The sequence below is a fragment of the Bubalus bubalis genome, chromosome 23 (assembly GCF_019923935.1).
Source record: "Bubalus bubalis isolate 160015118507 breed Murrah chromosome 23, NDDB_SH_1, whole genome shotgun sequence".
In the NCBI taxonomy this organism is placed as follows: Eukaryota; Metazoa; Chordata; class Mammalia; order Artiodactyla; family Bovidae; genus Bubalus; species Bubalus bubalis.
The window spans coordinates 31,952,641-32,024,729 of NC_059179.1; the positions used below are offsets into that span (position 1 = coordinate 31,952,641).

Below are 72,089 nucleotides of genomic sequence, written 5' to 3' on the forward strand. Positions count from 1 at the left end.
CAACTGAGCAACTGAGCACGAGCATGGTTTAATAGAAAAACTATAGATGGAGTTCTATGTGTTTTTAATTCTTTAAAGCTTTTTCTGCATATGTATCATCTTTTCATTTATTTATTACAAAGCCTGAGTTGAAAGCATAACCTGAATATTTAGCCAGAAAATCTAATTCATGGTAGTAACAGTGATATATTTCATTATATTCAACTTAATGTCAGACATGAAAAGATTCTGAACATTTTTCATGTTGCTGCTGCACCTACCAGGAGAGTTGTGTGGCTAACATTTGACCATTGTTCAACCTGAAGAAGCAAAACACAGCTCAGAGAAGGGACTTGTTTTAGTTCACTAGGCTAAGTAGAGGCAACACTGATGCTTTGGGGTGTGTTTCCTGATGCCCAGACCTGTGGTTAATGGGAATGCTTTAACACACTAACATAAATCAGTCTTCATCCCTCCAGTTATCTCTGCATGCAACGAATGGCATAATGGTTGTATGTAAGAGGGAGTCAATATCTAGATGCTGGAAATAAAGTGATTAAAAAATGATTTTCTATTCTCAAGAAGCTACCATTATAATGGGAGCATTGTAAATGCCAATAGATAACCTGCAATTTGATTATGTATAACTGTGTTACAGCAGTTACATATTGAAGGCATACAGAAAGGGTGTAACTAAGAAGCAAGGAAGTCTGGGAAGGCTTCACCAAAGCAAGGGCATCTGAAATCACCCTTAAAGGAAGACTATCCTGAAGCTGGGAAGGACTGAGAGCGAGTGGAGAAAGGGGTGGCAGAGGATGAGTTGGCTGGATAGCATCACCGACTCAGTGGACATGAATTTGAGCAAACTCCAGGAGATAGTGAAGGAGTGGGAAGCCTGGCGTGCTGCAGACAATGGAGTCACAAAGAGTTGAACACAGCTTAGCGACTGAACAACAACAACAAATGCTTACAAGTCAGGGATTACATGTTGTATTGAGGCAGGACATTCGATGTTTGATCCCCTGGAGGAGGAAATGGCAAACCATTCCAGTATTCTTGCCTGGGAAATCCCGTGGACAGAAGAGTCTGGCAAGCTACAGTCCAGGGGGTCACAAAGAGTCGGACATGACTCAAGCGACTAACACTTTGATTCAAATTGGAGCGTGCAGGAGGAGCCTAGGCAGAGTAAAGGGCGTAGACTCTTCTGGGAATGGTGATATCAGTTCAGTGCCATTGGGTCCTAAGTCTTGGAGGGTGAATGAATGGCAGGAGGCACCACTGGGCAGTAAAGGACATGAAAGGTCGTTGTGGTAAGCTTGGGTGCAGAGGACTGGGCACTGGGTGAAGGGAGTCAGGAGTGTCTTGCAAGTTACGTGGTGTGGTGGGGGGTGGGTAGGTGAGGGAGACAGAGAGACAGAGTGAAATAGACTTTTGTGCCCTTAACTGTGGATTCGGGTGACAATCTTCTGGAGGGGTTGACACATTCAGACGGGAGACTGTTTATGGGGCCATTGCAAGGAGGCAGGTGAAGGATGAGGATCCAGCTAAGGTGGCAATAGCCAGGCTGGAGAGAAGAGGACTGATGTAAGAGATATTGACAGAATCGAGCTTTAATTAAATCGTTGTTGTTCAGTCGCTAAATTGTGTCTTACTCTTTGTGACCCCATGGACTGCAGCACTCCAGGTTCCTCTATCCTCTACCCTCTCCCAGAGTTTGCTCAAGTCCACGCCCATTGGGTAGGTGATGCTTTCTAACTGTCTCATCCTCTGCTGCCCCCTTCTCCTTTTGCCTTCAATCTTTTAATTAAATGCAGGGACTAAAAAAGAATCGGCTACTGAGGATAATTTTAAGGCTTCAGTTAGGGAAAGTGAGTGGGAAAAGTAGAGCTGGAAGATGTGAGGAAGAGAAGCAGTTTGAGCAAAGAAGGACAAGAAAGTGAATTACCTTTGGGATGTTTGAAGGGAATCCAGGTAAAAGTGTGGCAGTTAGAGATGGGAGGAGGCAAGTGAGAGCAGGGGACAGAGATTTGGAAGCTGATGCAAATATAGTTTGTGTAGGTGAAGAAGGAGTAGATAGGTCATCCAGAGAGGATAGGCAGAGGAAATAAGGAAACAGGAAGGACCCACACCTGGGAAATGCTGACCTTTATGAAAAGAACCCAGTGATGGAGCCTGAGAAGGGGAGAAAAGGCAAGTGAGAGCAGTGATATGGAAACAAAGGGAGTAGAATTTTTTGTTTCTCTGCTTGAAAATTTCCTACTAGAAAGATGGTCAGTATAGTCCAGCTAGAACTCTTTTTGCAGCAAATGCTAAACTGGACAAGACGCAGGGCCCTCAGCCTGCCCCAGGGAGCCCAAGATGCATGGTCATCCTAGCCTGACAACAGCAGACTGAGGTAGACAGTGTTGCCCTGGGGAAAGCGTCTCAGGGAGCTTCTGTGCAACTTGATCTTTTCTTATTTTCTAAAGCAGATTGGAGGGAAAGATGAAAGAAGGAAAGAAAATAACCTCGGATGGTTCCTGGCCCTCTGGCTCCATTTACTTCATCTCCAATAGTGACTTTACCAATCCTACAAGGGAGATGGGGGCTTCTCAGGTGGCTCAGTGAAAAAGAATCCAACTGCCAATGCAGGAGATGTGGCTTTAATCCCTGGGTGGGGGAGATCCTCTGGAGTAGGAAAAGACAACCCCCTCCAGTATTCTTGCCTGGAGAGTCCCATGGGCTACAGTCCGTAGGGTTGCAAAAGATGACTTACCGACTAAACAACAAGAGAGATGGAGGTGCGGAACCCCTTCCTCGTCCTTATGTTTCTCTCTCACACTCCCAACCCCAAGAAAGTGCTCCCTTTTTCCAATTGGTTGGGTGCCAAGGGTCTGCACACTCATTGAGCCATTATTCTTTTCCAGGTAAATTTTAAAATTTATTTGTTATTTGTCTGCGTCTGGTCTTAGTTGAAGCCTGCAGGATCTCTTGCTCTCTGTGGGCTTAGTTGCCCCGACGGTATGGGGGATTTTAGTTCCCACACCAGAGACTGAATCCACGTCCCCTGCATTGCAAGGTGGATTCCTAACCACTGAACCCCCAGGGAAGTCCCTTTCCAGGTAATTTGAGACCATAGCATGCCATTTCCTCTTCTTGTTCTGGAAGTGATCTGATTCTCTGTCCGATCCCCACTATCCTATGCTCTGTTGCCAAGAGTCACCTTTGGGGAAGGTGGATGGTTATTGCTATCTATTTTGCCTGAATTTGGTTCAGTTTTTGGAAAAGAGGAAATATTAGAAATATTAAGAATTACTAGCTGTGGATCCAGGCTGCACTCTTGAATCCAGATGTATCAAATTCAGTTATTAAGGTGATGTTTACTTCCCTCTTGGCTCAGTTGGTAATGAATTTGCCTGCAATGCAGGAGACCCAGGTTCTGTCCCTGGGTCAGGAAGATCCCCTGGAGAAGGAAATGGCAACCTACTCCAGTATTCTTGCCTGGAGAATCCCAGGGACAGAGGATCCTGGCAGGCCACAAGAGTCAGACACGATTTAGCAAACTAAACTACCATGGTGATGTTTAGGCCTCAGTTTGACTCATGGCTACTTTTTTATTTTATCCAGATTCTTATTTAGAGGAGGAGAAAACATTATTTACTGACCTGTTCAAATCCTGACATAGGCTTATTTTACATAGGAGGAAATTGAATTCATGTAGTTTATAAATGTCAAAGCAGGGATTAAAACAGAGTTAAAACTCAGAGTTGACCCCAACTCCTTGTCCTGTTTCTGTTTCTCCATGTTCCCTCTTCAGGTTGACATGCTGACGAGAAGAAAAAGAAGTTTCACAGTCAAATGATGTGATTCCAGTTACAAGGATCCACTTAAGCCAGCTTTTGATGTCCTGCCTGCTCCCAGGCTATTGGTTCAGGAAATGCTGTGTGGTCTATTCCCATGAGGTACATTCTGAGATGGTCTTCTCATCGGCGTGCTGGGAAAGACACTCTTCCTTTCCCCAAAGATTTCACTTCTCTGGATGACGCCAACTTTCCTAATGGGGGACAGGAAAAGGGTCCAGTTTCTCTGCAAGATCATTCAAGCCCTTTCCCAGGGCAGGATGATCTCTGGGAAAGTTATAAGAATTTCCCTGCAGGTTCTGTCATGCTCCAGGCTGCAGAGAATTCTTGCCTGGTTTTCCCTCCCTCCTAACCATCACCTCAGACTTCCCAGGTAGCTCAGTGGTAAAGAATCCAGGTAAAGAAAACAGGAGATGCAGGAGATGAGGGTTTGATCCCAGGGTTGGGAAGATCCCCCAGAAGAAGAAATGACAATCCACTCAAGTATTCTTGCCTGGATAATCTCACGGACAGAAGAGCCTAGAGGGTTACAGTCCATGGGGTCACAAAGAGTCAGACATGACTGAAGGGACTTCGCATGCAATATTTGATTTATAATGTTATGTAATGTCTTCTGTATAGCAAGGTGATTCAGTCGTGTGTGTGTGTGTGTGTGGCGGGGGTGGGGTGGGGGTGGGGGGTAACTGCTCAGTTGTGTCTGACTCTTTGCAACCCCATGGACTATAACACTGCAGGCTCCTCTGTCCATGGGGTCTCCAAGCAGGAATAATGGAGTGGGTAGCCATTCCCTTCTCCAGGGGATGTTCCCAACCCAGGGATCCAACCCAGGTCTCCCACATTGCAGGCAGATTCTTTACTCTCTGAGCCGCCAGGGAAGCCCTTGACCTCACAGGGACATAGTGAAGATCTTAAGAAAGGGCATGTGAAAACTTTGAAAAATATTAGTCATTTACATGTGTGGGTGTTATGTGCTTTTGTTATGGCCACTTCTGTCCTTTGAAGTGGCTAAGTTGCAAGTACTTACAGGCACCACCTTACATTATATAGGGGCTGCTGCTGCTGCTAAGTCGCTTCAGTTGTGTCCGACTCTGTGCGACCCCATAGATGGCAGCCCACCAGGCTTGCCCATCCCTGGGATTCTCCAGGCAAGAACACTGGAGTGGGTTGCCATTTCCTTCTCCAGTGGGTCTAGCAACATTAAATTGGCAGCTAGGTTATAGGAGAAAGGTGTTGATATGAAATTTTATATAAGGTAATCAATGTAACCTTTAAAATTTTACTTTTAATGGCTATATTTTTCTGGGCTGGTTTCCATATGGAAATGCTTGGAAGACAGTACATTTGATGGGGAGGTAATAGGTAAGGATTTTGTTAGATTCAAAACCTACATTGTAGAATCCTTGGCATCCTGGCTCTTGTTCAGATGAAAATGTATGGCAGAACATGTTTTTCAAAGTGAGTTTTTGAAAGAACAGAGACTTGAAATGTAATGTATCTAGTGGAAAATAAATGGTTTAACAGGTTTGAAAATTAATAAAGTAAACTTGATTCTTGATTATTTGAGATTACTCATTAGGATGGTAAAAAAAAAATAGAAAAAGGAATAGGAAAAAAAAAAAGAAGTCTCAAACCATCTACAGATGCAAGCTGCTGCTGCTGCTGCTAAGTCGATTCAGTCGTGTCCGACTCTGTGTGACCCCATAGACAGCAGCCCACCAGGCTCCCCCATTCTCCAGGCAAGAATACTGGAGTGGGTTGCCATTTCCTTCTCCAATGCATGAAAGTGAAAGTGAAGTCACTCAGTTGTGTCTGACTCTTAACGACCCCATGGACTGCAGCCTATCAGGCTCCTCCATTCATGGGATTTTCCAGGCAAGAGTACTGGAGTGGGGTGCCATTGCCTGAAGCCTTGTTAGTATCTTACTATTCAAAGCAGGATAGGAGGAACAGCCCCAAAGAATCACCCAGGAGTTTGTTAGAGATGCTGAAATCTTTGGCTCCACACCAGACCTTCTGGACCAGAAGCTGCATTTAGCAAGATACCTAAGTGACTCTTAGGAACATTACAGTTTCCTTGGTTTTGGTACTTTTAGTTCTCAGGGCTGAACTTTGGTAGCAATCCTAAACTAGATGCCAGGCTAGCGCACTAGAGTCCTAAGGAGCCAGATTGCTGATGTTCAGAATGATAGTTTAGTTCCCAAACACAATGAGAAACAGAATTCTGTGAGTGACCATCTGTCCTTTTGTATAAGTGGCTGCCTCTGGCCCAGGGCTGTGGGTGAATCAGAGCATGTGATTTATCAGACATATATTTAGAAAGTAAACGATTGCCAAAAGAAAGGAGGGCGTGAAGAAATAATATCACCCGTATCTGTTTCTCATTATAAAATAATATTGCTGGTTTGCACGCTTTCTAGATTCCTTAGGGCATTCTATTGCCACTCTGGGTTTGTTTTCTGTTTTTTTTTTTTTTTTTTTTTACATATTTAGAAGGCATTTAATAGAAATGTTGCTGCATGGGAACAAAAATATTTTTCTCACAAAATGTTCCCATTCAATAAGTTGCTGCATATTTTTGTTCCATATGGTGCTTAAGCTGACAGTGTCTGTAGGCAATGCAATTGACAGAGCATCAGAGAAGTAGGCTCATACATTTAAAGTGGGTATATGATTTCATGTCCAGAGATTTTTTTTAGACAAAAATCTGTGATGTTTAATTAAAAAAAAAAAACATAATGTTAAAGAGGAGTTCAAACTAACTTCAAAAAAAGGACTGCAGAGGAAGTAAACTCATTCATTCACTTTATTCATTCATCAAATTTACTGATCTTTTTGGGGGGATTCAAAGATGAATGAAACCTCGTCCATGGCACAGAAGAACTCACCTCCTAGTGGAAGAGAAAGAAGGAAGACACCAAAGGGTGATAAGAGTCTCTGTGGGTACTCTGGGAACACAGAGTAGGGTTCTGAGTGATACTGATGGTGGGACAGGAGGTGAGGGAAGTCTTCCCTGAAAACGTGACCCAAAGAGGGAACTCACAAAGTTACTCCCTCAGTTCCTTCAGGCCTCTGCTCTGTGTAAGCAAAGCCCTTCTGACCATCTGTATCAAGAACGATAGTCACTCCAAACTCTGCCCTCCAGACCTTTTTAGCCTGCTGTGCATCCTCTATAGCATTTATCCCCTCACTTATAAGCCAGTCTCCAAGAGAGCCCCAAAGATCTCTGCATCTTGTTATCCATGCCCTTTCTCATATTTGATCAGGGTTACATGCATATGTGCTTAGCCATGTCCAACTCTTCACAACCCTATGGACTGTAGCCGACCAGGCTCCTCTGTCCATGGGATTTTCCAGGCAAGAGTTCTGGAGTGGGTTGCCATTTCCTTTCCCAGGGAATCTTCCCGACCCAGGGATTAAACCCCAGTCTCCTGCATCTTCTGCATTGCAGGTAGATTCTTTGCCACTGAGCCACTGGGGAAGCCCCAGTCAGGGTTAAGAACAACAGAACATAGCAGAGGCAAAGATATGCCACTTCCAAGATTAAATTGTAAAGGATTCCATGGCTTCCATCTTGACCATTGTTTCTCTGGGGGAAGCTGGCTTCCAGGGGTGAGTTGCTCTCCTAAGAGATCCACATGGTGAGAAAAATAGCCTCCTGATAATGCCACATGAATGCACTTGAAAGCAGATCCCCCAAAGCTAGACACATCTTCAGATCAACCTTCAAGACAACTTGACTACAACCTCATGAGTGACCCTAAGCAAGAACTACCCAACAGACTCCTGAATATCAGAAGCTGTGAGATAATATAACTTTGTTTTTGAGGTACTGAATTTGAGGCAATTTGTTACACAGGAATATCTAACTAATACGCTATTATAAGTTTACTTACAATACAAGTTTACTTATTCACTTGTCTCCCTTCCTCTGTAGTTCCATTAAGTCAGTTGAGTTCAGTTGCTGAGTCATGTCTGACTCTTTGATATCCCGTGGACTGCAGCACCCCAGGCCTCCCTATCCATCACCAACTCCTAGAGTTCACTCAACTCACATCTATTGAGTCGGTGATGCCATCCAACCACCTCATCCTCTATCATCCTCTTCTCCTCCCACCTTCCATCTTTCCTAGCATTAGGGTCTTTTCAAAAGAGTCAATTCTTCATGTCAGGTGGCCAAAGTATTGGAGTTTCAGCTTTAGCATCAGTCCTTCCAATGAATATTCAGGACTGATTTCCTTTAGGATGGACTGGTTGGATCTCCTTGCTTTCCAAGGGACTCTTAAGAGTCTTCTCCAACACCACAGTTCAAAAGCATCAATTCTTCAGCGCTCAGCTTTCTTTATAGTCCAACTCTCACATCCATACATGACTACTGGAGAAACCATAGCTTTGATTAGATGGACCTTTGTTGGAAAAGTAATGTCTCTGCTTTTTAATATGCTGTCTAGGTTGGTCATAACTTTTCTTCCAAGGAGCAAGCATTTTAATTTCATGGCTGCAGTCACCATCTGCAGTAATTTTGGAGCCTAAAGCAATAAAGTCTGTCACTGTTTCCATTGTTTCTCCATCTATTTGCCACGAAGTGATGGGACCAGATGCCATGATCTTAGTTTTCTGAATGCTGAGTTTTAAGCCAAATTTTTCACTCTCCTCTTTCACTTTCATCAAGAGGCTCTTCAGTTTCTTTTCACTTTCTGCCATAAGGGTGGTATAATCTGCATATCTGAGGTTATTGATATTTCTCCTGGCAATCTTGATTCCAGCTTGTGCTTCATCCAGTCCAGTATTTCTCATGATGTACTCTGCACATAAGTTAAATAAGCCAGGTGGCAATATTCAGCCTTGATGTACTCCTTCCCCAATTTGGCACCAGTCTATTGTTCCATATCCAGTTCTAATTGTTGCTTCTTGACCTGCATACAGATTCCTCAGGAGGCGGGTCAGGTGGTCTGGCATTCCCTTCTCTTTAAGAATTTTCCAGAGTTTGTTGTGGTCTACACAGTCAAAGGCTTTGGCAAGTCAATAAAGCAAAAGTAGATGTTTTTCTGGAACTCTCTTGTTTTTTTGATGATGCAATGGATTTTGGCATTTTGATCTCTGGTTTCTCTGTCTTTTCTAAATCCAGCTTGAACATGTGGAAGTTCACAGTTCATGTACTGTTGAAGCCTGACTTGGAGAATTTTGAACACTGCTTTGCTAGCGTGTGAGATGAGTGCAATTGGGCAGTAGTTTGAACATTCTTTGACATTGCCGTTTTGGGGGTTGGAATTAAAAAACTGACCTTTTCCAGTCCTGTGACCACTACTCAGTTTTCCAATTTGCTGGCATATTGAGTGCAGAACTTTCACAGGATCATATTTTAGGATTTGAAATAGCTCAACTGGAATTCCATGACCTCCACTAGCTTTGATTGTAGTGATGCTTCCTAAGGCCCACTTGACTTCACATTACAGGATGTCTGGCTCTAGGTAAGTGATCACACTATCGTGGTTATCTGGGTTATGAAGACCTTGTTTGTATAGTTCTGTGTATTCTTGCCACCTCTTAATATTTTCTCCTTCTGTTAGGTCCATATCATTTCTGTCCTTTATTGTGCCCATTTCTTTGGAAGGAATGATGCTGAAGCTGAAACTCCAGTACTTTGGCCATGTCACGCGAAGAGTTGACTCATTGGAAAAGACTCTGATGCTGGGAGGGATTGGGGGCAAGAGCAGAAGGGGACGACAGAGGATGAGATGGCTGGATGGCATCACTGACTCGATGGACGTGAATCTCCGTGAACTCCGGGAGTTGGTGATGGACAGGGAGGCCTGGCGTGCTGTGATTCATGGGGTCGCAAAGAGTCAGACACGACTGAGCGACTGATCTGATCTGATTGCCTGAAATGTTCCCTTGGTATCTCTAATTTTCTTGAAGAGATCTCTAGTCTTTCTCATTCTGTTGTTTTCCTCTATTTCTTTGCATTAATCACTGAGGAAGACTGTCTTATCTCTCCTTGGTATTCTTTGGAACTTTGTATTCAAATGGGTATATCTTTCCTTTTCTCCTTTGCCTTTCACTTCTTCTCAAAATATTTGTAAGACCTCCTCAGACAACCATTTTGCCTTTTTGCATTTCTTTTTCTTGGGGATGGTCTTGATCCCTGCTTCCTGTACAATGTCACGAACCTCCATCCATTGTTCTTCAGGCACTCTATCAGATCTAATCCTTTGAATCTATTTCTCACTTCCACTGCATAATCATAAGGGATTTGACTTAGGTCATACATGAATGGTCTAGTGCTTTTCCCTACTTTCTTCAATTTAAGTCTGAATTTGGCAATAAGGGGGCTTCCCTGGTGGTTCAGAGGGTAAAGCGTGTGCCTGCAATGCAAGACATTCAGATTCAATCCCTGGGTTGGGAAGATCCCCTGGAGAAGGAAATGGCAACCCACTGTGGTACTCTTACCTGGAAAATCCCATGGATGGAGAAGCCTGATAGGCTACAGTCCATGGGGTCGCAAAGAGTGGAACACGACTGAACAACTTCAGTTTATACTTTGGCAGTAAGGAGTTCATGATCTGAGTCACAGTCAGCTCCCAGTCTTGTTTTTGCTGACTATATAGAGCTTCTCCATCTTTGGCTGCAAAGAATATAATCAATCTGATTTTGCTATTGACCATCTGGTGATGTCCATATGTAGAGTCTTCTCTTGTGCTTTTGGAAGAGGGTGTTTGCTATGACCAGTGCGTTCTCTTGGCAAAACTCTATTAGCCTTTGCCCTGCTTCATTCTGTACTCCAAGGCCAAATTTGCCTGCTCCTCCAGGTATCTCTTGCCTACCAACTTTTGCATTCCAGTCCCCTGTAATGAAAAGGACATCTTTTTTTGATGTTAATTCTAGAAGGTATTGTAGGTCTTCATAGAACACTTCAACTTCAGCTTCTTCAGCATTACTGGTCAGGCATCAGTTCAGTTCAGTTCAGTCATTCAGTCGTGTCCGACTCTTTGTGACCCCATGAATCACAGCACGCCAGGCCTCCCTGTCCATCACCAACTCCCGGAGTTCACGGAGATTCACGTCCATCGAGTCAGTGATGCCATCTAGCCATCTCATCCTCTGTCATCCCCTTCTGCTCTTGCCCCCAATCCCTCCCAGCATCAGAGTCTTTTCCAATGAGTCAACTCTTCGAGTGACATGGCCAAAGTACTGGAGTTTCAGCTTCAGCATCATTCCTTCCAAAGAAATCCCTGGGCTGATCTCCTTCAGAATGGACTGGTTGGATCTCCTTGCAGTCCAAGGGACTCTCAAGAGTCTTCTCCAACACCACAGTTCAAAAGCATCAATTCTTCAGCGCTCAGCTTTCTTTATAGTCCAACTCTCACATCCATACATGACTACTGGAAAAACCATAGCCTTGACTAGATGGACCTTTGTTGGCAAAGTAATGTCTCTGCTTTTCAATATGCTGTCTAGGTTGGTCATAACTTTTCTTCCAAGGAGTAAGCGTCTTTTAATTTCATGGCTGCAGCCACCATCTGCAGTGATTTTAGAGCCCCCCAAAATAAAGTCTGACACTGTTTCCACTATTTCCCCATTTATTTCCCATGAAGTGATGGGACCAGATGCCATGATTTTCATTTTCTGAATGTTGAGTTTTAAGCCAACTTTTTCACTCTCCTCTTTCACCTTCAGTCATAGACTTGGATTACTGTGCTATTGAATGGTTTGCCTTGGAAACGAACAGAGATCATTCTGTCATTTTTGAGATTGCATCCAAGTTCTGCATTTCAGAGTCTTTTACTGACTATGATGGCTACTCCATTTCTTCTAAGGGATTCTTGCCTACAATAGTAGATATAGTGGTCATCTGAGTTAAATTCACCCCATTCCATGTTCACTGGTTCCTAAAATGTTGATATTTGCTCTTGCAATCTCTTGTTTGACCACTTCCAATTTGCCTTGATTCATGGACATAACATTCCAGATTCCTATGCTATATTGCCATTTACAGCATGAGACTTTACTTCTATCACCAGTCACATCCAGAACTGGGTGTTATTTTTGCTTTGGCTCCATTTCTTTACTCTTTCTGGAGTTATTTCTCCACTGATCTCCAGTAGCATATTGGGCACCTACCAACCTGGGGAGTTCATCTTTCAGTGTCCTATCTTTTTGCCTTTTCATTCTGTTCATGAGGTTCTCAAGGCAAGAATACTGAATTGACTTGCCATTCCCCCCTCCAGTGGACCATATTTTGTCAGAACTCTCCACCATGTCCCATACATCTTGGGTGGCCCTACACAGCATGGCTCATAGTTTCATTGAGTTAGACAAGGCTGTGGTCCTCTGTAGGCTGTGACCTAAATAAGGATAATCACTTTGGTTTGTTCACTGCTATATCTCTAGTGCCTGGAACTTGACCCTGATCATAGTAGATGCAGAATTTATATGTGTTAAATCAATGATTAGAAGCTACTGCCACTCATTCTAGTGATTTGAATGAAGATTTATCATGTCTCTATGTATGTGGGAGGGACTAGCTTTATTTCTCTTCTGAACCAACTGATCGGATGTTTTGTAAGTAATGAATCCCACAACTAACTGAAAGAACTCAGTCAAGCTCTCTAGAGAACAAAAGCAGAGACACGAAAGCTGATGTTTCACCCAGTCACAATGCACAGGACAACTGGCATTTCCTATTTGGGTTCTCATCAAAGCCAAAGGCAACAGACCATTGTTGGGACTGACCATTAACAGAAGATGGTAATGGACCGCCAGAGCTAGCTGCTTCCAGGGAAATATGGACCCTGAATTATGAGCAGAAAAAGACTCCATGGAAATCAAAGTCCAGGGTCTCCTGAATTGCAAGCAGATTCTTTGCCATCTGAGCCACCAGGGAAATCCCATAAAAGGGTAGATTTGAAGTAAGAACTATACAGCTGTCTGGATTCTCCCATAACCAAGTTTTGATTTATTTGGTTCACTGATATCGGACACAGGGCACCTTAAAAAGTCTACAGATGATTTTAATGGATGGCCAGAGTAGAGAACCACTATATTAGAGCTTTCTTATGGAATGACCCAACTGACTTAAAGATAGAGCATCCAAAGCATGCTTCCAACTCCTTGGCAGGTGATGCCTACCATTTGGGCTGATTCCACCCTTTGGCTTCCATATTTAGAATGTCCCCAGACTTTCAAACGGAGAAGGAAATGGCACCCCACTCCAGTACTTTTGCTTAGAAAATCCCATGGACGGAGGAGCCTGGTAGGTTGCAGTCCATGGGGTCGCTCGGACACGACTGAGCGACTTCACTTTCACTTTTCTCTTTCATGCATTGGAGAAGGAAATGGCAACCCACTCCAGCGTTCTTGCCCAGAGAATTCCAGGGACGGGGAAGCGTGGTGGGCTGCCTTCTATGGGGTCGCACAGAGTTGGACACGACTGAAGAGACTCAGCAGCAGCAGCAGCAGCAGCAGACTTTCAAAATAGCTCTGGATATCCGATTCCCAACTCAGGTGGAACATTACTAAATGGATATTTCTCTTTCACTAGAAGTAAAACAAGGGACAGCTCTTGGGTATTTGCAAAGTTTCCAATGTTCACAGCAGCATAATTTACAATTGATAAGATACAGATGCAGCCTAAGTATTCATCGGGCTTCCCCAGTGGCTCAGTAGTAAAGACCCAGCCTGCAATGTAGGAGATGCAATTAGGGCTGTGGGTTCGATTCCTGGATCAGGAAAGATCCCCTGATGAAGGAAATGGTAACCCACTCCAGTATTGTCTGGGAAATCCCATGGACAGACGAGCCTGGAAGGCTACAGTTCAAAGTGTCACAAAAGAGTCAGCCATGACTTAGTGACTAAACAGCTAAGTATCCATTGATAGATGAATGAATACAGAAGATATGTTGTGTGTGTGTATATGTATACATATACAATGGAATACTACTTGGCCATAAAAGGAAAGAAATCTTGCCATTTGCAGCAACGTGGATGGACTTAGAGGGCATTATGCTAAGGGAAATAAGTCAGACAGGTCAAGCGAAATACCATATGATATCACTTACATGTGGAATAAAAAATAAAAAAATAAAACAAACTAGTGAAGATAACAGAAAAGCAGACTCACAGATACAGAGAACAAACTAGTGGTTACAAGTGCGGGGGCATTATAGGGGTGGGCAGTAAGAAGTACAACCTATTAAGTATACAGTAAGCTACAAGAACATATTGTACAACATGGGGAATATAGCCAATATTTTATAATAATTGTAAATGGAAAGTAACCTTTTAAAAAGAGAAGGTCTTTAGAAAAAATAGCAACACACTTGCATTAGCATTCAGAGAATATCCAACTTACACAGGTTCTTTGTGTACAGAGTCAACTCCCTAGCTTTTGATTTTCATTAAATATTTCATGTATGTGGGGAATATTGTCAACATTACTAATGGGGTTTCTGTTTAATTTCTTTATATAATTCATCACCAAATTAACTCCTGGAAAGGCGTTCTGACCAACTGGATGGGACCTCACAGAGAAGGATAGGTTGTTTCTGCTAAGGGAATGATTTCAATCGTGAAAAAGCAGAAGCTTGAGAATGTATGGACTTGGTGACGTGGCAGGAAACATTATGGAATGCAGTTAAATGCATGTTCCCAGCACAGAGGCTCCCTGTTTGGGGTTTCTGCATAATGCATCTCCTTGAATCAGACAGGGAGAAGCACCTCATGGAAATTACCACCTTTGCTCTGAATGGACTTTCCTCTGCTTGGCTGTCTTGCACTAGACTGTGGAATGATGCTGATCTCAGATGGCATACATCTCAATAGATAGGAAGAGTATAACCCCGCCTCACCCCTTCTCAAATAACCACATATCAGTTCAGAATAAAACACAATGAAAGGGAATAAATAGGCTCACAGGAAATTGGTAAAATGACAAAAGATGCGCACACAGAGAGACTTCTTTAAATCACGCCACATGATACATATCTTTGCCTGACTTCTGCTCTCATCTCTCAGGGAGAAGCCTAGATGCAACTCCTGTTCTACCTGTTATTTCTCTAAGGAAATGAGATTTTTGAGGCATAATGGTCTATAAAAAAAGGATGTTTAAGCAAAACTACTTACAACTTTTCAAGTTGTCTAGCTTCTGCTATATAGATAAATGTGGAGGAAATACTAACCAATAAAGGAAAAAACATCTTGAAATGAATTGGGGATAAGAGGACTCTCTCTCTTTTTTTTTGATCTTCAAAAAGCTTTCTTTGGTTTGTTTATGGTTTGGGAGAAGTAGCCTTAAGAGGAATGAGGCTTCGATTTCTAGAGATGGGAAGAGTGGTTGAACAGATGATTGATTTTTGTATGTTTGTTTTACTAACATCAGTTTGTTTATTAACTATTGCTATGGTGGCATAAATATAAAATTAATCATGAAAGCTTCTATCATGTTTTGCTTCTCAGAAGCCTTCCATGATTCTTTAGTACCAACAGGAAAAATCCTTGAATTTGGATCCCACCACAATTATGTACCAATTTCCTTTTTTGGTTTTGGTCACCTAGACCTATGCCATGAAAATGTTCCATTTTAGCTTAAGGACTCATGTCCAGGGAGGCCTGATGTGCTGTAGTCCATGGGGTTGCAAAGAGTTGGACTTGACATGACTTAGTGATTGAACAACAACAGTTCATGTCTTGCACTAATAATTAAGAGCACTTTTTGTCAAATCTCAGCTCCCCATATAATAGCAACTTCGTCATCTTGGATAAGTTCCCCTGCCTCCTGACCATCCATCCCCTCCTCTGGAAACTGAGAATGATAGTAAGGTGGATCTCATAAAGTCATTGTAAGGAATGCATGCAGATTACCAATAGGCCCAGTCTGTCCAGTGAGAAGGCAATGGCAACCCACTCCAGTACTCTTGCCTGGAAAATCCCATGGACGGAGGAGCCTGGTAGGCTGCAGTCCATGGGGTTGCTAGGAGTCGGACATGACTGAGCGACTTCACTTTCACTTTTCACTTTCATGCATTTGAGAAGGAAATGGCAACCCACTCCAGTGTTCTTGCCTAGAGAATCCCAGGGACGGGGAAGCCTGGTGGGCTGCCATCTAGGGGGTCACAGAGTTGGACACGACTGAAGCGACTTAGCAGCAGCAGCAGCAGTCCAGGACTCAGAAGCATCCTAGTATGCAGGACTCAAGGCTCAGACAGGAAAGAAAAATACCCCCCGCCCCACTAGGATGAGTGGGTCATTTTACACAATGCATTTCACGTGAAACCTTTAGCACCACGTTTGGCACTTAATAAATGTGATGCTAGTGTTAGGTAGGTAGAATAGGGAAAAGGAGTCCAAAATGGTGGTGGCTAAATGACAAGGAAGGTCAAAGGAAGGTCCGAGGACCAGAGTGAAGACTTCAGGCAGAACAAACAGCACTCCTGGCTAAGCCCAATTTGCATAGGGCAGGCCCAGGTGGAGGAAAAAACATATAAAAGGAGGAGCCAAAGTGCTTGCTCGCGCTCTCTCTCTCTCTCTTTCTCTTCTCTCTTTCTCTCTCTTTCCCTGCCCACATGCATGCACACGCTCTCTCTCTCTCACTCTCTCTCTCCTCTCTCTCTCTCCCCACACACTCCTCCACTCTCTTCTCTTCCAGTCTTTAGGTTGGCATGTCCTCACATTTCGAGGATGGATTCTCCTGCTATCTTCTAAATAAAATAGAGCTGTAACACTGATTTTCCTAAGAGCTATAACATGGTTTGTCCAAGACCCAAGAGCTGTGACATGCCAAGGGCTTTGATGTCCATCGCTCCAATTCTTTGTTGTGACGAGACAAAGAACCGAGGAACATACACTCGGGTGAGACTAGCAATCATTATTTATATTTACCTCTTCTTTTCTAGGGCTTCCCTTGTGGCTCAGTTGGTAAAGAATCCTCCTGCAATACAGGAAACCCTGGTTCGATCCCTGGGTTGGGAAGATCCCCTGGAGAAGGGAAAGGCTACCCACTCCACAATTCTGGCCTGGAGAATTCCATGGATGGTATGGTCCATGGGGTTGCAAAGAGTCAGATATGACAGAGACTTTCACTTTCACTTCTTTTCTAAACATGCCTATATTCCTACTCTCCAAGCCTTTGTCTTATTGACTAAAAAAAGATGTACTTGAGAGTTGCGAGTTAAGTTTTATTTGGGGCAAAATGAGGACTGCAGCCCGGGAGGCAGCATCTCAGATAGCTCTCAGAGACTGCTCCAAAGTGGCAGTAGGGGAAAGACAATATAAGGTTTTGGTGAAGGGGGAGTTCAATGCCATGAAGCAGTCATTTTACAAAAGGCTTTTTGTCAGTCATAAGGATTTAGTGCTTATAGATATGAGGAGATTCAGGACTGAGATCATAAAATCTGTTCCTAGAAACTATCTAAAGACCTGTCCCACCAGATTCCCTGGAGCACAGAGGGCCTCACTCTACCCTGAACTCCCTCGGGGGTTGTTGAAGGTCAACAGCTATGGCAGCATGGGGTTCAGTCTCCATAGAGGCAGATGGCAAATGCCTTTGTTGTTCAGTCGTTGGCAATATTCTTGGTAAGTGTCAATTTGTAGTTGACAGTCCCCTCCTTCCCCCTATAGTCCCATTGTCCTCCACTGGAATCTCTTATTTCAACCCCCCTGCCCCGCCCCCTTTTGCTTGTCTAAGTCTTATTCATCTCATTCCCTGATCAGACTGGATACTAGTGAGGGTGGGGCTTGTGTTTCAGACTTGTGTCTCCTGCAGCACTTGGCCGAGTGCCTGTCGCCTGGTCGAGGGGTGACTGATGCCTGTTTGTTGGTTTATTAATTAATGTCCACTTTTCACCTTGGGAAAGAATTTACATAGGTAACTCTATCAAATGATCAGAAAACACACTTTTCTTGCAGGTATTTGTTGCCTAAGAAACAAACTCCTGCCACTGTGGCAAGATCTCAAGTCAAAGTATAAAGTACTAAAAATTATACTTGCTGTATATTCACTTTCACAATTGTTGTTGAGTTGTTTGAATATTTCCTCAAGGATCACACTTAAAAGGGGCAGGGTGTATCATTCAGAGGAATCAGACTTTCTCTTTAGTTCTTTGTAAAATAGCTCAAGGAGTTTTTGTTGGCATTGCCAGAAGAAATTCTGACACTGCAGGGTCATGCTTTTGTACTCACTGGAATGTTTTAGAATGTTCTTTTTGGAAGAGCTTGTATTTCACTATTTCCTTTGTGTAAATATAACACTTAATTATAAACACAAAGAAACTATTCTCTGAGAACCAAATTGCTTATTAAAAGATTTGAAATGGACTTGAGTTTCAAAAGGAAACAGAAGAAATTGAAGACATGTATCTTTAAACAGTAATTACACAGTTGAAAATCATATACTGGACATAATTTTGCAGATTCAATTTACTTGTCATTAGAGGAAAGATCGAAGCTTAATCTTATAAATTTAAAAGTGTCTGGATTTTTTTTTTTTTTTTCAAAACTTGACTTAAAATGTGATACTTCAAATTGAGGAGTTGTGTTCCTTATTCCACAGCTCAACTGGCAGCTCTTTGGAGAGAGAAGCCCACTTTTATGGTGGCAGTCCCAGACAAGTTTAAGAGCAAACAATCCTTTTATTTTACTTTTTCTTGCCATCCATTACAATTGGATCCCTGTGGAATGCCGATTATTCAATTTTCAGAATCATGCTTATTATATTTTTCATCTCATTCCAGAGTTCATTGAATCTGAGACCCAGCCATAATATGCAGAAGCAATTGCTATTGTGTTCTCCCATTAATACAAGCATATGTTATTTTCCTCTGTTCCAATTCTTAAAATAGAATTTGCATTAATAAAATCTCCAAAACTGAATCCAGAATGACTGACAGGGTCTGAATCTGATTTAGAGGGCTGATAATTCTTATCAGGACAGGCTTAGGGGAAGAAGGGTTTAAGGTCATCATGGTCTTTGTCCCTTTAGGGCAAAACAACCAGGTCAAACAGCCTTGCAAGGATGCTTTAATACCAAATCTTTCCTCAAAGGAGGCAGGTAGCCATAGGCTCCCTGGTCCCAGAAGTCTTGATTACAGAATCTGTAGTAATCATCAGCCACAGAAGATCTAAATAACCAGGGCCTTCTATGATCTGGAACCTCTCCCATCTCCTAGGCCATTCCCATCTCTGTCCGGCCACATACACTTGCATACGTGCTCTATTTCAAGATAAAGAGGTAAAGCAAAGCAAATCAAACAAAACAACAAAAAACAAAAACAAAAAACAAGAAAACCCCACATACTAAAAAAACAAATTTTTGTTACACTGAATTAAACACATTTTGTGTAACTGACACATTTTTCAATAACATATGGCAGGACTGAGTATTTGACTGATAGCAAAAAGGTATTACAGATTAGTGGTTAAGAATATAGGCTTTAGCACCATTTACAAGAGCCAGGATAATGGAAGCAACCTAGCTGTCAATCTGTAGACAGATGAATGCATAAAGGAGTTGTGGTACATATACACAATGGAATATTACTCAGTCATAAAAAAGAATGAATTTGAGTTGATTATAGTGAGATGGATGATCCTAGAGCCTGTTATACAGAGTGCAGTAAATCAGAAAAAGAAAAATAAGTATCACATATTAACATATATATATGAAATCCAGAAAAACAGTACTGATGAACCTATTTGCAGGTCAGGAATAGAGACACAGACAGAGAAAACAGACTGTGGACACAGTGGGGGAAGGAGAGGGTGGGACGAATTGAGAGAGCAGCACTGACATATATGTCACATATACACATATACACTACCATGTGTAAAATTAGATAGCTTGTGAGAAGCTGTTATATAAAACAGGGAGCTCAGCTGGGTGCTCTGTGATGACCTAGAGATAGAGGTTATGGGAAGGAGGCTCAAGAGAGAAGGGAAATATGCACACTTATAGCTGATTCACATTGCTGTGCAGCAGAAACTAACACCATGTAAAGCAATTACCCTTCAATTAAAATTTTTTGAAAGAGAAATGGGCTTTACAATTGGACAAACCTGGTTTTTAGACCAGGGCCTGCCACTAATTAGGTCCGTGGTCTCGTGAACTAAGAAGACGTAGACTCTGCATTTAAAGATTGAAGCTCATTGCACAGTTCTGCCATTGCTTTTTTAAAAATCATTATTTTAAAAAGAATTGATAGCTTTTCAAAATTATTTCTTAAAATGGTAATTAATTACCTTTAACGAACTCTATGCAACTATTATTTTTGCCTCCTCTTCCAATTTGTATTCATCTACATAGTCATACTGATATGGTTGCAATCACAATTCCCATATTATTTTCTCACTTTATACTTTAAACATCTTCCATGTATCCAAATCTTTCTAATTATCATTTCAATGAATGAATTATCTTTCATCATGGTCCATACACCATAATTTACTTAACAATTTCCAGAGTGCTGCACATAGAGATTGCTTCCAATTTCTTCTTGCTGGTATTGATAATGCTGTTAATTAACATGCTTATGCATACTGCTTTTTTCCCCCTCTAATGAGTTATTGACTCTTATGAGAGGAAAAGAAGCCGTCATATGTTTTGAAACTGACTGCTGGAGTCCATGAAACAATATTTACATCCTTTGAAATATGGCTATGTGTAAGCTGCAGAGTTCTCTCTGGTTTCCAGCTGGAAAGGAAGACTTGGGACCCAGTTCTTATCTGCTGTCCCTTTTGGAGAGACCTGTGAAAACTGTCCAGTGGCACTTGTTGCCGTTCAGTTGCTAAGTCGTGCCCGACTCTTCATGACCCCATGAACTGCAGCACCAGGCTTCCTTATCCTTCACTATCTCCTGCAGTTTGCTCAAAATGTCCATTGAGTCAGTGATGCCACCCGACCATCTCATCCTCAGTGCGCAGTGGCACTTGGGCAAGCCCATATATTAGCGTTCCTCTTTATTTTCTTTTAAACATTGTTACAGGAGTTTGAGGGCAAAGTAGCTAGCTTTCATATAATTAGGTCCTTATAATGCCAGATTCTGGAGGCAAGATAGAGTGACCCCCCCCTTTCCCACATCAATCCTTTACAAGCCAGCGTTTTCCTATAATAATGCTGCTCGAATAACCACCCATTCAATTTAAAACTCAATTGCAAAGCAGAGAGAGCGCCATTTCTGTTTAAATGCAGAACATCAGGCAGCAAATAGGACACCAAATCAGAAAGGACTATGAACAATTTCAACCGCATTTAGAAACATCATTTTTAACACTGTGGCAAGTGTTGCCAATTTCAGGCCCAGGGTAGATAAGTCCTTAAAGTCTGTATTGTTTTAAACTAAACTTCATAAAGGGTTCAATGGTTTTCATCTTTTATGGGAAATGAGAGTTATTACAAATGCAAAAAAATTCAATTTAAATTAAATTTCAGCCACACCTGCAATAATGCTTTAAAAGGGAAGATGGAGTCTGATGCTATTTACCAAAGACATCACCAGGCTTGGGCAGCTGAGCAAGTGTAGCCTGAAAATGTCTCACGAAACACAATTTAGGTCATTTTTATTCATTGTGCTATGCAGAGTCACAGACCTCAGAAAAACACACTAATAAAACATCATACTCTGCTTAATGGTCTCCCCTCATTCGGCACCATAATGATAAATGAAATGCCATTAGCATAAGGCAAGTCCATTTCTTGTAGTCTGTGGAGCCCAGGACTGTGACAGAATTGGAATGCAGAGAACTGATTGTTCACAGTTCAAAGAAAAAATGTACCGTGTTTCCTAACTCCATGCCGAAGCCTACATTGAAGTCCAAGCTCTGAGAAGGCTCATGATCCCCAGGCTGTGAACACGGAGCGCTCAGACTGAGGTACGTGGATTGGAATGTTGCTTCAGAAGATTTTTTTCAAAAGTAGCATTTGAGAAAGACCAGAAAAGCAGAAAGCTGGATGCTTCCAACAGCCTCTCCCTTGCTCTGCAAGGATCCCTTATTCAGTTATTCTAAAAACATCTTCAGTTACGTTCCATTCTTACCATGGGCCATGTACTCTGCTGAGCCCCGGCAATACAGATAGACAAAAGATAAGACAAGATTCTGCTCTCCTGGAGCTTACATCCTAATGAGAAAGACATTAGGATAAACAAGTTTAAAATGACACTTTTAAAATACTTTTCACTGCCTGGAATTATTTAGCAAGATAAGGGAGAGCGACTTCACTTTGACTTTTCACTTTCATGCATTGCAGAAGGAAATGGCAACCCACTCCAGTGTTCTTGCCTGGAGAATCCCAGGGACGGGGGAGCCAGTGGGCTGCCGTCTATGGGGTCGCACAGAATCGGACACAACTGAAGCAACTTAGCAGCAGCAGGTTTATTAGATTTATCAAATAGAAATATAGGATACCAGTCAAATTTGAATTTCAGATAAACAGAAAATTTTTTTCAGTATAAGTATATCCTAAATATTGCATGGGATATACTTGCACTAAAAATGATTCATTATTTATCTGAAATTTTAATTTAACTAAGCATCTTGTATTTTATCTGGCAACCCACAGAGTGGGTAGTGAGTGAATGCAACATGAAATAGGGTTGTCTGGGAAAGTCTGTCTTCCAAGACCTTTTTAAGTTGGGAGCAACTTGCATTTTAAATGTCTATGTGATAATAACAAACAACAAACCAGATATAGAACTTGCTTGTATCAGGCACTGACCTAGGTATTTACATATTATTACCTTAGCTAATTTTCACAACATCATTTAACAGATAAGAAAACTGAGGAACAGATAGGGTAACCAACTCACCCAAAATCACTTTAGTAAGTCCACCATTGAGAGCATGTCTTTCTTTCTTTTTGTGACAATTTAGCTATAATGCTTTTCTCTCTGAAAATTTTTTTAGTATAGTTTATTATAGTATTATGTAAGTTTCAGGTATGCAACATAGTGATTCATGATTTTTAAACTCTACATATACTCATTATAAAATATTGGCTATAGTGCCTATGCTGTGCAATAATACATCCTTATAACTTGTTTATTTTATACACGATAGATTGCAGTTTATCTGCTACCACCAACCTTTCCTCCCCTTGCCACTGTCCCCGCTAGTAACCATTAGTTTGTGAATCTGATTCCTTTTTGCTATATTCACTAGTTTGTTTTATCTTTTAGGTTCCACATATAAGTTATGTCACATAGTATTTGTCTTTCTCTCCCTGACTTATTTCACTAAGCCTAATAGCTTTAAAGTTCATATATAGGTCATTCATATATATGTCATATGTCCCTTCATCTGTTGCTGGGCACTTCTATATCTTGGCTATTGTAAATAATGCTCCTATGAACATGGGGTGTGTGGATCTTTAAAAAATTAGTGTTTTCTTTTTCTGTGGATATATACCCGGGAGTAGTATTGCTATATCTTTTGAGTGTTTTATTTTTAATATTTTTGAGGAACCTCCATACTGTTTTCCACAGTGGTTGTACCAATTTACATTCCCACCAGCAGAAGTCGCCCTTTCTTTCACATTCTCACTGACAATTGTGATCTTTTTGATGATGGCCATCCTGACAAATGTGAGATATTATGTGGTTTTGATTTGCATATCTCTGATTTTTTTTTTTTTTGAGTATGTAATCACTCAGTCATATATGACTGTTTGTGATTTTTTGGACTGTAGCCCTTCAAGCTCCTCTGTCCATGGGACCTTTCAGGCAAGAATACTGGAGCAGGTTGCCATTTTCCTCTTCCAGGGCATCTTTCAGACCCAGGGGTTGAGCCCACATCCCCTGTGTCTCCTGCATTGCTGGCAGATTCTTTACGGGCTGAGCCATTAGGGAAGCCCTACTCTCTGGTGATTAGTGATGTCAAACTTTTTCATATACTTGTAGGTCATTTGTAAGTCTTCATCACAAAAATGTCTGTGCAGGTCTTCTGCCCATTTTTTAATCTGGTGTTTGTTTTTTGGATGTTGAGTTGTATGAGCTGTTTATGTATTTTTGATATTTATCAGTCATATCATTTGTGAATATTTTTTCCCTTCAGTAGGTAGTCTTTTTGCTTTGTCAATCATTTCCTTGGTTGTGCAAGAGCTTTCAGTTTAATTAGGTCCCTCTTGCTTATTTTTGCTTTTGTTTCTTTTTTGCCTTAGAAGGCAGATCGAAAAAAATAATGCTACAATTCATGTCAAGGAATGTTCTGCCTATCTTTTCTTTTAAGGTATTTATGTTTTCTGGGCTTATATTTAGGCCTTTAATCCATTTTGAATTTATTTTTATATAGGGTATTAGAAAACATTTTAGGAATTAATCTGCCTAATGAGGTAAAATACCTATACTTGGAAAACTATAAGACACTGATGAAATAAACAGAAGATGACACAAAGAGATGGAAAGATATACTGTACTCTTGCACTGGAAGAATTCATACTGTTAAAATAACCGTATTACCCAAGGCATATTACAGATTCGATGCAATCTCTATCATAATACCAATGTTATTTTTCACAGAAGTAGAACAAATAATTTCAAAATTTATATGGAAATACGTGCATGCATGAAGCTTTCCATATGGCACTAGTGGTAAAAAATCTGCCTGCAATACAGGGACATAAGAGATTCAGGTTTGATCCCTGGATCAGGAAGATCCCTTGGAGGAGGGCGTGGCAACACACTCCAGTGTTCTTGCCTGGAGAAACCCATGGACAGGGGAGCCTGGTGGGCTACAGTCCATAGCATCGTAAAGAATTGAACATTGTGTCGCTTATGTCATGTTTGACTCTTTCCAACCCAATGGACAGTACCCCACCAGGCTCCTCTGTCCATGGGATTCTCCAGGCAAGAATACTGGCGTGGGTTGCCATGCTTTCCTCCTGGTGAATCTTCCTTACCCAGGGATTGAACATACAACTCCTGCTTTGCAGATGGACTCTTTACCACTGAGTCTTCAGGGAAGCCCGTGTAGAAAAACAAATGACTCCAAATAGGCAAAACAATCTTGAGGGAAAAAATAGAGCTGGAAGTATCAGACTCCCTGACTTCAGACTATCCTTCAAAGCTACAGTAAGCAAAGCTATGATACCAGCAAAAAGCGGACATGCAGATCAATGGAACAAAATAGAAAGCCTAGAAATAGAGTAACACATTTATCATCAATTAATCTGTGACAAAGAAGGCAAGAATATACAATGGATAAAAAGACAGTCTCTTTAATCAGCGGTGCTGGGAAAAACTAGACAGCTACATGTAAAAGAATGAAATTGGAAGCATTTAATTTTACTGATATCATGGAGGTTTCTCAAGACACTCTGTCATTCTGGCCAGCTGAGGAAGAGACTATCTTCTCCCCTATCAATATACTCTTCCAACTCCTGCTGCTAACATACATGGGGTTATTTAACAAACTAATGCATTTTTATTTAAAGTCACTTTCATACACATTTTTCTTGGAATGCCATCTAAATCCTATGAATTAAATGTTATCATTTTCTTCATTTTACAGATGAAGAAGCTAAGGCTTGGAGAAGTTAAGTCACATACATGATTGTGATCCCGTGGTAGTATAATAGGCAACAGAACAAACTCTTGACCACAGATCTGTAAGATCATCCTCCTAGCATCAAGCCTGCATCTAGTAGGTACTCAATAAATACATGTTGAATTGCATTGAATATAGTGTACTTGTGGTGTAAACACCTAATAATTAGCTTTTTCTATTGTAATGTAAGTGCCTGATATCAAGCCTTTGATTGCTAAGCAACCACTCAAAGACATCCATCTGGAAAAAATATATTTGCATCTATACAACTAAATAAAAAGCCAAGCTGCCCCATCTCTGAAGTTCCCCTTTTAGAGACCTAGATAAGTGACCTTTTGACCACCTGCTTTTCCCTTCCTGTGCTTCAATTCCCACTCTCACATTTTAAATTCACCAACAGAGTGAACACACAAAATCCTAGGCACCCCACCTTTGACTTCAATAAAAGTAGGACCACAGGTCCGCACTTTTTCTCTCTCTACCTACAACCTCACTGTGTGGCCCTGGGCATGTCATGTACCCTCCAGGCCTAGAAAACCTTATCTTTCCAAAGTTTCCTGATGGTTGTTGCTGAGCTGTATCTTACAATCATAATAAGATCCACAAAGGCTGGTCTAGCCACAATGCTGGCTCTGGCTGGAGAAGGGTCTGTAGGGGCTCCCTCAAGTAGTATGGAGCCCTGGTGAGCACCCACAGGCGTTTCTAGCTGATTGCATCACGTATCAATAGGCTGTTACTGTTGTTCAATTGCTAAGTCGTGTCTGACTCTTTGCAACTCCATGAGCTGCAGCACACCAGGCTCCTTTGTCCCCCTCCACTATCTCCCAGAGTTTGATCAAGTTCATGCCATTGAGTTGGTGATGCTACCTAACCATCTCATCCTCTGCCTCCCTCTTCTTCTTTTGCCTTCAATCTTTCCCAACATCAAGTTCTTTTCCAATGAGTCATCTTTTTGCATCAGGATGAGACTGACATAAAAGAGTGCTTTAACAGCCCTTCACTGGGTGTTTTCTTTGCAGAGAAGCTGGGTATTTCTTTGCAGAGAATATGGTGTTGGCCCCGTGAAGACCAGTTGCTCAAATGACTTCACAAACTCAGGTGCAGGTGGCCCAGAGGGCTGCATGCCCAGACCTCCCACAGAGGTTTAAACATGTTAGTCAGGGCAGAAGTGTTACTGTTACTAGTTTTATAACTATATGAATAATGTAAGCCCTTGCCCTTTCTCAACCAAATCACTCGAGGACTGTGAAGTATAATGCCAAGAAAATCACCCAGATGCAAGCCTGGATTTATATCCATCATTAGCCCAGCTCCTAAGGCGATGAGATGTGTGATGATGGTGGTCCTCTCCCGTTTGCCTCCACAGACGTCAGCCTTGGTCTCACATGGGATGGGTTAGCTTTTTGGTCATTGAGAAAAATGCACCTGATTTGTGTGGCCTTTCTGGGTAGACGCATTTTTTCTTTTTGCAGAAGAGCCATTTTCATTGCTTCCATACTGGATTGATTTCTTTCCCTTAGAGGCCTCTGTGATTTCAGCAGCCCAAGGAGGTCTTCTCCCCTGAATAACAGTACTGTAATTATCCAGATTCCAGACGAATGAAGAGGCTAAGGGAAGTTTGTAGAATGGGTGGGGCAGAAGGTATGGCCCAGGGCCTTTAGAGGATGAGTGATGGAAAGTCATAAACAGTGAGATGGTGTTGAAAATCCAAAGTCCCCATCTTTGCCTGCTCCACCTCTGCCTACCTGTTCTCTGCATCCTATGGGTTGAATTGCAATGTGTGGTATACTTTAAGAATCACAATAACAATTGGTTTGTCTTGCACAGATCCTGTTCTATCAACCACAAAAGCTCTGGGGTGAGCAGGGTTGGGGTGCTGAGCCCACAACCACATGAGATGAAGATTCTGAAGGATAGGACTTGCTCAGGACCTTTCAGCAAGCAAACCGCAGACAAGGCTCAAAGGTAAGTACTCTAACTCCCAGTTCAGTGCTATTCATTTCTACATTGAAAAGGTGAGTATGGTTTGTATACATGTGCCGATTGTCTCAAGTCACACACTCAGTCTGCACTACAGAAACATCGGGCACTCCTCACAGGCATGTTCATCTCCCCTTCATGAGTTCTCTGTGCAAAGGGCACCAGGCTCTCACCCCAAATCAGGCCCCCGTTTCTAGCTCCCAGCCCCACTCGTGGACTTTGAAGCTGTTTTGGTGCCTCCATTCCAGACAGTTTGGTCAACCAGTCCTGGGTGACAATTTTCATTGAATCTTTCCTGGAGAGAAATTCCCCACCCATGTTCTAATCTACAGTGCATCTGACACCACTTTTCTGCAGGGATGGTGGACAGAAATGCCAGATGCTTGATGAGTGATGGGCATCTCTTATAAAAGATAAAGGATGATGGCTGGATCTGCTTTGAATAAGTGTTTCCTATTGATTTAGAAGAGGCTTCCGAGGTGGCTCAGTGGTAAAGAATCCAACTGCCAGTGCAGGAGATGCAGGTCCGATCTCTGGCTCGGGAAGATCCCCTGGAGGAGGAAATGGGAACCCACTCCAGTATTCTTGCCTGGAGAAACCCACAGGCAGAGAAGCCTGGCAGGCTGCAGTCTATGGGGTTGCAAAGTGTTGGACATGCTCAATGACTAAGCACGCATAAGTGTTAGTTTAGAAAAGCAGCAGTGAGGGGGGACTTCCCTGGTGGTCCAGTGGCTGAGACTCTGAACTCCTAATGCAAGGTCCAGGGTTCGATCCCTAGTCAGGGAACTAGATCCCACATGCTGCAACTGAGCTCATATGCTGCAACTAAAGACCTCACATGCTGCAACAAAGATCGAGATCCCATGTGCTGCAACAAAGACCCGGCACAGCCTAAATAAATAAATAAATACTTTTTAAAAAAAGGAAAAGAAAAAAAAAAGCAGCAGGGGCTGAAAATGCAAATATTTGGGGTGTGATCAATAAACCTCTGAAGAAAAAAGGAGGCTAAGGCTTGAGGTCATGTTCAGGCATTTATCACAAACATGCAATGTCAAGTAAGACTGCATTAACTGCTGAAGGCAGAGGGAGGGAAAAAGCAATGAATCATGACTATGAGGGTAGAAAAAGCATTTGCTTTAGAGTAGCAGAGTCTAAGGTTTGAGTTGAGGCTCTGTGGCACATTGGATATCATTCAAGTCACTTGAAAAAAACAATCCGGAAGAACTGATGTTGAAGCTGATGCTCCAAAACTTTGGTCACCTGATGCGAAGAGCTGACTCATTGGAAAAGACCCTGATGCTGGGAAAGATTGAGGGCAGGAGGAGAAGGAGGCGACAGAGGGTGAGATGGTAGGATGGCATCACTGATTCAGTGAACATGAGTTTGAGCAAACTCTGGGAGATAATGAAGGCAAGCCTGGTGTGCTGCAGTCCATGGGGTCACAGAGGGTCAGAAACAACTGAGCAACTGAACAGCAACAACAAGTCACCTGACCTTTCTTGGTTTATTCTTGTTTTACAGATAATTGTTATGAATATTCATTCACTCAACAAATACATTGAGCGTCCATAACGTGCCAAACTCTGCTCTAAGAAGTGAAATACAGAGAAGATACCTCCTTCAGAGAGCTTCTATTCTAGGCAGGAGAGACAGGCCCAGGAAATTATCAGACATTGATGGGATACTAAAGTTAAAAAGCTGATATGATAGAGAACGGCTGAGAGGAGCTTGGGTTATATTGGTCAAGAAAGGCTTTTCTGAAGAGCTGACATTAAGAAAGCTTCTAGTCATGCTGAGATCTATGGAGTAGGTGCTAGGCAGAGTCCACAGCTAATGCAAAAGCCCTGAAGCCCTGGGGCTTCAGAAGGGGGTGTGGGGGGGTGGGTGCGGCACAAGCAGGACATTGGAACATGAGGTCAGAGCAAGGGGTTTGGACTGGATTCTAAATGTGAGGGGAGCTGTTGGAGTGTCTTGACTAGGAGAGTAACCTGATCTCATTTGCGTTTTTTAAAAGATCTCTCTGACCCCTGTGTGGACAACAGATCAGAAGAAGCAGAGAGCCTGGCTGGGAGGCGAATGCAAGGTGACTTGGTTGTGATTGTGAAGACAGATGGACAGACCATGTTTTGAAGGTGAAGTCCCCAGCACATGCTGATGGATTGCGTGTGATGGCTGAAGGCAGAGAAATCAAAGATGGAATCTGAGGTTTCTTTTCAGTTTAAACAATCCACAGTTGACAATGCCATGTGTTGAGGAGGAACCGAAATAATGTACGTAAAAGCCGTCCTGAGAATGTGTGACATAGTGCCTCAGTTAATATGGACTGAGTGAGTGGGCTGAGTATTGGGGTAGGGAGGAGACTAGACAAACCTGAAAGGAAAAGGTGCCCAGGTGCATGAAAATACACGGAGAGATGCTGCCTTCGGCTAGCTGAAGATGTCCACTTATTTCTGCAGCCTGGCTTGATTCCCTGCAGCACAGGACACTGGGCAAAATTCTATGGGGAATCAGGAGATGCCCTAATCAGTGAAAAGCAAGACAGGCAGGGGGATTTCTGGAGCTAAGGGTCCAGTGGAACATAGCTATGCACATAAATAATGTCAGGTGGAGGTTTTTCCAGTACAAAGCAGACATCTGCACCTGTACGGCCAACTCCACACCCTTTTAGTGGGGACAGAAAAATGCTGAGTTCCAAATGGAAGAGAGCAGTCACATGACTCTGGCTCCTAGTTCTAGGTCCTTTTTTCATCTTTACCCTGCTTTGAGGTGCAGAAGAGCTGTCAGTGGGGGCAGATTAGAATCAGGGGCTGGACTCATCTGGAGAGACTTTCCAGTCCCAGCTCAGCTCTGTGCTGGGCAAAAGTAGTAGATGTTTACGTCTTTTCTCACATTTAATCTTCGCTACAACACTGTGAGATTGTTATTCCCATTTTATTAGTAAACACTCTAAGCCTCAGAGAGGTCAACTCATTTATCCAAGGTCACACAGCTTGAGTGCATGGTTTCTGCTCTCATGGAGTTTAGAGCAGATCATCCTGTCTCATTCCTTATTGAATCCCCACTGGCTTGCACACAGCAGGGGCTCAGTGAACATTTGTTGATTGGATAAATAGTGGCCCCAAAGCTGGTGTTTAATCACAAAGCCACACTGTTCCCTTTGAAGTGTAGATTGAAAAACTACCTTCACCCCAAGTTTCTCTCTGTGGTAATGAGATAAAATCTGCTCTCTAGAAATCCAATGCACAAGTCTTAGGAAACTTTGGAAAGACAGCCTGCCTTGGGGCTCATTCTCACTGGCCCCACCACGTGAGTCACTCCGGAGTGAAGAGGTCTTATGAGAAAGGCAGGCTGGGCTCCCTAGTTCCCCGAACTCACCAGGGGATTGGCACCTACAGTCCTGGTGTTTGTATTTGGATTACATTTGATGGCACACTGAATTGGTGACTAATTACAGCATGCCCAAATAAGGTACTTTAATTATAGCTTCTTTAATTCCAAGGAGAGCGCCGCTTGGAAAACAGAGGGACAAATTGGATGCAGATCTGCTTATTCTGATACCTAAGCATGGCTTGGAAAATGAATTACCAGGCAAGTCAGTGGTTCATTCCATTAGCTCCTCATAAGACATTGCTTTGTAACTGCCTGCTGGGGAAGCCTCCCAAGGGAGGGGCTTTGCAATCTTTGCAGTCTGATTACTAGAGTTGGTGTCCTGGCCAACCCTGGGGACACATGTGGGTGTTCCAAGAGGCTGACTTCTGGCCTGGGTTCAGCCTCCTGTTTCTTCTCTCTGGGAACATTTACCCAGCTGTCATGGACATTTTAGGAGGAGAGGACTTTGCTCAGTCAGCTTAAAAGGCTGGCTCTGATGTCTTCTGTTGGAAATCATTTACTTATCTCCGTTACCTCTTGAACTGTATAAATCCAATTCAGAGCTTTTTAAAAATTTATTTTCAAAATTTTTAATTGGAGGATAATTGCTTTACAATATTGCATTAATTTCTGCCCACCACGAATTAACCATAGTTATATATATGTCTCCTCCCTCTTGAACCTCCCTTCCACCTTCCACCCCATTCCACCCCTCTAGGTTGTCACAGAGCTCTAGGTTTGAGCTTCCTGCATCATACGGCAAATTCCCACTGGTTATCTATTTTACATATGATCAGATCAGATCAGTCGCTCAGTCATGTCCAAGTCTTTGCGACCCCATGAATTGCAGCACGCCAGGCCTCCCTGTCCATCACCAACTCCCAGAGTTCACTCAGACTCACATCCATCGAGTCAGTGATGCCATCTAGCCATCTAATCCTCTGTCGTCCCTTTCTCCTCTTGCCCCCAATCCCTCCCAGCGTCAGAGTCTTTTCCAATGAGTCAACTCTTCACATGAGGTGGCCAAAGTACTGGAGTTTCAGCTTTAGCATCATTCCTTCCAAAGAAATCCCAGGGCTGATCTCCTTCAGAATGGACTGGTTGGATCTTCTTGCAGTCCAAGGGACTCTCAATAGTCTTCTCCAACACCACAGTTCAAAAGCATCAATTCTTCGGTGCTCAGCCTTCTTCACAGTCCAACTCTCACATCCATACATGACCACAGGAAAAACCATAGCCTTGACTAGACGAACCTTTGTTGGCAAAGTAATGTCTCTGCTTTTGAAAATTTGTCTCTCCCTTTCCTTCCCCCATTGTGTCTAAAAGTCTATTCTCTATGCTAGACTACAAATGCTGTAAGGAAAACTAGGTCAGTTTGATGGTTAAAGGTAAATGTTGGTAAATATATTATTTAAATCACTTTTAATTCTTCCTACAAGATGAATTTGGAAAGGCCAATATTTTAGTCACTTCTTTTTTCTTTCTCCCACAGTAGCCTTAAGACCTAAAATCAGTTAATTTTAGATTTTCATTGAAGACAAAAAGTCGTTCCATAGCCCCAGCTCCTTCTTGTCCCATGCTCTTTCCTCCAAAGCAGAATTATTTGGAGTTCTCTTGGGTCTTTTCTACCTGTCACTATGACTGTGATACCAATGATGAGAAAACCTTGGTATGTACCATGACTACAATGTCAGACAGGTTCATGTAAGTGATCTCACTCACTCATTATAGCCAGCTCTGAGAGGCACACAAGGCAGCTATTGATACTCTTCTATTGCAGCTGAGCTCAGAGAGGTGAAATCACAGCCATATCAACTAGTTTAAGACAGAGTTTGCAAGATTGGACGCCATCCCCAGATTTTTTACTGAAAACAGCACATTGTTAGCAGCCCACAGTGTGTGTGCCTCAAGCCAGTATTCATAGAAGGCCTCCAGCTAGTTCTTCGTGTTTAGATTAGGTTAGAAACTTAGACCGATTTAAATGAACAAATATCTAAGTGCCTTATGTGTGTCTAGCCTGGCTATATGGTGGCATTCAGGGTTCAGAGAGTAGAATGCATATCACCTATGGATTTAGATTCTGGACAGACCTGACTCAAATCACAGCTCTTCTGCGGACTTTGAACAAGCTACTTAAACCTTCAAAACCTTACTATTAAATGAGATAATGTAAAGTGGCCTGAACCTTGAAAGTGCTTAATTTATGGTAGCAATGTTTTATGCACATCATCTCTTTCATCCTTACAGCACTCTTTATGTGGTAAATACTATTCTCATCCCCACTTTATAGACTGATAAGCTGAATTGATTGGCCAATGGTTATACCACTGCATTTTGCCTCCAAACACAGCTGGAGCTGTTGAGGCTTCTTGTGATTAAGACAGGGGCTGTCCTCCTGTGCTTTTTATAGGTGTACAACTCTGTGGCGTGATTTGGGCTAGAGAGAGGGATCTTTGACATTGAGACTCATTCCTGCCCAATTAAAGTATACTGGTTGGGAATAGAGGGTGAAGGAAAAGAGCAATATTTGCCACATTCACTTACCTATTTACCAAAACCATGCTGATGCTGGTACAATTGGTTCGTTGTATCTGCAGGGTTCTGAATCCACGGATTCAATGAACCGTGGATTGAAAATATTTAAAAAACAAAAGTCCAGAAAGTTCCAAAAAGCTGAACTTGAATTTACTGCACTTTGGCAACTATTTACATAGTATTTACATTATATTTACAATTATTTACATAGTATTTACATTGTATTAGGTATTATAAGTAATCAAGGGATAAAGTATATTGTAGGTTATATGCAAATGCTAGACTTTTTATATAAGAGACTTGAACATCAGCAGATTTTGGTGTCTGGGCTGGGTCCTGGGACCTGTCCCCCATGGCTGTGGAGGGAAGACTGTATAATGATTAAAATACAGATTCACTTGAAAACAGGCCTGAATTCAGAGTTCCTTTTGTTGTTATGTGTTTTTCAAGTAATAGATTCTGAAACCCCAACTATCTCATGAGGGGATGGTTGAAAATTTTGACATTAAAACCTAAAAACGACTGAGAACCACTGCCCCAGGGCACTTCTTTTTCAGGTGAAGGATCTAGCCGGGGAGCTGTTACCTTCTGGGAGAATCACAGGGGCCTTTGAGAAGCTGAGGAAATATAGTTATTCTCTCCACACACAAAAAGGCTATATGCACACACCCACACACAGCTTTGTATACAATTTCAGGAAATTCACAGCTATCCTCTCTCCCCACATTCCCCAGGCCATTTCCAGATCAGAATTTGAACACAGGCATGTGGTTGACTCTGAGTTATCACCTGCTTAACTTGTCTGAGGTGCAGCAACCTCCTCTATCAACCTGGGTAGAAGGAGGTGACCCCCGAGAAGATGTGCCTAGCTGCTCAGTGTGCGCCAGCCCAGCACCAGGACAGCCAGACAGGAAAACAACCGAGGAACTAAGCCAAGGGGAGGGAGACGCCCATGCCCAAATGAGCTCCCAGGCCCTGAGTAAGTGCCATTTAACTGCTCATTTTATAGGCTTTTTCATTACCCTCAATAACACACAGTTTGTGGTGCCCTTGAGTGAGTGTGGGAAGGGCTATTGGAGCGACTTGTAAATGTTAATGACTCCTCAGACCAGCTTGCCTCTGGCTAATTGCTGGTGGGGATGGATGAGCCAGCAGGCTCCCCACCCCTATTAGGACAGAGCTGAAACTCCCAGCTGAAGCTGGGCTTTCAACCCTATGTGCTCTTGCCCATTTCCCCTCAGGCAGGGAGGCTGCCCACCCTGCTGCGTGGACCACACCTTGATTTAGAGCCTAAGAGGGCACTTTGCATGGGAGGATGGGGGATAGACCCACCCCCCACCCCCAGCCGTGAGCTCTGAGAGCTTTAATACCTTGCTAGAAAAACTGTGGTCTGTGAGTTAGCAGGGCTTCCCTTGTGGCTCAGCTGATAAAGAATTGCCTGCAATGCAGGGGACCTGGCTTTGATTCCTGGGGGGTACTTATTAAAAATGCAGAATCTTGGGTCCCCCTCCAGACTTAGAATTTGCATTTAAGAAGATCCCTGGGGTGATTCCTGTGTGCGGGAAAGCTTGGGAAGGGTGGAGAAGCAATGTTCTAATAATGGAAGTCCCCCACACGCTTGCCTGCGGAATTCAGAGAACTTCAAATGTCCCTTGGGGAAGATTTGACTCTAAAAATAATGCAGTAGGAATAATGAGGACCAACACATTTCGAGTGTTAATGCTTTGCTATCCACAAAGTGCTCGGGCAGAAGCAGGACAGACTCTGTTACATGATTCTATTGCAGCTCCCTCCTCCTCGCAAAAATCCATCCCACCTCTATTTTCCTGGATGACATCTGTTTTAAGAAGAAAACAGTTGTGGGTTTGAATCCCAGCTCTACCATTCACCAATTTCATAACCTTTTGTAAGCTCCTTATCCCGATAAGTTTCCAGATTCTTATCTATAATGGGAATGATGATAACTATCTTCTTTTTCTTGGAACTATTGTTAGGATGAAATTGGATAATGCATATCAAGAAAATTAGAGATACCAAGGGAACATTTCATGCAAAGATGGGCTTGATAAAGGACAGAAATGGTATGGACCTAATAGAAGCAGAAGGTATTAAGAAGAGGTGGCAAGAATACACAGAAGAACTGTGCAAAAAAAGAGCTTCATGACCCAGATAATCAGAATGGTGTGATTACTCACCTAGAGCCAGACATTCTGGAATGTGAAGTCAAGTGGGCCTTAGAAAGCATCACTACAAACAAAGCTAGTGGAAGTGATGGAATTCCAGCTGAGCTATTTCAAATCCTGAAAGATGATGCTTGAAAGTGCTGCACTCAATATGCCAGCCAATTTGGAAAACGCAGCAGTGGCCACAGGACTGGAAAAGGTCAGTTTTCTTCCAATCCCAAAGAAAGGCAATGCCAAAGAATGCTCAAACTACCACACAATTACACTCATGTCACACGCTAGTAAAGTAATGCTCAAAATTCTCCAAGCCAGGCTTCAGCAATACGTGAACCGTGAACTTCCTGATGTTCAAGCTGGTTTTAAAGGCAGAGGAACCAGAGATCAAATTGCCAACATCTGCTGGATCATGGAAAAAGCAAGAGAGTTCCAGAAAAACATGTATTTCTGCTTTATTGACTATGCCAAACCTTTGACTGTGTGGATCACAATAAACTGTGGGAAATTCTGAAAGAGATGGGAATATCAGACCATCTGACCTGCCTCTTGAGAAACCTGTATGCAGGTCAGGAAGCAACAGTTAGAACTGGACATGGAACAACAGACTGGTTCCAAATAGGAAAAGGAGTACCTCAAGGCTGTATATTGTCACCCTGCTTATTTAACTTCTATGCAGAGTATATCATGAGAAACACTGGGCTGGAAGAAACACAAGCTGGAATCAGGATTGCCAGGAGAAATCTAAATAACCTCAGATATGCAGATGACACCACCCTTATGGCAGAAAGTGAAGAGGAACTCAAAAGCCTCTTGATGAAAGTGGAAGAGGAGAGTGAAAAAGTTGGCTTAAAGCTCAACATTCAGAAGACTAAGATCATGGCATCTGCTCCCATCACTTCATGGGAAATAGATGGGGAAACAGTGGAAACAGTGTCAGACTTTATTTTTCTGGGCTCCAAAATCACTGCAGATGGTGACTGCAGCCGTGAAATTAAAAGATGCTTACTCCTTGGAAGGAAAGTTATGACTTTCCTATGATTATGACTTTTCCTATGACTAGATAGCATATTCAAAAGCAGAGACATTACTTTGCCAACAAAGATCTATCTAGTCAAGGCTATGGTTTTTCCAGTGGTCATGTATGGATGTGAGAGTTGGACTGTGAAGAAAGCTGAGCGCCGAAGAATTGATGCTTTTGAACTGTGATGTTGGAGAAGACTCTTGAGAGTCCCTTGGACTGCAAGAAGAGCCAACCAGTCCATTCTAAAGGAGATTAGTCCTGGGTGTTCATTGGAAGGACTGATGCTAAAGCTGAAACTCCAGTACTTTGGCCACCTCATGCGAAGAGTTGACTCATTGGAAAAAACCCTGATGCTGGGAGGGATTGGGGGCAGGAGGAGAAGGGGATGACGGAGGATGAGATGGCTGGATGGCATCACTGACTCGATGGACATGAGTCTGAGTGAACTCCGGGAGTTGGTGATGGACAGGGAGGCCTGGCGTGCTGCAATTCATGGGGTTGCAAAGAGTCGGACATGACTGAGCAACTGAACTGAACTGAACTGAACACTTAGCTCAACACCTGGCCTTGGGTGAACCCTTGATAAATGGCAGTTCCATGATTTTGTTTCTCTTGTTGCTATTTTTTGTGTAAATTCTCACAAGACCAAACTCTACAAGGGCAAAAGCTGAGGTTTTCTTCTAACTGCCCACCAGTTTCTTACCAGCAGTGGTAGATTTCTTAAAACAGAATGAAAGTTTGATCTTCACAACACCTAGGAAGGTGAGCCAAGCACTATTTTCCCCAGGATATGCCTCAATAATCACAAGAACTCTGAAAGCCAAGTTTTTTTTCTCCTAGCTTGTGGATGATGGAGACTCTGGGATGGAAGGAAATTTGCCCGCGGTCACACAGCTAGTTACCATCTTAGGCCACTTGTTCCCCTTAATTCTTTAAGGAAAGTGAAAGTCACTCAGTTGTGTCTGACTCTGTGACTCCATGAACTGTAACCCACCAGACTTCTCTCACAGACTGTATCCCACCAGGCTCCTTGTCCATGGAATTCTCCAGGCAAGAATACTGGAGTGAGTTGCCATTTTCTTCTCCAGGGGATCTTCCTTATCCAGGGATCAAACCCAGATCTCCCACACTGTGGGCAGATTCTATACTGGCTGAGCTACCAGGGAACCCCAGTTCTTTAATAAAAAGAATTTATCATCAATCCATGTCCCACTTGCTACCCTGAAAACTTATCTGCATAGACTATTGTTTCCCAAATTCTAGTCTTTGACCCACCGCTTGCACCCATTTGAATACCACCCAGGCTATTTTCTATTTTACCACATCAACTCACTTTTTTACTTGAATGTATTTTAAAAATAAAACAATGGAAATCTAGCATTACTTTGACTATATAGTCTGTGGAATTCTCCAGGGCAGAATACTGGAATGGGTAGCCTTTCCCTTCTCCAGGGGATGATCTCAACCCAGGGATCAAACTCAGGTCTCCCACATTGCAGGTGGATTCTTTACCAGCTGAGCCATAAAGGAAGCCCAAAAATACTGAAGTGTGTAGCCTATCCCTTCTCCAGCAATCTTCCCGACTCAGGAATTGAACTAGGGTCTTCTGCATTGCAGGCAGATTATTTACCAACTGACCTATCAGGTAAGCCCTTTCAATCATATAAAATAATAATAATACATACAAGGCAAACAAAGCGGTGTTCTTTAATTCTAGGCAGATGCTGTTGCTCGCAGAAGACTGTGCCCAAGAGAGACCTTTGCTGTTTTCCTCCAAAGTGAGATTAACAAGTGATGGTTGGTGCCAGCATGTCCTCGACATCTGAGTCTGCTTTTTGACATAATTAGGAGGATTGGGAAACAAAGAACAAAGCCATGAAAAAGAAATGCACTTATAACCATGTGATTCAGTGCATTTTAATGCTCTCAGTGCATGAGTGAAGTCGCTCAGTCGTGTCCCACTCTTTGCGACCCCATGGACTGTAGCCTACTAGGCTCCTCTGTCCATGGGATTTTCCAGGCAATAGTACTGAAGTGGATTGCCATTTCCTTCTCCAGGGGATCTTCCCAACCCAGGGATCGAACCCCGGTCTCCCGCATCGTAGACAGACGCTTTACCGTCTGAGCCACCAGGGAAGTCCCTTAACGCTCTCAAGGTATCAGTAAATCATTTCATATGCCCCCAAGGAGTTCCATTACCTGGGAAACACCATTTTATTACATGCTATGCCATTAGATGCTATGGTTACTCAATAGCAAGGGACGTCCAGGTGGCTCGGTGGTAAAGAATTTGCTGCCAATACGGGGGATGCGGGTTTGATCCCTGGGTCAGGAAGATCCCCTGGAGGAGGAAATGACAACCCACTCCAGTATTCTTGCCTGAAAAATCCCATGGACAGAGGAGCCTGCTGGGCTACAGCCCATGGAGTTACAAAAAGTCGGACACAACTGTGTGACGACAGAGACCCAACAGCATCTCTTGTTATCCAGTAGCATCCAATGGGATCTAGAGAGGAATGTCTTGATTCCCCAGTCAGTTAGTCTAGATACAAGTAAAGGATCATGAACTGTGGAGCAAACTGCCTGGTTTTGCATCTCTCGGACTTCCCTAGTACCTCAGATGGTAAAGCATCTGCCTGCAATGCGGGAGACCCAGGTTCAATCCCTGGGTGGGGAAGTTCTCCTGGAGAAGGAAACAGCAACCCACTCCAGCATTCTTGCTTGGAGAATTCCACGGACAGAGGAGCTGGGTGGGGTACAATCCATGGGGTCATAAGAGTTGAACGTGACTGAGTGACTGACACACAACCACCACTGGCCTTGGGGATGTGACTTTACCACTTTAGCCACAGTTTTCTCATCATAAAAAAAAAGGACATTCAAAGTATACCTTAAATAACTGTTGTGAGGATTAAATACGTCATGAAGCCCTTTCAACAGTACCTGGCCCTTAGTAAATGTCATATAAACAAACACCAGTTCCACTGCAGCTACTTCTTCCGCCACTGCTGATGTTTAATGTACTGGGGCAAGAATGTAACAAGCAAGTCCTTGCCCATGATTCATGTTATAATTCTTCACCTGTTTGAGGACTACTGTTCAGGTTTATTCCCCTCCTGAGTCCCCAGGCTAAGCAGTCTCCGGTGCTGGAGTCTTCTGGAAAGGAAAGAACAATGGAGCTGGGAGGGAAGGACTTCAAAAGAAGGTGACATTTCTCTGGGGGGAGCTGGCATATGCAAGGCTTCTGCTATGTACCAAGCACTTGGACACTCCGGCTATGGGCTCCCTTCCAGAAACCTGTAGTTGGTGCTATTCTCCAGATAGTTCTTGTTCCCTGCCTTCCATGAACAAGGTAAGAAATTAGGTGTATCCGTAAGAAATCAGGTGGAGCCATGTAAATGTGATTTTCTGAGGCCAATGAAATGTAAGTAGAAGTAATGAGTGTCAGAGCAGGAAGAAACTTTCAGAGCTAGTGAGTGAGTCGCCATATCCCCTTTTTCCTGCTTCAACGATCTTGGGAGTTCTAGAGTAAGTATGACATGAGTGAGCTCCCAGCCAATACATGATGTAAAGTGTGGCAGAGGTAAAAAAAAAAACAAAACAACAACTTTGTTGTTTTGAGCCATGACAATTTTAATACTCCAGCAAAACCTACCTTATCCTGATTGAGACAAATCTCTAGGTGCTGACACATAGAGCAAGAATTTTCTGTCCTTGAGTCCAAACTAGAGCCTGAGTCCAGGTTTCATTTGGCAGAGAGGGAAGGCATGCAGTACCTATAACCACCCTGACTTTTCCCTCTGTCTCACTTCTCCCCTGATTAGGGTGTAATAAAGTAAGTGAGGAACTTGTGCTTAGAACCCTTCCTCAGCTGCCATCTCCTTGCAGAAACCTGAGAAACCATTTTCCCTCTGAGCATATTTCTTGCTAAACCTCTCATTCTTGCTGAATTTCCGGCAAAGAAAGAACCCCTTAATCATTATCTTAGGCTCCTGCTTGCCCTCTGAATCTCCTTTACCTCATCTTCTTATCCGGCTTGTGCCTGAAAAATTCTAGAGACAAGAAATTTACCAGCCTCATCATTAGTGATAATCATAAATCTGGGCTATAAGATATGAGACTTCCTGTGTTATTGGACTGAGTGCTTGGTTTACCTGAAAGGTGACCTTTTAGGTCACCATTTTAAAGATCCTTATTTTGTTGACCATATAATTTATCATCCTAACCAGGAAATGTTAAGAGTGAAAGGGAGAAATAGTAACAATTATGCTGGACAATAGTTTTAAAAGCAACTCTTGGACAGACCAGGATGGATGGTCTCTCTTGGCTTCTACGATTCAGAAAATGGTGCACATTAAATTCCATGGGTAAGACTGGATCCTATTTGGTGACTAACCTTGACTTTTGGTCTACTCCTCTCCAAAACTGTTGACTATCAATCTCTTTGGAATAATCTCTAGTTCTCTAACCAACTCTCCTGTGAGAATTTTAGTCCCGAAGTCATTTCAGAGGGAAAGCATGTACATATGGCCATCATTTCCAGCAATTTCCCCCACAGGCACTTCATATTCCTAACTACTGTCTTGATCAGATGCATATTTAATGCCTTGTGATGGAGACACAGATGCAAACTGCTCAACCCTTCCTGGAGCTTTCGAATGCTGCCAGGTCCCCGTACAGTTGCTGTGAGAACTACCGGACTGCCTGAAGCTACACTCTCCATGTCCCCATAAGACCCGGACTCTCAGGAAACTTACTCACAAGGTAATAGAGGGAGAGGCAGGGCTTATTAAGTTTCCTTCCGCAGGCTGTTTGATTGCAATTCTGCCCTGGGCATAGGCTCATTTGCATAGTTGATTTATAGCTTTCATTTGAATATTACAGTTACTTCACATAAACCATTACTTTGGTCTCTCTGGATTTTTATTTTAACAACCCACTCAGTACCACATGGAACTCATCGAGGCCAGGAGCCTCTAATATGAGAAAATTTACCTTCCTCTTTCCCCTGGGACAGAGGGATATGGAAGGTGGAGAATGAGCAACCCGATAAGTTTCAGAAAGGCTTGATTCCTGCTCCAGGGCAGTCTGACAGTGACACGCAAGTCAAGCACATTCAGCTTCCAGAATCTTTGATAATTGTGGTTTGTTTTTCACTGTTGCTTCTCTAAGGGGTGCTTTCTCTAAAAGGTGCCTCTTCTCTTCTTTCCTCTGTTTCCAAAAAACTAGCTAAAATTTTCTGAATGCCTACTCTATGCTAAGCACTAAACTATTAATATTTAAGCAGATTACGGTAGTGCAAAAGGCAACCTTGTCCCAGCCCTCAGGGAGGTTATATTATTGTCAGACAAATTGATAGCAAGAAAGAATCACACATTTAATTCATTGTGCTAATGTGCTGTATTCTAAGTGGCTTCAGTCATGTCCAGCTCAGTGTGATCCCATGAAGTGTAGCTCTCTAGGCTCCTCTGTCCCTGGGATTCTCCAGGCAAACATACCGGAGTGGGTTGCCATTTCCTCCTCCAGGGGATCTTCCCAACCCAGGGATCGAACCCCTTTCTCTTATGTCTCCTGCTTTGGCAGGCGGGTTCTTTACCACTAGCGCCACTTGGGAAGCTCTTTATGCCAAACATCTACTTTTCTGACCATCAGAAATCAGAGCCTCAGGATATAGTGTGAACCATTTCGCTGTGCCACACAGCCTGTGGGATGTGCCCTGAGCCCTCCACAGTGAAAGTGAGGAGTCTTAACCACTGGACCACCAGGGAATTCCCAGAGAGGTTTTGATATTACATCTCTTCTGTGCGGTGCACATGAAAGTTGTTGTTCTTTTTAACATAAGAAATTATGCTTGGTTTCTCCCATGTCTGTTGTGTGACCCTGAGGATAAGATGGCTGGATAGCATCACTGACTCGATGGATGTGAGTCTGTGTGAACTCCGGGAGTTGGTGATGGACAGGGAGGCCTGGTGTGCTGCGATTCATGGGGTCGAAAAGAGTTGGACATGCCTGAGTGACTGAACTGAACTGAACTTAGAACTTTGGAGAAATACCTCCTCAATAGGAGGCTATGCCCTCTTCAAATGTACTGGAGACCAAAGTATCCTTCAGCTTTGTTGCTCAGTCTTTTCAATCTTCCAGTTTACATAGGTATGGAATTTTTACTGAAGATTTTGCTGAACATCTACTTTTTAGATGATTTAAAAAATGTGGTATGATGGCTATTTATATGACTGGTGACAGATCAATACTCTCACCAGAATGGTGGGGAAAGTTGTATAATATTTTAAAATATAATCTATTTGAAAGCACTGGGGATATTCTAAGGTTATAAGAACTTGAGAGGTCAAGATGTAGGAATGTGAATCTGACATAGTTTTTCCCCTGAGGCACTTCCTTTTTTTTTTTTTTTTTAAAGCTGGAGAAAGAGTGCTTTAGGGACGCAGCGCAGTGCAGTTGAAAAGTGAAGTGGCACTTTCAGCAATCTAACACTACAAAAGAGATTTTAAAAAATGAAGTTTAGGACCCTCTAAAGGTAAGGCATCATGCAAAGTACCCAAGGTCTTTAGGTAGGACTCTTCAAGAACTGCAAGATAAAAGTAGCATTTAATTAAAGCTAGACCAAGCCTTACAAAGTCTAAAACTGAGCTTCACAGAAGTGTTAATAAATTCCCCTCACTGGATTGAGGTTTTATGCCACCGCTCCAGTTACCTGCCAAGAGGAAAGGGTGAATATATTAGTAATTAGTGAACTGGAAGGAATTTTAATAGAAAGCATCCTTTCAGGCCATAGAAAAATAAAACATAGAGAATAGAAATGGAATAAGAGATATAAAGGGCATGGCATATAGTCTAACACTCATGTAACTCAAGACACCAAAGGGCAGAAAGGAGGAAATGGGGGCAGAAGCCTTATTTAAAGAGACAATGAAGGAAATTGATCAAAGTTGATGAAAGACAGCAAGCCATAGTTTCAAGAATCTCTACTAACCCCAAGCAGGATAAAATTAAGTGAAACCACGTATTATAGATACAAGACAGTGAAAAACCACTGAGGACTAAAGGAAACAGAAAATATTAAATGTGATCAGGAAAAAGTAACCTTTTAGGATCAACAAAGCATGCCAGCAAATGTCTCTACTGAAACAATGAAAGTCCCCCCAAAACAGAATAATATTTTCATCTTGATCATTGAAACATATTCTTCTGCTGTGTTATTTTTTTCTAAATTTCTGTACTTTTATGTACACAAAAGGTTAGTTATGTTTCTTGACCCTGGAGGACTGGCTCTCTGTGGGGGATGACCTATGTGTCCCAGCTGTATACTCTCCAGGAAGGTTCTGGTCTGCTTTTGTGGACTTGGTTCATTGGGCTGCCCAGATTGTAATTTCCTTCCTGCTGATGTAGGCCCCCTGGTTGGGAAGGCTGGTCTAGAGGCTTGTGTGGGCTTCCCGGTGGGAGTGACCAGTACCACCCATAGGTGGGTGGAGCGGCGTCTTGGCTATCTGGTGAGCAGGGCCAGCCAGGTCAAGGGGCATTTCTAGAGGGCTATCTCAGAGAGTCTTTGGGCAAGCTGTCTGCTGCTGGGTGAGGCTGTATTCCTGTCTTGTTTGTTGTTTGGCCCGAGGTGTCCCAGCACTGGAGCCTCCTGGAAAGCTAAAGCTGATGATGATCACCCAGGACCTCTGCTGCCAGTGTCCCCACAGTGAGCCACAGCCACCCTGCCCTTCCAGAAGACGCCCCAAGACCAGCAGGTAGGTCTGGCCCAGGCTTCCCTGAGGTCAGTGCTTTTGCGTGGGTCTCAGTGCACCCAAGACCTTGCGTACACCCTCCACGAGTAGAGTCTATTTCCCCCAGTCCAGTGGAGCTCCTGTGCTCAAGCCCCATTGGCTTCAGAGCCACATGTTCTGGGGGCTCCTCTTCCTGATATCAGACCCTCCAGGTTGGGGAACCTGCTGTGAGGTTCAGAACTCTCTTGTGGGAGAACTTCTGTGATGTAATTGTTTTCCAGATGTGGGTTGCCCACCTGGGGAGCATAAGGTTTGATTATATCCTGCGTGCATTCCTCTTACCATTTCATTGGGTTTCTTCTTTATGTCTTTGGATGTAGAATATATTTTTGGTAGGTTCTGGTCTTTTTATTGATGGTAGTTCAGCAATTAGTTGTACTTTTGGTGTGCTCACGAGGATTGAGCTCAATCCTTCTACTTTGCCATCTTGTCCCTATGGAGGAACCCTAGGTTAAGGTAAGGGACAGGCAGAGTGCAGGTGAAACTGCCTAACTCAGATTGGGACTTGAACTCACTGTCTTTTAATTGAAATCACACACCTGAATCCAGGACTTAATGAAGCTCAGGTTCTGTATGTCTTGTTGCAGAAAGAAGTCTGTAAGAAAAAAAGTAATGGGTAAGAAGTGGATTTATTTACAGTGATATACTCTCCAGAGACAGAATGCAGTCTGTCTCAAAAGACAAGAGGGCTTGGAGAGGAACACACTCCACAGACAGAGTGTGGGCTATCTCAAAATGTGAGAGTCCTCAAAATACAGGGCGGTTAGTTTTTGTGGGCTGGGTAATTTCATAGGTTAATGAGGGGGAGGATTATTCCAACTACCTTGGGGAAGGGATGGGGATTTCCAGGAATTGGGCTACTGCCTGCTTCTTGGCCTTTTTTGGTTAGCCTTGAAGCTATCATGGCCCCTGTGAGTGTGTTGTTTAGCATGCTAATCTATTACAATGTGTGTATAATGAGGCTTGGACTTCCCAGGTGGTAAAGAATCTGCCTGCCAATACAGGAGATGCAAGAGAGGCAGGTTTGAGCCCTGGATAAGGAAGAATCCCTGGAATAGGAAATGGACCGCACTCCAGTATTGTTGCCTGGAAAATTCCATGGGCAGTGGAGTCTTGCGGGCTACAGTCCATGGAACCACAAAGAGTCAGACATGACTGAGCGACTGAGGACAGAGCATAATGAGGCTTAAATTAAGGTCTACTGGAAGATGAATCTTTCACCATTTCAAGCCTAATTAAAGGTTGTGCCCTCCTCCTTCTGTCCTGTTTCACAGGTAATCTGGATATCGCTTGATACTCTACAGACTGTTCTCAATGGATTGCCCTTCTTTGCTGGGCTGCAAAGCTTCCAGGATCTTGGCAGCTGGGAAATGAAAGGCAGAGGGTGAGAGCAAGGGGCAGGAGCAACACGTGGGTGTGTGCCCACGGCAGGGGTAGTGGGGGAGCCTGCTTGAGGGACCTAGTGATGCTGGGCAGGCTAAATCTAAATTAAAGGTCAAAGTTCTTGCTCTACACAAAGGAGTAAGATACAGAGAGGAAGGCATAGAGAGAAACAAGCAGTTTATTAAAAGGCCAAAACTTCTCAAAGTATGCACTCAGAGAAGAGTGAGGATCTTTCTCAGTGAGACACATCCTTAGGTGTTTTCTGAGCCCCTTTTTATTTCAATTCCTTGATTGGGTGGGGGTTTCTTAGATTAGGGGTAGAATATTCCTTAATTGGAAAGTGGAGGCAGGACTATGATTTCACCTGTTTATATCAGCCTTCTTTCTTGAGCATTGGGCTCCTGAAACCATAGTACATGTGCTCTAAAAGCCATTTTCCCTTCAGTTTTCCTCTACTAGTCAAGTACCAGGTACGGAAGTTGTTTAGCAGGCATCCGCAGCCTGCTTGCTTCTACTGCCGTGCTCAGCAGTGCTATGCGGGGGTTTAATGGGTAGGGTTCCCCTTTTCAGGTGTCACAAAGTTTAACCAGAGTTTAATTTATGTTCTTGTTGCTGATGCCTTTTCTCCGTGTTCACGATCTCATTAAGTGCAAAACAGGGAGGTGCCTTTTGCATAATGTCTATGTATGAGGAAGTGGTCTTTGGGTCTGTGCTGTATTTCCTGCCTTATTGAGACCAGAATAATATTTTCATAGTGCTAAGGGATAATAACTGCCAACCTAAAATTAAACAACCGAAAAAATATCCCTAAAAATGGTCGGTGACATGAAGTGAAATTTGCTCAGTTGTGTCCGACTCTTTGTGACCCCATGGACTATACTCTCCATGGAATTCTCCAGGCCAGAATACTGAAGTGGGTAGCCTTTCCCTTCTCCAGGGGATCTTCCCAACCCAGGGATCAAACCCAAGTCTCCAGCATTGCAGGCAGATTCTTTACCAACTGAGCTATCAGGAAAGTAGTAAATCTAAATAAGTGCTAACTACAATACAATAATAATGTATTGTGGAGATTTTACACACACACACACACACACACACCATATATATACATCATCACCTAGAAAGTGATAAAAAGAACAACTTGGAATGTAAGAAGCCAAGGATAATCAGAATATCTGGACAGAATAACCACTCAAAATTGACAAAAGAGGGCACAACTAAGAAGCTAATAAAGAAGGGAAACAGAATTGTGAATAAATGCTTGGTTAATCCTAAACAATGTAAAATAGGAAAGGAAAAGAGACTTGAAATAGGTGGGAAAGATAAATATAAATCCAGAAATATCAGTAATTATATACTTACTGTATCATGTAACTTTTTTGTTTTTTAGAGTTGGCATATAAGTGAGATCATACAGTGTTTGGCTTTCTGTGTTTGACTTATTTCACTTAGCATAATGCTGTCAAGGTCCATCCATATTGTCTCAAATGGCAGAATTCCTTTTCTTTTTAATGGCTCAATAATATTCAATTGTATATAAATGCCAAATTGTCTTTATCCATTCATCTGCTGATGGACATTTAGGCTGTTTTTACGTCAGTATTGTAAACAAGGCCGCAGTGATCATGGTGGTGCAGGTATCTGTTCATGATAGAGCTTTTGTTTTCTTCAGATAAATAGCTAGAAGTACAATTGCTGGGTGACATAATAGTTCTACTTTTAATTTTTTGAGGTACTTTCATACTATTTTCCATAGTGACTCTGATAATTTACATTCTCGCTGTATCTGCTGAGTTCTTAATTTCAGTTATCGTATTTTCCAGTTTCAGAATTTCCATCTGATTCTTTAAAAATTTTCTAGTTCTTTATAAATTAGAAGTTATAAAATTTTATATTTTCATCTAAGTTTTGAACATATTAATCAGGATTGGTTCAAATACTATGGTAATTCTAATATTTGGATCTCATGGTAAACTTCTATTATTTTTTTTCTCTTAGTTTTTGGTCATTTGGGCTTTTTTTTTTTGGTCATTTGGTTTGGTCTCTTGGTGTTAATAATTTTTTTTTGTCAGACATTTTGTGTGAAAAATTGTAGAGATATTCTGAGACTCTAGATATCTTCCTTTAGAAAGAATTTGATTTTCCTTAGACTGATAGTTAACATCAGAGCAGATCATCTTAATTCAGTCAGAAGTTCAGTTCAGTTCAGTCACTCAGTCGTGTCCGACTGTTTGCAACCCCATGAATTGCAGCATGCCAGGCCTCCCTGTCCATCACCATCTCCCGGAGTTCACTCAAACTCACATCCATCGAGTCGGTGATGCCATCCAGCCATCTCATCCTCTGTCATCCCCTTTTCCTCCTGCCCCCACTCCCTCCCAGCCTCAGAGTCTTTTCCAATGAGTCAACTCTTCGCATGAGGTGGCCAAAGTACTGGAGTTTCAGCTTTAGCATCATTCCTTCCAAAGAAATCCCAGGACTGATCTCCTTTAGAATGGACTGGTTGGATCTTCTTGCAGTCCAAGGGACTCTCAAGAGTCTTCTCCAGCACCACAGTTCAAAAGCATCAATTCTTCGGCACTCAGCTTTCTTCACAGTCAACTCTCGCATCCATACATGACCACTGGAAAAACCATAGCCTTGACTAGACGAACCTTTGTTGGCAAAGTAATGTCTCTGCTTTTGAATATGCTATCTAGGTTGGTCATAACTTTCTTTCCAAGGAGTAAGTATCTTTTAATTTCACGGCTGCAGTCACCATCTGCAGTGATTTTGGAGCCCAGAAAAATAAAGTCTGACACTGTTTCCACTGTTTCCCCATCTATTTCCCATGAAGTGATGGGAGCAGATGCCATGATCTTAGTCTTCTGAATGTTGAGCTTTAAGCCAACTTTTTCACTCTCCTCTTCCACTTTCATCAAGAGGCTTTTTAGTTCCTCTTTACTTTCTGCCATAAGGGTGGTGTCATCTGCATATCTGAGGTTATTGATATTTCTTCTGGCAATCTTGATTCCAGCTTGTGTTTCTTCCAGTCCAGCATTTCTCATGATGTACTCTGTATATAAGTTAAATAAGCAGGGTGACAATATACAGCCTTGAGGTACTCCTTTTCCTATTTGGAACCAGTCTGTTGTTCCATGTCCAGTTCTAACTGTTGCTTCCTGACCTGCATATAGGTTTCTCAAGAGGCAGGTCAGGTAGTCTCGTATTCCCATCTCTTTCAGAATTTTCCACAGTTTATTGTGATCCACAGAGTCAGAAATTAGGTTGATTCAAAGCTGGAGTTTGTGAGGGCCGTTCTGTTTTCAGTTTTGATAATAGATTTTCCTGGCTTGTTGATGGCTGCCTTCTTGATGTGTCCTCACAAGGTGGAGAGAGAACTTGGCTATCTCTTACTTTTCATGTAATGGCACCAGTTCTATCAGAACACATCTTATAAACTCACTTAACCTTAATTAGCTCTTTAAAGGCTGCATCTTCAGTACACTAGGTTCAACACATGAATTTGAGGGGCAAGCATTTTAGTTCACAGCATCTGCCTATTTCATGATTTAGCAATTCCACTGCTCAAACATACCAAGTGTAAATGTGGCACCAAAAGACACAGTTAAGTGTGTTGATAGCAGTAACTTGCATATTAACCACAAGCTGGAAGCAACCAAAAAAAAAATCTATGGTAGTAGAAGTCAGGATTATTATCATCATGTTTCAGAACTTTAAACATATTATTCAATTGATTCATGATTTCCATAGTTGCCATTACATAGGCAGCTGTAAAATTTAATACTCCTTTGGAGGTAATGCTTTTTTCTCTTTCTACGTTCAAGATTTTCTCTTTGTCTTTCACTTCTGTCAATCTGACTTTGATGTTCCTCACATGTCCACTATGCTTGGTATTTGTCCTGTTTTTTCTTTCTTCCAGTTAAATGAGTCTATCTTCTCTGGATCCAGTATTCTGTTAAATCTGTTCCTCAAGTTTCCAATTTTATGTACACTTGGTTATTTTTTTAATTGATTCCTATTCTCTGATGAAATTATATACCTTTTCTGTTCTTTTTTTTCTTTATACTTTTGAACATATTAACAATAGTTATTTTGAAGTCTTTGCTCACACCCAGAAAGTACATCTCATTATTTGTGGATTTCTTCTGTGAACCTGCTTACTTTCTAAACTTTATTTGTAACCCACCAATCAATACTTACAGCACTTTCATAGTCATTTGTGGATATGTGCAGAGGGGTGAAATGTTTGAGTCATTTGGTGCACATACTCCCAGATAAAGTAGAAAAAGGTAGTGCTCTGACTTTTTGTTTTACCTCTCATACTGTAAGCAAGTGTACTTTTTGTGATTTACTTGCTACATTTTTTTTTTTTTTTTTTTTTGGTGCTTTTGTGCTTTATTTGGTGACTTAACAGTTTCAAATTATCCCCAAGCATAATGCTAAGGCGCTGTCCAGTGTTTCTAAGTGAGAAAAGGCTGTGATGTACCTCATGGAAAAAATAGGTGTGTGATACAGACTTTGGGCATAATATGTGTAGTACATGATGGAAAAGCAGCTAGAATTGTGTATGCAAAAGTGTAGTGAAAAAGTATAGCACTATTGTGATGCTAGATACCAATGAAATTTACCATCGTGTTACTCAGGGTGTAGCAATTAGCTAGATATGAAACACTTAGCTGCTCCTGGTGGCTCACACCTTTCAAAAGGCAATGTGGCATGAAAAATGTCAAATTTGTAGGTGAAGAAGTTCTGTAGATAATGAGTCTGTGAAAGAATTTTAAGACACTTGCTAAATCTTGTACAGGAAAAGAGTTCCATGGAAGAGCAAGTTTTCAATGCCCCTGAGGCTGGCTCATTTTATAAGGCTATTGTTCATCAAACCAAATAATGTAAAAGGCATTTTTGATTGAAAAAAATTACCAGAGGCTGGAAAAGAACCTATCTGCATGTTTTCACTTGGAGAAACAGTTTAGTATTCAGCACTCAGTATTCATGGCAGATTTATAGAACAGAACTATGACAAATAATGAGGATTGAGTGTTTCTGAATCATCTATGGATGTACTTTTATAATTTATTTTTCCCCTTCGCTATTGGTTACATGATTCTATTTCTACATCCATAGTAAATTTTAATTAAATATCTTAAAATACTGTAGAGTTCTAGATGACGTTGTCTTTGACAGGTAAATTTACCCTTTCCTTTGATAGGCAAATAGTGGGGTGCTAATCTACTTAATTTAGCCACAGGTCACAGAGTTCAAGCTGGGTTAGTTTTGTTAAGTCTAAGCCTCAGTCTGATTTCTTCCTATCAGGAATTTCAATCAAGAGCCTAAATTTTCTTCAACTCATTAATGGCAGAAAATTTTACTCCACTCTCTGGGGATTTGTGGCTTGGCATTTTGATTCCCCACCTTTGAAGCTTCAGACTTGGCATGTCTACTGACAAGTAGACTGGTAGTAGTTTGAGGCTCCTTGAGTCTTAGACTTTGTCACTTTGGCCTAATAATAACCACCAAGACTTATTCTACTAGTTTATCTGTCCCACAGAAGTGTCCCTCTGCCAGATACCAAGGATGGATTTGCAGACTGTAGAGGTGTCCAGATAAGTAAGTAGTCTGGGAAAAGCAGTTGCAGATAATCAGTGTTGCCTTGCCAAGGCTGCCATAACAGAGTACCACAGACTGGGTGACTTAAATAAGAAATCATTTTTTGGTCACAATTCTGGAGTCTGTGAGTCTCAGATGAATGTGTTAGCAGTGTTGGTTTCTTCTGAGGCCACTCTCCTTGGCACATAAATGGCTGCTTTCTCACTGTTTCTTCACATGGTCTTCCCTCTGAATATGTCTGTCTCCTAATTTCCTCTACTTATAAAAACACCAGTTACAGGACTTTCCTGGTAGTCCAGTGGTTAAGATTCCACACTTCCAATGCAGGGGGCATGGGTTCGATGCCTGGTCGGGGAATGAAGATCCCCCTTGCTTCAAGGAAAGGCCAAAAAAAAAAAAAAAAAAATTAAAGACAAGTCACATTGAATTAGGGCTCCCCGAATGACCTTATTTTAACTTAATTACCTATTCAAAGACCCCATATCCAAATACAGTTGCATTCTATGGTACTAGAGGCTATGACTTGAACATACGAATTTTAGGAGGGTGTAATTCAGCCCATGGGGTTTTCCAGATTGCACTAGCGGTAAAGAATCCACCTGCCAATGCAGGAGATGAAAGAGACTCGTGTTTGATCACTGGTCAGGAAGATCCCCTGGAGCAGGAAGTGGCAACCCAGCCCAGTATTCTTGCCTGAAGAATCCCAATGACAGAGGAACCTGATGGGCTATAGTCCATGGGATCGCAAAGAGTCAGACATGACTGAACGGCTGAGAGTAATTCAGCCCATAACAAGGACTTTCTACTCCTGTCCATATTTCTCAGGACCCTTCCTCAGAGTGACTTTTTTTTTCTCCCAGGCAGCGATAGACTATGGGAAATTCCACTGTGCTTTTCTGATTTGAGGCTCAGGTCTTTCTATCCCTGCTTTATGCATCTTCCAAATTCAGTAGATGTTTCAGTAGAAAAATGTCATGTGTTTGAAGCCCCTCGGTGTTCCATTTCTGTCACTCCCTCCTTGTATGTCTGCCCCAGGCTCGGTCCCACCAGTTTTCCTGCACTTGTCTCAGCATCAGCCCTCTTCCTGGGTCAAATCCAAGTTATCAGCCTCTGGCCAACACCCAGAATTTGCCAGTGTCCTCAGGGGCAGCTGCAAAACCTAGCTCAACTCTGCCATGTATGACCCCTTTGAATTCCACTCCTTCCAGTCTTCATGGTTTCTGCAGTTCTTGAATGCCTTTAAATGTATGACTTTTGCAACAAGCCTGTCAAATTTTTCTTATTTTCCGTGGGATTGAGGGCTTATATGAATTCTTCCATGCTTTCAGGAGGCCAGATCCCTTCAAGGGAGGGATGGGTTGTGACTGGTAGGTGATATGGGAAGAGAGTCTGACTTTAACATGGGAGCTGGAGTTACAGAGGTATATTCATTGTAGTAAAATTAATTGAGTTGTATAATTAGGGAAATATGTTCTGGCATGTATATTTCCAATAAAATATGTATTTAAAACAAAACAAAAACAATACACAGAAGGAAAAAAATAAGTTATGTGCTGAATAGGTTTTCAAAACTCCAATGAAAAGTAGCTTTAAAGGCAAGTGAAGTGAAAGTGTTAGTCACTCAGTCATGTCCAACTCTTTGTGACCCCATGGACCATCAGGCTCCTCTGTCCAAGGAATTCTCCAGGCAAGAATACTGGAGTGGGTAACTATTTCCTCCTGCAGGGGATCTTCCTGATCCAGGGATTGAACCAGGTCTCCTGCATTGCAGGTGGATTCTTTACTATCTGAGCCAACAGGGAAGCCCCTTCCTAAAGGGGTTCTGGTTCTTCCCTCTGTTTCTCTGCTCATGGATTCCTACTCTTTCTCTATCTTTTCCTATGAGGAACTCCACTCCTCTTAATGTTAGGTGATTGGCAACCTAGTTGCCTCTGTCTTTTGGTAGAATTTCCAAAGCCTGAGTCCTTGTGTCAGGAATGGTTTGCTAGGAACTTGGTGGGACAAATGGAGATACCTGCTGGCGTTCCAGGATGGAATGGGAAGGGAAGGAAACTAGAGGCTCTTGGACTCACAGGCTTGGGTGGGGACAGATGATATCTTCCTTCATGCTTTTCCTGGCAGGATGGTTTGCAAATACATCTGCTTAATTAACTTCATAGGTGTGGATCCACATGCATACCTCCATCTCTGAGGACATTATTAGTTCTCAAGGACCGTACATTCTCAAGTTATGAAAGGAAAAAAAGTAACTTCTGCAGTACCTGTAAGCTGCACTCCTTCCTTTCCTGCAGTTAGTAAATCCAATTATGATTCTTTCCTCCTTTCAGATGGAAACCTTTGGGGCCTGCTGGAATAAGGAAAATAACAAGTGCCTCTGCATAAAGGCTTTCTCAGTTACACAAAGAAACACTGTGAAATGTCTAATCCAGAAGGGGATCCTCCACCCCAGTCTCCATTTGGGGACGGTTTAGTTATGGCTGTGGTAAGTGCAGCACAGGCGAAATATGAAGTGTCATGGGAGTGAATTAAAGGCTACACTGGAACTTCCCTGGTGCTCCACTGGTTATAACTCCGTGCTTCCGCTGCAGGGGGCATGGGTTCCATCCCTCGCTTCGGGAACTAAGATCCTGCATGCTGATGCCAATCTCGCATGCCCCAGCCAAAGAAAAAGTTACAAAAAAGGGATGCCTTAGTGGGAGGCTCTCATATTGGGCCCATGTGTGACCTCCATCTCTGCTCTCAAGGCCACTCTGTTCATGTGCCCATCATCCCAGGTCTGGAGTGGTTGAAGTGAAAGTCTGGCTGATGTCAATGGCTGAGTCATTTTGTCTACTTGGATGCCCGGTGCCTCTTCCATGGTGTATGCTTTCTATTTGGCTTCAATGTGACATGCAGGTTTCTTTGGTTCCACACCAAGAGGTCCATCCACATATCTCTACTGCGGATATCCTTGTTATCAATCTTTCCATTTTTTTCCCCTCTGTGCTTCTGAGCAGCCGTCCAAGAAATATGTCCTAATCTTGAGCTGCTGCTTTTTCCACACAAAGTGGATAACCAAGTACATTGATCACAGTTTCACCCAGTGAGAAAATTTTCACTCTTTGCTGTCTTTCAAGGCCACTCCTGTAGTGTAGCAATTGCCTGTTGTTAACATGCACCCCGGAGAAGGCAATGGCACCCCACTCCAGTACTCTCGCCTGGAAAATCCCATGGATGGAGGAGCCTGGAAGGCTGCAGTCCATGGGGTCGCTAAGAGTCGGGCACGACTGAGTGACTTCACTTTCACTTTTCACTTTCATGCATTGGAGGAGAAAATGGCAACCCACTCCAGTGTTCTTGCCTGGAGAATCCCAGGGACAGAGGAGCCTAGTGGGCTGCCGTCTATGCGGTCGCAGTGTCAGACATGACTGAAGCGACTTAGCAGCAGCAGCATGCACCCACATACCAAGTTGACCCACTTAGAATCCAAGCTTGGGTTTTTGCTGGCTATATAGGACCTTCTCTGTGGCCATATGTGCAACTAGAGGTGCCACTTAGGTAACGTGGGACTTTGGACTACCTGCCTATGAAGATTATTTGTACTTGTCCTGCTCTGTTTGATTTAGTCCAAGATGTATCACTCCTGTATTATGGATGGGCTGCTGCTGCATCTATCCGACTCTATGACTTATTGGAGTAGCATAATAAGCTCATAGTGGGCAGTTATGGACACATGGTCATTTGGTGCCCCATGGTCAAGCATTCCATCTCTACCAGGACCCAGTAATGTGAGAATAGAGGTTTATCCTAATGTGTATGTTTCCCTGTGGATGTCATGTTCCCAAACCCCAGGGCCTGGATTGTGGTTTTCCCACTGATGCCTTCTATAAAATCCACACAGCATGTTTCCCTCTATATAGATACATCTGATTCCCTCAGGGTCCATGGGGCCATATGGTTCAATTTACAGGGATGTTTTTATTGCGGCCTAGATGTGCTGCAGGGCTCTTTCCTGTTTTGGCTGTACTTAAAGTTGGCATCTTTCCATGTCATCCAGTCTACAGGTGGAGCAATATGCTTGGTGTGGAATGTACTTTCTCTAGAAATCAAAGAGGTCTACCAGATGCTGTGTTTCTTTGTGGTAGGGGATGCAAGATGAAGCCATTTGTCTTTTACTTTGAGGGGAAATCCAAAAGTATACTCTTGATCATTAGACACCCAGAAACCTTTCTGAAATGGAAGATCTTTGAAATTCACAGGGTTTATCTCCCATCACCCCTAGCACTGCTCTCACTTCTTGCTTGTACTGCTCAGTCAATGTGATGACATCAATGTAATAGATCAACGTAACATTCAGTAGGATATCCCCAGAGTCCAGCTCTCCTTAGACTGTATTATTACAGAGGGAAAGAGTTAATATAGGCTTAGGGCAAAACTCTGAGTATCATTGTCTATTTTTCCTCTGCATATAGTCCCTCTGACACTCACACTCAACTATAGCTATTTGTTGGCCACTTTTAGTTTCTCTTCATCCCCAGCAGGATATCAGTACAACTTCTTGGTGTCTATCCAGCTCTGCTGTCCTTGTAGGTATTGGTTCCCCCATATCTTTGAAGTGCCTGGATTGTTACACTAGCAAGGGCATCCTTATCCATCAAGACATTTTCTCAGGTCGCCATGATGAATCTTCAACAATTGGGCCACCAGCTTCTGCCAGGGACTGTTCACATCTCATGTCCCACTCAGGATGAGATCCCCATTATCAGCTAGGTAGTGATTGTGCCCATTCCCAGCTTTCTCAGATCACTTCCAGCACCACCTGGGTCAGTTCAGGTTCTCTGAGAATAAGACACCAAGATGGGATTAGATGTACACAAGAGATTTGTTGGAAGAAACAACTGGGAAGGATAAAGAAGAAAGGAGCAGCAGAGAGCAGATTGAGACTTCAGACCTCAACACAGGGCTGACATCTGAGAAAGAAGAGGGTAGAAAAGAGGATTAAGGCAAAAGAGTGCCAACAGTGAAGTTCTGGCCAGACCACTAAGGAGTCCCTGAGCAAGGTTATCCATTGGAAGAATCCTTGCCTAATGCCATGCAGCCAATGATCTTGAAGTTGAGATTTGAACTTGGAGTCTCCAGAGTGCATGCTATTCTCATTCCACCATAGCTGCTGTAAGTTTTCTTCCACTAGTTAGAACTGGCAGTCCCCTGCCATTTGGGGCTTCTCTCTGTGGTTTCCATAGAACTAGACTCAAGGTGGTATTTTTTTTCAAGTTCACAACTCCTGGATCTTGTGTCTTAACCAACTCTCATCACATATTCAGCTCTTCTGTTCCCCTGCTGTCAGGAGACTCTAGAAAACTTGGATAAAAAAGACTGAGGAGCATGTTGTTTAGTTGCTAAGTCCTAGCCAACACTTTGTGACCCCATGGATTGCAGGATGCCAGCCTCCACGGTCCTGCACTATCTCCCTGAGTTTGCTCAAATTCATGTCCATTGAGTCGGTGATGGTATCTAATCACTTCATCCTCTGCTGCCCTCTTCTTCTGACTTCAATCTTCCACAACATCAGGTTCTTTTCCAATGAGTTATTCTTACCAGGTGGCTGACGTATTGGAACTTCAGCATCAGCCCCTCCAATGAATATTCAGGGTTGATTTCCTTTAGGATTGACTGATTTGATCTCCTTGCTGTCCAAGGGATTCTCAAGGGTCTTCCCAGCACCACAGTTCAAAAGCATCAGTTCTTTGGTGCTTGGCCTTCTTTATGGTCCAACTCTCATGTCCATACAAAACTGCCAGAAAAACCATAGCTTTGACTATATGGACCTTTGTAAGTGGGGTGGTGTCTTTGCTTTTTAATATGCTTTCTAGGTTTGTCATAGCTTTCCTTCCAAGGAACAAGCGTCTTTTAATTTCATGGCTGCGGTCAGCATCTGCAGTGATTTTGGAGCCCAAGAAAATAAAATCTGTCACTGCTTCCACTGGTTTAACTCAGATTAGTGATGAGGACTGAGTTGACACTGAGGAGAGGAAGTAATGTAGAACTTGAGTTTTATACTGTCTGTTCCAACACACACATATCCATCCTATAGACATCTCTGCTCATTCTTGACGCAGTGAAGGTAAGATCTGGCAGCATCATGGATAAAGATAGGTGGTTCTATAGGGTCTATTGGTTCTAAATCTCTCAGCAACCCTGTAGGATGGAAATGATGTTTTCAGAATCACAAAAATAGTTAGAGATGGGGAAACTGAAGTACACATTAGACACGTTAAGTAACTTGCCATTCACTGAACTACTCAATCAATGGTGGTTCTAAAATTTAGCACAAATGAAATAACATTAAAAAAGTCACCCCAGCACCTACTGTCATAAGCCTACCTCCCTTCACATCCCCTTCACTTCATGGAATGCAGTCTTAAAGAGAGGAAAAAGCATAAGCTCTGGAGTTAGGCAGACTTGGGTTCTAAATGTCAATTTCTACACATGTGTCCTTAGGCAAGTTAAGTTCTCTGAACATTAGTAAAGAGAGTTAATTATACCTAATCTATAAAATTGACAAAATATTTAAATTTGTACATGCAAAGGGAGCTAGTACAGGCTAAGTGGGTGGTAGGGGCTTAAGAAATATTCATTCCCATCTTTGGGAGAGTTTGTTATGATGGACAGATCTACCTCCTCCATCTCCCAAGGCAGTGAGCAGCTTATCAACAGAGGCCTTCCATGACCTGATTTCACAAAGTGCTTCTGTGAATCTGAGAAATTGAGGTCTCACTGTGTGTCAGCTTTGAGGTTGCCACTTGGAAGGCAGTTGTATCAATGTGTGTGAATTGGTCAATTGTGTCTGACTCTTTGCAGCCCCATGGACTGTAGCCCACCAGGCTTCTCTGTCCAGGGCATTCTCCAGCCAAGGATATTGGAGTGGGTTGCCATTCCCTTCTCTGGGGGATCTTCCCAACCCACGGATCAAATCCAGGTCTCTTGCATTGCAGGCAGATTCTTTACCAGTTTAGCCACCAGAGAAGGAAGCCTCAGTTGTATCAACAGCAATTCATTTCCTCAGTCCTGGCTTTCCTGTTAATTATTCTGAAAATGTACTCACATTCTGTCAACAAGACTGTTTTCAAAATCGCAGCCATTTTTCATCCTTAATGAAGTCTCCTTCCTGTCTTCTCCCTTCTGTTTCACAGTTGCAAACATCTTAATCCTGGAGAATTGAAAGAAGATGGAAAAATAGAAAGTAGAGAGCTCCTTTCTCCACATTCTCTAATCATAATTACTTCCTAAATGAGGAACTGGCCTCTCCTTTATCCTCAGATGCAGCGACTTCACATCTCTGCCTTGTTCTGTCTTCACACCAAGGTTCCATGTCAGCTGTGATGAGGTTATTCCCACTTTAGATGTGAAGAAGTTGGTGCTGAGAGAGGTTACTTACTTTGGCCAAGATCATACAGTAAATTTTACCAGAGTTAATCTTTGAGTCCAGTCTGTCTGATATAAAAATCCAGCCTAAAATCACACACAGACACAGGTCTGCACCCCCAATTTACTACATCCTGTGTCTGATCTATTGTGTGGAGAAGAAAGAACCTCTCTTCTCTGTCAGCTCACATCCTCCATGTCCACCATCTCCCACTAACTCTAGTAAATGCTCAGGAAGCAGTAGTTGTGAACTAATTTTATGTCTTTGTAGACAAGAAAGGTTTTGTGTTCAACACAGTCTAAAGAGATCAGGTCAGTGGCCTATCTCAAAAACAGTAATGACATTACTTTAGTATGGTTAGAAGAATCAAAAGCTATTTCTATTTGTGAATGGGGACCATGCCATTTACTTTCTCTGGATCCCCAAAGAGCTGTGCCCTCACAAATTAATGAAATAAAATGCAATGAATTAGGGAGCATACCGGTGCTGAGAAGGTTCTTTGCAGCAGGTTAGGGACTCATCTCAGCACTGCCACTGAGTACTTATGTGACTTAGCTTTACTGAGCCTGTTTTCTCATCCCTAGAATGAGAAGTTGAGCAGGACAGCCCTCCAGGTCTTGCAGTCTCTGGGTCTATGGCCTTCAGCCATGCCTTTGAGACTATGGTATCTTCTAGCATGTCTCCATGCTTGGGGACAGGCTCTTGGCATGAGTATGCATCTCTCATTAGACATCCCCATTGGAGGGCAAAAGCACCTTTTCTTTTCTGCCATTTCTGGTAGTGCAGATTTTAAAATCTAAAGGAGTCTCTTCTCCCATTTATTCTTTTTGCAAAGAAATAAGTTCTTCTATACAAAGAAGATGAAGTCTCCTCATTTCAAAACATCTTCCCCAAAGACAGCAATACATATTACTTTTCCTAAATTTTTCAGAATCCTATTTCTGAATGAGATTCTGAAGGTTACTGCCAAGTAACCCTTCCTTCAAAGAACTCCAATGGGCAAGATGGAGTCTATACTACTTCAGTCAGAATGAAGTCTGTTCTGGGGTTCAACTGTGAGGGAAATGATGTTCAGAGGCAACCTTTAGTTTTCCTCTAAAGGAAAGGTAAAGGATTTTATTTTATTTCTGAGGGTGGAGGAAGTTATTGTTGGTATCTTGAAGCCATCTTTGTCCCAGATGAGAGTCAACTCCCTGACCAGTTAAATGAGCTTTAATTACTAGGAATGTATGCAAACATTTCTTAAGTGCATCTGTTTAAAGAGCTTTTGATCAGAGATGGAGCCAAACCCTGAAAAAGACTAATATATTAAATGCCTCTTTTTCCTGACGGGAGAGAATAACGGATGATTCCTGATGCACATCATGAAGGTTGTTCTCTAAATGGTAATGAGGCATCACTAGGTAAATGTTGGCTGGAAATCATTGGGAAATAAAACATTTCCATGCAGTCCAATCCAAGGGCATGGGTGACTTCAGGGAAGAGAGACTAATCTGAAGAAAAGGGAGGAACCAGATATAGCTAGTAGAGACAAAGTGCTGGGGAAGAAATTCCAGACTTGGTCAGATCTGGTGAGCCTCAGGCTGGGTAGAGGCCAAGGATATCATGCACTTCCCAGAACAAGCAGAGAAAGATGCTCAACTCTCCTGCTTTACTGCTCTTGTCCCAATCTTTTGCCAGCATATCATGAAGAAGAGTAACAGTGGAAGAATCTGGCATGCCATTTCTGTCAATATAGGAGACAAACACAGGAGGCTCACTGTGAGAAAGAAAGGTCCTTGCTCCAGGGTGGCTCTGGGACCTGGTGTCCTGTGCAGAATGCAACCCACACAACCATGCAGGGCAGCCCTGGCTCCTCACAGCCCCTCAGGGATGCTATTTCTTTACTTATTTATTTGACCGTGTTAGGTCTTAGTTGCAGCACGTGGGATCTAGTTCCCTGACCAGGGATTGAACTGGGGCCCCCTGCTTTGGGAGTACAGAATCTTAGCCCCTGGACCACCAGGGAAGTCCCTGACCTGTTTCTCTTGAATCAGGAACTTATCCTAGCCTGGAGCACTCTCCACCCACCCCCTCCCACACTTTGCTAGCCTGCTGCACATTCACCTCCCTAATGTCTGCTCAGACATTAAGGAAATGGCACCCCACTCCAGTACTCTTGCCTGGAAAATCCCATGGACGGAGGAGCATGGTAGGCTATAGCCCACAGGGTTGCAAAGAGTCAGACATGACTGAGCGACTTCACTTTCACTTCAATGTCTGCTCAGACACCACTTTCTTAAGTTGTGGCCTGGTTTAGGTGTCCCTGCCTTACCACTTGTAACTGAACACATTTGCCTATTCTTTGGACCTTCCCTGTGAGCTGGGAGCTTTTAGAGACCACTGATGGTGTGGTTCCATCACTTCAGGGCTATCCACAGGACTGCTCACAGAAGGGGCACCTGACAAATGTTTGCTGAAAATTGAAGGGAAAGGGAAGTGGAGGAGAGACAAGAAGAGAGAAGTAAAAAGAGAAGAGGGCAAAGGAAAGGGGGAGAAAGAGAAGGGAGAAGGGGAGAAAGAGAAGGGAGAAGTGGAGAGACAGAAAGACTGGACAGAGCTGGGTTGCCCAGGAAGTGGATCAGGGCAGCCCTGCTGGCCGCCTGTCAATGTCCTTCTCTTCCTTCACCCTTTCCTCCCCCAATCACGACACGACACCCCGTTTAATTAAATTCTGTCTCCAACAGAACTAGCTTGGGCCAAACCTCCTCATCTACAAGAAATGCGCCAAGCCTGGGCCCTGCTTCTCTCCTCTCCCAGAACTGTGATCTAGGATTTCCAGCAACAATATCAATGTCCAAACCAATAGCAGTGGGTTTGAGCCAGCTAAGACCCCGGGTCGTGGGGGCTCCTTATTTGAGTTTCGCAAGATCCTTTTAATCCATGGAGAGCTCGGAGACTGCTGCAGGCAGTGTGGGCTGCAAAGTAAATTGTTTTTCAAGCTTATTGAAGGCACCTCCTTGGGGAAATATCCTCTTTCTGCCAAAGTTGAGCCTCACAGTCTTGCTCTGGGGCCTCCTATTTAGTGGAAAAGGGAGGGGTTTTTGGAAAAGGGTTTGGGGTCAGGGGTTTCCTATCAGGCTGATGAGAGAGAAATTCACTTGGTTGCTGGGAGGGTTGAGAATTCCATTTAAGTTTTCATTTAAACTTGTGACTATTAACTGGCAACAGCATTACCTGGGGAGCTGGTTTAAAAATGAGCAGGTCAAGGTCCTGACTCCATGGACTCTGATTCACTGGGTGAATCAGAGGGGTCTCTGCAATTCTGCCTATTGAACAGCCCTCTTCCTCCTGCTTAATTCTCCTTCAGAGCCTCAGGGATGGCCTGGCCTGGGGGAAGCTGTGGGCTGGCAGCTCAGTGCAGTGAAAACCCGGTGGCTGACTTGGATCCTGTAGGAGCAGAAAAAGGGCTGGTGGAATCTCCAGCCACATAGCTTCTGGGGAGTGGGGTGACACTGACCATTTTTCACTTAGTGGGTTAAAATTCTGTTTGCACCTGAGTTTTCTTTTCCCTGGGACTGTTCCTTCTTGCTGGAAACACTGATACTGGCCACACCACATCCCCCTTACATTTTTTTTTTCATATCATTTATTTATTTATTGGCTGTGCTGGGTCTTTGTTGCTGTGAGAGAGCTTTTTCTAGTTGTGGTGCACAGCGTTTTAATTTTGTTGGCTTCTGTTGCTGCAGAACATGGGCTCTAGAGTGTGTGGGCTCCACTGGTTGTAACACACAGGCTTAGTTGCCCTGAGCCATTTGGGATCTTCCTGGACCAGGGGTCAAGCCCATGTCCCCTGTGTTGGCAGGGGGATTCTTCACCACTGGACCACCAGGGAAGTTCCCCCTTATGTCCTAAGGTGGCTCCACGGTGGGGTCAGATGCAGCTGTCTCCTGTACAAGCACATGGAGGTGTGTGAAGTAACAACTCCACACTAAGCCGGTTTCTCCCAAGGACCTCGGAGCTACTTAGATGCTTTACTGGAGAAGAGGGTTGGGGGTAAGAGGCTGAAGACCCCTCTGGTGGTTCCTAAATGTGCACCAGCCAGGACACACTGTGAGGAAGGGGAGTGGCAAGGAAGGATGGAGGAGGAAAGCAGGATCTGGGACCCTGTGTCCTTATCTCTCTCAGCTCTTAATCAGCTGTGGGACTTGGGACCACGGCTTTTATTTACTCCTGCAAATGAAGAACCTGCTGCCGGTGAGTGCTCGGTGTTGAGTTCCTTTATTCCCCACACTTGTCTTCTCTGAAGCAATGCTTTTTTTTGTGGTTGTTTTCTCCCATCCCACATTCCCTACCCCTCCAGCTTTGTTTTCTATTTTCCTAGAAACTGCAGGAGAATTAGTGAGTTCTTTTTAAAAAAGACTTTTTAAAAGTCGTGTGCCCTTCTGTAAGCAGAATATTCAATCAGTTATTTATTGCTTTGCCTCTCTACAAAACCCAAGCGAGATGACAGATAAACCAGATCAACCGTAAGACCTTGACTCTGGGAAAGTGAACAGAACATTCTTTCCAGGCACTGCCTGCATGGTCTGGACCATTCCTGCAATGTGTCTTCCTCCATATCTGCTCCTGCCACCCCAGCCTCCTCCCTGCCTCTGGCCTCAGAGTCTTTTCACTTGCTTCCCTCTCCTGTTTAAATGGCACCAAGGTTCAGGGGCTTTTCTTGGTTCAGTTGGGTCTTAACGCGGTTTCCTCTTTAGAGAGAATCTTTCCTCAGTGTCTACATCTTAACCATTCTCTCACTGCTCTAGGTTCCTCTTGTCATTCATTCGCTAAGTCATGTCTGACTCTTTGAGACCCCATGAACTGCCGCATGCCAGGCTTCCCTGTCCTTCACTACCTCCCAGAGATCACTCAAATTCATGTCCATTGAGTCGGTGATGCCATCCAACCATCTTATCCTCTGTCAGCCCCTTCTCTTCCTGCCCTCAATCTTTCCCAGCATCAGAGTCTTTTCCAATGAGTTGGCTCTTCACATCAGGTGACCAAAGTATTGGAGCTTCAGCTTTAGCATCAGTCCTCCCAATGAATATTCAGTGTTGATTTCCTTTAGGATTGACTGGTTTGATCTTCTTGCAGTCCAAGGGACTCTGAAGAGTCTTCTCCAGCACCACAGTTTGAAAGCATCAATTCTTCAGTGCTCAGCCTTCTTTATAGTCTAACTCTCATTTGGGAAGCTGGCTAATCATGTGGAATCCCAAGTTTTAATCCTTGACTTAATGGGTCTATGGTGGAGGGTCTGGTAGTTTTTTGAAAAGCTCTCCAGGTAATTCTTATGTGGAGACAGCATTGAGAACTTCTAAGCACTGTGGGTTCTTGTTGTTATTATTTTTAGATATAATTGACATCTTAGCTTCAGGTGTACAACATAATATTTTGATATTTGTATATATTGTGAAATGATCACAGTGTGCCTATTATGATGAGCATTGTTATATATTCTCACCCATTCCAGTACCCAGTAGATTGCAATAAAATGGCCACACATTCTTCCTCAGACTGTATCCATGCCATTGTATCTTTGAAGCATCTTCCATCCAGAGATGGAGTAATCCTTATCTCTGGGCTGGCCTTGTGACTGACTTCGACCCACAGATGTTACAGACACCATACTGTGGACCTTCAAAGGCTAGTCTAGTGGAGAAAGAGTGGACAGGTAGAGCAGACAGAAGTCATTCCCACTGAAGCCCTCTGGACAAAGCAGCTGGTAGCTAGCACCACCTTCCAGATGGGAGTCAAGCCAGCTTAGTCCTAATTGAGGTCCCTAATGATTACGGTTGTATGAGTGACCCCAGATGAGACAGGCAGAACAGCCCAAGTGAGCCCTACCCAAAATGCTAACCTGCAGAATTTAGGGAAAATGGTATTGCTTTAAGCCATGAAGTTTTGGTGCCACTTATTATGAAGCAATAAACAACACAGAATGTAAAGCTTCATAAGGGCAGAGACTTTGTGGTTTTATTGTTGTTCTGGTCATTTTTTCAGTACCCTTTCCCTGTTACCTAGTTCAGAGCCTATCCAGGCTTGTGGTAGGTTCTCAATAAATATTTTATAAATGGGTCAGTGATATGTGATAGGACTTTACAAAGAGCTGTTTTGCACTTTACTTAGAGTCCAGCTGGCAGCTTGGGACACTTTCCTCAGTATTTAGAGTCAGCTAATGAGACAGAATATGACTCCTCTCTCCTCCTCCAAGAAACCTCTTAAAGTGCTACAGTGAGACTCCTTTCTTGGTAGGTCATTTCATAAAAAGGTTGTTTAGCATAAATCTTTGCTGATTCAGGAAATCCATTTTCTTTTCACATCCTCAGAGTAAACATTCCTTAGTTTAGAGTTATTAGAGAAAGTGACTGCTTCCTTCAGTCTTCCACTGAGAAGAGCATCCAGGTAACTGAGGGTGTGAGGACCCCGACCTGAACAGGTGGTCTGGTTGATGGTGGAGCTGGGACCAGTGGAGAACAAGGTGAGCTGAAACCCCAGTAAACTGGCTGGTGATGCTGATGTAGTTCCAGTCCCTGTTATCAGCAGACTGGGGGTTTGAGTAACAAGCTGCTCAGTTGCTAAGTCATGTCCGACTCTTTGTAACTCTGTGGACTGCAGCATGCCAGGCTTCCCTGTCCTTCACCATCTCCTGGAGTTTGCTCCAAGTCACTTCCTTTGAATCACTGATGTGATCCAACCATCTCATCCTCTGTGCCCCCTTCTCCTCCTGCCCTCAATCTTTCCCATCATCAGGGTCTTTTCCAACAATTCCACTTTTTGCATTAGGTGGGCAAAGTGTTGGAGCTTCAGCATCAGTCCTTCCAATGAATATTCAGCATTGAGTTCCTTTAGGATTGACTGGGTTGATCTCCTTGCTGTCCAAGGGACTCTCAAGAGTTCAAAAGTAACAGTTGTTAGCACTCAGCCTTCTTTATGGTCAATTCAAAAGTCCCAGGGCTGTCATTATAAGACTAAGAGATGGATAATGTGGTGACCTAACCTAGATATGTGTGCTGAGCTAGTGAGCTGGGCTCCCACTGAAGCAGACCTGGAAACTGGGATTCACGTGATCTCAGGAAGCACAAGTAGGAAAGTGGGGGCATGAGAGAGGAAAGGGAATAAGGAAGGACATGTTAGCTGATTACCTGTGGGCACCTGGAATTCAGTCCTGCGGAGACCTCTGGTGCACAGTACAGGCCATCCGTGCTTCAGACCTGCCCTGCTCCGGGAAGTGAGGAAGCTGGAGGCAACATCTACCTGCTTCAGGCTCCTCAGTGTAGGAGCCTCCCCTGCCTCTCCAGCCAGAATAAGCCCTTAGGCAGAGCATGATGGGGCTGAACATGGTGAACTCGGCTATAAGGACAATTGTTTCTAAAAGTCCATTCTGAGCAGGGAAACCGACTAGCTGGTGGGTGGGATGTGCTGGCCCTGGGAAGTGTTCGTCCAAGCTTTTGCCCCAATCTCCCCCCTGCCCCCAAGGCCACTAAGCCTTCCTTCTCAGGTGCTGCTTTGGCCTCAGGGTTCTAGTCTTCAGGTCTCAGAGCTGTCTTAAGGAGGCAGCGCAGAGGAGAGTACCCTGGCATGAAGGGGGACGCCCTGGCATCATCGTATTCAATATCATGGCCAACACTTATGAGTGCCACCTGTGTGCTAAGCAAGGATTAGGTCATTTAATTCTCAGAACATCATGAGACAGATGTTGCCATGAGACATGTTAGCGTCTGTGTGTTCCAATAAGACTTTCTTTACAGACACAGGTAGTGGGCCAGATTTGCCCATAGTTTGCTAACCCCCAGTCTGCACACTTCAGATCACCCTTCAACCCACTATAATGTGATATTCAACGCCTCTTCTCCATTACAAGGGCTCTGGAAATGTTACCAATGGCTTCCGTCAGGAGACATATTTTGTATCTGAGAAAACAGGCATTATGAGATAAAATAATTTGCACAAATCACACATTTAGATGAATTAAAATCCCAGCTCTGTTTGCAGACCCCTCCACATTCTCAGTGCTACCATATATTGCTTCCTGTAATAGGGAGAATAACAAAAAGTTATAGGTCAGATGCGAACTGGTATCCTGGGTCACTCTCTGAGTATCTGATGACTTTGATCCAGTCATTCAACTTCTCTGAAACTTAGTTTTCTCATCTCTAAAAGGGACTGAAGAAAGTATCCCAATGGGGCATGTGGGAGGAGTAAATGACCAGTGCGTTTTGGTGGCTGGCACTTAGGAGGCACTCTGCAAAAGTATCCTCTCTTCTTCTTGCTATGGCCCAGTCTTCTCTTGAGGAAACAGCTTTCTTAATCTCCTCCGTGATGCTTAGGGCTTCCCTCATAGCTCAGTCAGTAAAGAATCTGCCTGCAATGCAGGAGACCCAGGTTCAATTCCTGGGTTGGGAAGATCCCCTGGAGAAGGAAATGGCAACCCACTCCAGTATTCTCACCTGGAGAATCCCATGGACAGAAGAGCCTGGTAGGCTACAGTCCATGGGATTGCAATAGTTGGACACGACTTAGCAACTAAACCCCGGTGGTGCTTAAAGGGGGACCCAAGGCTCGCCCTGATTCTGTGCTGCTTTGGGATTTTTGACCTAAGAGTTCATATAGATCTCATTTCCTATCTAAGAGGTGAGCATCTTGAAGCAGGAAGCAGAGTTTAGCCTTTTGTTATTGTTGTCCTTGCATTCTCTAGAACATGGGGCTGATGCTAGCAACTGGTTAGTGTTTGATAATGACTTCTTTGTTTTCTGTTAGTAAGAAAACTAAACAAGAAGCATTTTGAATATAGAGAAATGTACAGACCACCCAATTCTGGTATCTTTAGAGGACATTTTCTATCAATGCCTGTATAAGCTGAGCTCCGTACAAACCCTCAACCTAAGTGTTTGGGGCTTGTGATCAGCAGTAAGGACCACTGTCACCAAGCTGGACTTTTGTCATGTTAGCCAGTCTTTGCCATCAAATCAATGAGTTTCCTTGATTCTCCTAGAGGCAGTAGCCTCATCAGTAGGGACACAATAAGACTGATAGCAAGCAACATTGGCTTACCATGGTAAATATTTTATAGTATCTTTTTTTTTTTTTAACCACCCTGCCCCCTTAAAAATTTTTTTTTTTTTTTTGGCTGCACTGGGTCTTCATTTCTTTGTTGAGGCCTGCAGGCTTCTATAGTTGTGATGTGTGGGCTTCGTTTCCCCCTGGTATGTGGGATCTTAGGTCTCCAATCAGGGCTTGAACCTGTGTCCCCAGCATTGGAAGGCAGATTCTTAACCACTGGACCACCAAGGATGTCCCAACAGTGCCTTGCTTAATGCAGACCCAAATTCTAAGATACAGGTGGAATGATTATAGTTGAGGTAGCTGAGGTACAGAGAGGGTAAATACCTGGCCCAAAGTCACACAGCTAGGAGGTGGTAGAACTTGATTTGAAATATGTTTCATTTGCAGGTTTCTTTCTTTCTTTGTTGGCTCTGTTCATATTGGGCTCTTATAACTTTCCATTCTTCTATAGCTCTCCAACCTCCTCCCTTCCTGTTGGATGACACATTAAATCCTATAGGTGAAAATGTGAGCTTGTGGAGCTGGTTTATATCCAGTCTTCATAGGATGACCTTGCAGATCTTGGCTCAGAACCACTGGGTCAGCTACTAATTGACTTTATGGTAAATATTTATTCATATATTTACTTATTTTCTTTCTCTCCTTACTAGAATGTATGCTCCAGAAAATGTTTATAGCATTCACTACTATATCCTTTGTGTAGAACAGTTGCTGCTACACAGTAGGTGCTCCATAAATATTTGCTCAATGAATAAATTCACTGTTTGTTGATTTCATAGCTTAATTATCAGAGATACCATCTTGTTTCTAAGCTAACTGGAAGCACCTCCCTCCTCCCTCTTCTCTTCCTGCAAATATACATTACTATACTTTATCCTCATGAGATTATTGTGCTTAACTGGTTAGGTCTCATACATGAAACCATAAAGCACTTTAGATGTGTAATCCTTATAAAAGTGGAGTCCTTATATGTCCCATGCTCTATGTAGCTGTGATTGAGAACCCAAAGCACTGAGTATTATAAAAGAAAGCTCAATTTTTACTTGTGTCCCTTGAAGAACATTAAATTTGATCCAATTCATAATCTATAACAATGTTTCTGAAAAAAAAAAAAAAACACAACAACAACAACAACAACAAAAAACAATGTTTCTGGAAAGTATCTTTTCTTTCTTTAATTCCTTCCCACTTGCTATTTCTCTGGTTATACCAAAGTCTTTCTTAATGTTTAATCCATCTGGCTTTTTTTTTTCCTTCCTTATGGTTACCAAAGGCGAAAAGGCGGGAGGGATAAATTGAGAGTTTGGGACTAACAGACACACACTACTAAATATAAAGTAGATAAACAACAAGGTTCTGCTTATAGCACCGCTGCTGCTGCTGCTAAGTCACTTCAGTCGTGTCCGACTCTGTGAGACCCCATAGATGGCAGCCCACCAGGCTCCCCCGTCCCTGGGATTCTCCAGGCAAGAACACCGGAGTGGGTTGCCATTTCCTTCTCCAATGCATGAAAGTGAAAAGGGAAAGTGAAGTTGCTCAGTCGTGTCCGACTCCTAGCGACCCCATGGACTGCAGCCTACCAGGCTCTTCCATCCATGGGATTTTCCAGGCGAGAGTACTGGAGTGGGGTGCCATCGCCTTCTCCGACTTTATAGCACAAGGAACTGTATTTGATATCTTGTAATAACCTATAATGGGAAAGAATCTGAGAAGAAAAAATATATCTTCCTATATATATGAGTCACTTTGCTGTACACCAGAGACATAGCATTGGAAACCAACTATGCTTCAACAAGATGAGAGGCCAAAAAAAAAACCAGTGCCTGGTACACAGTAAACACTCAATATTCTTAGTTGCTTCTGTTGTTATTATGGGCAGCAATAGTAACATCATCTAATTCCTAATTGTATGCACTAAATATCTGAGAATCAAGAGACTAGAAAGGAAACTCTAGAGATAGCAAAGGGAAGGAATGAATTTTAGTAGACGAGATCAAGTCTCTCTCTATTTCATAGGCATACAGGAGAGTGATGAACTGGGGGAGGTGGGGAAAGGTGGAAATTTCATTATAGAACCCTGCACCTGTCAATGAGACACTAAGTATTATAAACATTTATTTATTAGAGAATTCTCTTCTCTTTGCAATGCAGTTCACGGTACATATTTTCAGTATATTCTTACAATGATGCTGCTTTTTTGGACCAGCCAAAGTATTTTAAAATTTCATCTAACACCACCTTGAGACTCCCTGCTTGTACTGTCTGACCTTCTCTTTTGATTTTCTTCTTCCATTTTTATAGCTTTCCCACTGATCAGTGTTAAGTCTCTCAGAGACTCTTCTGAAGGTCTCGGCAATTTTCTTGCTACGTGGTACCAAAAACATCTTTTTTAAGCCCTCTTTGGCATTGAGGAGAGGCAGGTTGAGGCCAGTTCAGTCTGTTTTCTTTTTACCTGGAGTTTGTTTCACAAACTTCAGCAATGACAGGGCATGGGGTAAACTGCACGGAGATAATTGCCGCTACTGGGGTAACTGCCCAGGTGCAGTATCCTCCGACCACAACCGTGAAGCCCACCGGAGAACTGGAGTGATTGCTGTGAGCATGGGGGCACGGCGGGTGGGGGCAGGGCTAAGAGACCTAATTTCATCTGAGCCCAGGGTGACTAGATGAATCCTAATTTGGAAAGGACTATAATTGAGTCTGTTTGGACTCTGTTTCCAATGTATAAAATGGAAGCAATTTAATAAAATTTAGCATTTCAGGGATATAAGATACAGTCTGGAGAGGGACTAGGGTTTTTGCATTATAGCCTGGAATATCCTTTTTCTTTACCTATAGGATCTCTTTTTCCAATTATATTTTTCTCATAACACAAATGTGATCTGATTTCTAAAGGAGTCCCGAGTTAAGAAAATCCAAACTTACAAATAAGATGCAATCAGAAAGTGTTGATTTGCTTCTTCATTTTATTCTCGATTTTTAAAAGTAGCTTTTAAAGCTGTGAATTCTCCTGGGTGCCCTGCGTATCTGTCTCGGAGCATTAACTTTCTGCTCAAGTCTTACAGGAGTTGGGGTGATGAGAACAGAGAAAGAACAGAGAAACTGAAAGCTAAGGCAGTGGGAACCACTGCCAGTAAAGCTCAAGGTGAAGTGAAGATGAAAACATGTCTGCATTTTAACTTAATGCACAGGGAAACATGGTGAGCTCCCCGGGAGGGATTTAACATGCATCCGTGTTAGTTCTGCGAGGAGAGGCACAACCTTAAGGCTGGTCCCTGCTAATCTGGTGAACTTAGAGAGGTACATTTTCTAGAGGTCTGGCAAGTAGGTAGGAGCAGATGGAGGGGATGAAGACAGAGAAATAGTTCTTGGTAAAGTGACCCAAGGACACCAAACTAAATCCCTATCCAGGGTCCTTAATGTAAAGGGCAATACCATCCATCTTTGATTTGACAATTTCCCGGGGATCTACTGACCCTTTCATGGCAAGAGGCAGTACAAGGATGTGGTTAAAACTCAGGTTATATAGGCCATCAACCAGGATTTGAGTTCTGCATATAGATTACAGGTCATATCAGCTTGGGTGAGTTGGAAAAATGGAGCTTTTAAATACTGCGCACCATTCTTCTGAGAATATAAAGCACTTAGTACAGAGCCTGGTACTGGGTAACTGCTGCCATTATTCTTTTCATTATTATTGTTAATTTTCCCTGGGACACATAAGAGGATTTCTCTTCGAAGAGTGGAAGTTTCCATGACTATTTCTAAGTATGGACTTGGCTTGCAATTCCATTTACCTCAGCTGGTGCTCATGCATCACTGGAAATCTGAGCTGCAAAACCCCAGTGCCTCAGTCTGCATCTGCCTTTTGCAGGAAGAGGATCTCTGCTGAGATAATAGTGCCACCGGATGAGAGGCAGGTGATTCACCACCAGTCATCCGCTACTTACTCACTTTCACTACAGAGGAGCCGGGCATCCCACACACAGTGGGCTCCGAGCATGGAGCCCTGGGGCCTCGCTGGGGAGGGAGGTTAGAGTGGGGTTAGAGCTGAACGCTGAAGCCCAGCCTAGGAAGAGCCACTCCCTACCCTCCAGCTGAGTTTTCGGCGTGACGTCCTGCCCCTGCTTGTGTCTACCCTAGAGTCAGACAGTCAGCCAAGGCCAGGAGTCTACTTCCTAGATCTTTGAAAGTCATGAGCTCGTCTGTGAAATGAAGGTAATAATGGCATTTACCTTAATGGCTTGTAATGAATAGCAAATAAGATCTTGGCCCAATGTAAAAATTCAGTTAATAATAATAATTATTGTGTTGGTCCTTTGACTTAGAACTACCCCCCGCCTCCCCTCTCCCCATCCTCCTTGCCTGGCTTGTCCTCCCTGGATG

At 43.0% G+C, this 72,089-nt stretch overlaps 2 long non-coding RNA genes across 2 annotated transcripts; both read left to right on the forward strand.

The window, feature by feature from the left end:
* The first annotated feature begins 1,172 nt into the window (after nucleotides 1-1,172).
* Nucleotides 1,173-29,613, forward strand: LOC112581584. The gene is made up of 5 exons (XR_003106183.3): nucleotides 1,173-1,289; nucleotides 3,776-3,920; nucleotides 25,308-25,439; nucleotides 27,171-27,308; nucleotides 29,338-29,613. It is a non-coding gene; the product is annotated as an uncharacterized LOC112581584 (long non-coding RNA).
* Nucleotides 17,323-18,675, forward strand: LOC123331323. The gene is made up of 2 exons (XR_006547881.2): nucleotides 17,323-17,384; nucleotides 18,542-18,675. It is a non-coding gene; the product is annotated as an uncharacterized LOC123331323 (long non-coding RNA).
* Nucleotides 29,614-72,089: the final 42,476 nt, after the last annotated feature.